General features: G+C 43.7%; 1 protein-coding gene across 1 annotated transcript; it reads right to left on the bottom strand.

The window, feature by feature from the left end:
• Positions 1-10,330: 10,330 nt before the first annotated feature.
• On the bottom strand, positions 10,331-52,505 carry GABRP (gamma-aminobutyric acid type A receptor subunit pi). Its single transcript, XM_063125291.1, has 9 exons — positions 52,450-52,505; positions 46,241-46,356; positions 41,176-41,243; positions 30,640-30,857; positions 27,971-28,053; positions 23,679-23,816; positions 16,600-16,752; positions 13,385-13,578; positions 10,331-10,633 (listed from the first exon to the last, which is right to left on the bottom strand). The coding sequence occupies exons 1-9, from the start codon at positions 52,503-52,505 to the stop codon at positions 10,331-10,333; spliced, it is 1,329 nt and encodes a 442-aa protein (XP_062981361.1).
• Positions 52,506-72,089: the final 19,584 nt, after the last annotated feature.

Raw genomic sequence — 72,089 nt, forward strand, 5'->3', positions numbered from 1 at the left:
AGGAAGGGTTGGTCCCCACTGGTGATGACTAGTAATGCTGGTGGTTCCAGAAGAACTGTTAACATTCTCTGACAGCCCCTGACCCTCACAACTGAACCTCCTCTGATGACTTCTCCAGTTCCAAGGTTGTCCTGCCTGGGAGGTAGTGGGATATGACAATTAATAGGTCATAATCTTCTTGTAATTCATCAATATCCCTTTATCTCTATTCTCTTTTGATGATTCTAGATGATGTGATCGCAGATCTTAACACATGATATTGTATTTAATGTTGTTCCCTGCCTCAGTCCAGAGGGAGAGGAGGCTAAGAAATAAAGATGATGATGATGATCTTACATTTCATACTGGTGGTTCTCATTCGGGCTCCATCAACCCTGCTTTTTTCCCCTAGTATGCATCCGCAATTTCCACCTCCGTTTCATTAGCGCGTCAAGCACTGGTCACTTTCACATCTGTGCATTATTGCACTATTTCACCTTGTTTACATTTTCACCTGCACTGGCTTGTGCTTCCTGGTATTGCCGCCCCACCCCACCCCTTCTCCTTCCCCCTCCAGTTCATTGGTTCTTGTAGTTAATGGACATTCTGATGGATATGGGTGCTTCCCCTACCCCCCTCTGGTTTTGTTGTCTAAAGTTTAGAGATTTAGCATTTCATATGCTGGGTACCTTGTACTGTGGGGTGGGGGGAGAAGGAAGTTGAAACAGGTGGATGATAGAGCAATGAGAGTGGGGTTGGAGCAACAAAAGTCCGTTCGACCGAGTCAGCACCCTGGAGGAAAACAGCCCCACTCTCCTCGTTCATCAGCAAGACCACCCTTCAACACACATACCCCCAAGAAGGGCCGTTATGCAACGTTGCGCAACGATGGCAATACACAAGGATGGAAGGGCAGTTTTATCCTGTGTGGAGAAAAAAATGCCACACTTTCCCCGCCCTAGAAAAACACGGAAAATGGAGGGGAAGAGGCGAGGTGGCTGCAGGACAGGTATGACATCATGTGAGGGTTGTGGGGCAAAATGGTAAACAAGGCAGGACGATAACACGCTGGTGTGATGGAGCTCTTCATTTCTGTTACTCTGGTCTGGTAGGTGATTTTGGTAATTCAGAACCAATTTCTTGATCCTTTGTTGCTCCAGCAAGGCCTTTCTCTTCCCATCTCAAGAGCATATTACGTCTGGGTCTAGATGATTGACAGCTATCAGTCTCAGTGATGAGATATCAATTGCTGTTCCTTCATATTGGAATGTTCTGACTTGGCTGGAAGGCAGACGCGCCAAATTATAGTTCTTTCTTTTTAGTATTATGTAGGAAACTATTGCAATATATAGAGTGGATTATTAAAATATGTAAAATTTATAATTTAATTATAAGATTGCAGAGCTTTATCGTCTAACAGCTCTAGTGTATTTTGCATAACGGTGAACAATTGCTTCCTTAAAGCGCACAGTAGAATCATTTACTTGATGCTGGAGAATAAGTTAATTATGGATCCCTTGGCTTTGACTAATGGTTTTAATAATCACATTACTGTAGAATTAACTTATACTTTGCCATGCTTATAGCGCTAATGATGAGAATTATAAAATTTATGTATCTTCAAAGTAAAATTGGCATGAAAAAGCTGCCTGTAAATACAGCAGCTCCTCAGAGAACATTTAATGGGCATCCAATCACTTCTGATTCTTCTCCCATTTATCCTCAACACTCGTTTTCTTCTGCTTCTAAGATTGCATGGCAATTACGAGTTTACGAGCTAAAATGTGGACGGTCTTCTTGGGTAGGGTGCGAAAAATGTCCACCTAGAATCGAAATGAGCAATCACATGTAACACGTGAATTCAGTATGATGTCATGCATTGACTTAGGCCATAGCTAGACCTCAGGTTTATCCCTGGATCGTCCAGGGGTCAAACCTGTTCATCTAGGTGACACACAGGGGATCCAGTGCTCAGGCAGGGGCGAACCCTGGATGATCCCAGGATAAACCTTAGGTCTAGCTGTGGCCTAAGTGTGCATGTGTGGTGATGCTGACATTCCCATGACCATACTGGGAAAATGGATCCCTGATCAGGTGATGTGAAAAGCTGATGCTTTTCACATCATACTCTGCAACACAAGTGGGACCTACAACAAAATGTGCAGAGAGCTTACTGTTTGGGATTCCAGCCACTTCCTCTCCTCTCCCAGTTTTCCATTTCCTGTGCCCCAACAGTAGGGAGACAGGGGCCTTAGCTAGACCTAAGGTTTATCCCGGAGTCATCCCTGCCAGCTCCCAGGATCCCGTGTGTGTCATTTACATCAACAGGGATGTCCATCCTGGGATAAACCTTAGGTCTAGCTAAGGCCCATATGAAAAGGAGGACAGGCCTCCTGTGTCTTTTAAAAATTGTATAGAAAAGGGAATTTCAGCAGGTATCATTTGTATGCATGTAGCATGCAGCATTTGGTGAAATTCCCTCCTAGGTCGTAGCTAGACCTAAGGTTTATCCCAGGATTGTCCTGGGGTCAAACCTGTTCATCTAAGTGCCACACAGGGCATCCAGCGCTCAGGCAGGGATGAACCCGGGATGATCCTGGGATAAACCTTAGGTCTAGCAATGGCCTTAATCATTACAGTTAAAGCTGCAGGAGCCCTGTCCTCCTTTTCATATGGTCACCCTACACAACAGTCAGTAAGTCTTCCATGGTCACAGAACATTCAGTCTTCAATGGGCTGTTTGGAGGTTCCCCCTATAGTGTGTGTGTGTGTGTGTACGTGTGTGTGCACACGCGCATGTGTGTTCTTCTGCAAACCTTAGGATTCCCCCAAGCTAACTAATACCCCCCTATTGTATGTGGATGGTGCCATTTTGATTTTGCAATAGCACTCACAACCTGAATATTGAAAATAGAAGGAATGATACTACAAGGAGAAAAATGAGGGTGCAAAGGGACATACACCTAGCTTGTGGCTGCACAACTGACCCACACCAATATAACCTGGTACAATCTTGTTCATGCAAATGCTGCTGCTGACATTGAGCTAAAATATATGCACTCAGATGTACCTAAAATTGAAGGAAATGAGGGTTTTCCATTATAGAGCAAGCAAATGAAGTTGTTTATGTCTTGCTGCTATTTCTTAGTTGGTTGGTTTTCTTTCTTTCTCTCTTTCACTGTCCAAGCCTTGTTTATCTAAAACTTATTCAAATTCATCACAAAGTCCTGCAGTATTTATGACTTTAGTGAAGATTTTTCTTTTTGGCTTTGATCTATGATCAACAGCACATGACACTAATTAATAGTTCAAAGATTTTTTTTGACAAAATTCATTTTTATTAGCCATATGCCAAGCGTTACCATGCCATGGAGTATAATGCAACACAATTCAAAGCTTAATATAATACTGTTACATGACCAAGAGGCAGGAAATGAATAAAAACGCAATTTCCTAAACAATTCACTTAAAGGCACTGCTGCGCCAGAGGAATATGGCTTCACAAATGTTCTGATGGGGAAACATCACTGTTATTGATAACAACATGAAGTGACTCTCATTGGAGATATTCGTTGTTTCGCCTGTCATAAGAAATTCCAGTGATGGGGTTATGCTGTCTAGGAAGCTAAACAACCAGACTGTTATGTCCGGAGTAATGCAGGTATCCAATTACCATCTGAGGCACCTGAGACTGGGGCGTTTTCTGCTGAAATACTGAAATACTGAAAGTGATAGAAGCAGAAGGGAAGAAAAAGGACTAATTAAAAAAAAAACAGTTTCCTCAAACTGGCAGAATGGAAGGTTGTTGTTTTTTTAAGCCAAAGAAGGTGACTGGCAGACTCCCTGAGGAAAAGCACCCCACAGTTCTGAGACAGCAACAGAGAAGACCTGGCTGCACAAAGAACAGCGGTGGGCATCTTGTGACCTTCCAGCTAGGGCTCATTGGACTTGTAGGCCAAAACTTCTGAAGGGCCACATTTGCTTACTGCTGATATAGAAGGCAACTGAGGCCATAGCTAGACCTAAGGTTTATCCCTGGATCGTCCAGGGGTCAAACCCATTCATCTAGGTGACACACAGGGGATCCAGTGCTCAGGCAGGGGCGAACCCTGGAAGATCCCAGGATAAACCTTAGGTCTAGCTGTGGCCTTAGCCTCCCCATGCAATGCAGTCACAGAAGATCAGGCTGATGTTAACACTTGCATCAAGGACACATCATAATGGAGAAGCTGTTCTCTGAGGTCATTTGCTTCAAAAGTGATGAAGGCTTTAAAGGTGAAAACTAGCTCATTCCTGGCAGCCAGTAAAGTACTTTCAACATTGGTTTGATGTGCATTCGCATTAACGCCCAACAAACGTTGAGAGGTTTCATTCTGAGCTAACCAAATTTTTTTGGCTGTGTTCAAGAAGAAAAGAAAAGAAAAATGGGAAAGCACCAAATACAAGTGGAAGAAGGCAGGAGCCAAATGTGTATTTTCCTCCGGGGCACTTCTACAGACAACTAACTTCAGTAATCTAGGTGAGTTTATTCAAGCAGTCAAATTTTATTGTTTATAGCCATTGACATTACAATATAAACTACGAAACAAAATGTATGTTAACAGGGCAATGAAGCTAAAAGGAAGTTAACATATACATTTTCAGAAATGTAAATTATTACAACTTTAAACTGTAAAATTTCCCCAAATCATTTAATTTTTTTAAAATCTGTTTGGCAGTCCACACTAGAAAAATGGCCCATTCACTTTCTCGCTGCTAATGCTTATACAGCTATCCTATAGGTAACAATCTTGTCTACAATGGCCAGTAATCTAACCCAGGAATTACTGATGTGTGTGAATGGCAACAACTGGTCTGGTTATTTACCAATAGCTGTGCACCCCCTACCCGAACCACTTTGGAACGGGCCCGAACCACTTCGGGTCGATCCGAATCTCCCCCAATCCACTTCGGAACCGGATCCGGAGCGAGATCTGGAGGTCTGGATCGATATTCGGCCCCCATTTTGCCCCCCCCTCCCAACTTACTTGCTTCCATGGTGGATGGCGGAGGCAGGTAAGTGGGGAAGGGGAACAAAATGGGGGCCAAATAAGCCCCCTCTGCCCTTACCTGGCTCCACCGCCTGCCGCCACATGGACTGCGGTGGCAGGTGGCGGAGCCAGGTAAGCCCCTCTCCCCTACTTACCTGGCTCTGGCATCCATTGAGGCCTGGGCAGCAGCTTCAGCTGAAGCCCAGGCCTTGGCCTTTTTCCGTCCTGAGGCCTGGGCTACAGTTGAAGCCGCTGCCCGGACCGCGACGGACCCAGGTAAGCTCCCCTCCCTGCTTAACTGGCTCTGAAGCTTCGGATCGTTCTGAACCACTTTGAGCCGATCCGGACCTCCCCTGATCCTCTCCAGAACTGGGCTTCAGAGGTCTGGATCGGCCCGCTCCGCTTCAGATCCGGGGATCTGTAACGGAGCGGAGCACACCCCTAGTTTGTGCTGTTGGTATAAAAGAGCATGACCATACCTTAACAATCAAACCTTTAATTATTACACAAGAATTACATGACTGCTCTAACATTTTGCGAACAGGGCCAAGGTCAGTTTGTTAGATTGTTGTGAACGATCACTGTGTTTACTCTGCACACATGCGTGCTCTAACTAAATTGTCATAGGTTGCCCTTTTCCCATTTCATGAATATTTACATTTCCCCACCCCACTCTACGCCAGTGTGTACCCGTCATTTGAATATAACATCATGCATCTGACCAAGTGGGCTCTATGCCACAAAGGTTTGATTTGCTAGGCTTTAAGGCATCACGAGGCTTTTTGCTGCAATTAACTAGCACGGCTACCCCTTGGAAGTCATTAGATCTGTTATTCCTAAATAAGTTCCCTCAGGCTAACTATATGGAGATCCTGTTTTGCAGTGACAATGATGGACCATGTATTGAGAAAGTTATTATTAGCAAGTCTTCTCCCACCTCATCTGATCGCATCCTCAACAGTTGTAAATTACGTATGATGATGATTATGCAACTGACAGAACTTAACCAGTCAACAGCTTAGTGATCCTTCCGTGTTATCAAGGCATATTTGATTTCTGTAAAATGTGGCTTTGGGGGTATTCATCACACTGTCATGCTTAATTCTGTATGGAAGAGACCGATGAATCTGCTTCCAGCCCAGTAAAGAGTTTGTTTGTGAATCTTCACCTTTTATGAAAAATGCATGAGCTTCGTGCCAACAGATGGGAACATTTATATGTGCCACTATGTTTTGAAATGATGATCAGAACCACATGTAGCATAAAAATACAAAGCATCAACTGAGCTCTTTCATGTCAATGAACATTAACAGCAAACTTTTCAAAGCTCCAACTGACACTTGACGGGACCAAGAAAGTCAGTTCGTTGCTGCTAGCTCTGGGACAATGTAGGCGAAGAGCTAGCAGAATTAACAAGTGTGCAGGAAAGGTCTAGCAAGAAAGTTTCTTGAAGGAACTCGGGAATGTACAGAGATGGGTTAAGGCAAATGATGGAAAGCATCCAGTTGAGGCAAAGATGTTAAGTGGAGCATAGGAAGCTGTCTTATCCCAAGTCAGAGGAACCGCAAGGAGCCGGGACAAACCACGGTGCCCGGCCACACAGGGACCATCCCGGGGATTGCCCTGGGATAAAGCCCCGTCTGGCTAAGGGCTTTGTTCTAGGACTCTGGGCTTTTCCTTTTCTCTCCATTTCTGTCTGCTTCTGTCTTAGACTTTTTATCTTAAATTTAGTTATTTTCTTTCCCCAGCTCCAAAGAATCAGGAGGGTAGTTTCTTGTTCAGCTTTGCTCTACATTTCTTTTCCTAAAGTTCTTTCCCTGACCTTCTGTTGAATCTCCTGCAAACTCTTCTCCTCTACAGACATCCTGGCTCTTATACTAAACTCTTGACGTGAGCCTTCTGCAAGCCTTTTTCTTCCTGAGCACACATCCTGGGTCTTATAATCTAATTAAACCTTTGAACTGTTGACTGAAACTAACCACCGATCATGTGGACACACACACACACACACACACAGATTCAACACAATAGTATGCAAACCAAAACTAAATACAAAAATGGAAGGCTGTTCTGTTCTTTCACAGGGGGCAACTCCAACCCCCACCTAAAACCTGCCCACCCCCCAGCATTGGAGCTAACAGGTTCTCTCCAGGGTTTCAGAAAAGAATCCTCCAAGTCCTACCTGGAGATGCCACCAGATACTGAACCTGGGCCTTTTAGCATGTGCTCTCTCTCACTGAGCTACAGCCCTTCCCCTTCAAACTAAGAGCAAAGCTACATCAGACATCATGGGTGCTACAGATACGCACATTAGCAAACCCATATATGTGCAGCCACATCAAAGATGAGAGCGTTCAAAAGATATGCCTTTGCTATGATCATGAATGTGGCTACAGGTATGCAATATAGCCACTGTACTATAATGAAGATGGCAGCCCTGTGTCTTCTACTATGGCTGGATTTGCTAAGTGACTCTCTTGACAATATCAGATAACTATAGACTAAAAGTTGGAACATAAATACAAGGCCTAAGGCAAGTAATAATACCTTTCATTTAACATACAAAGATTTACTTTGGCTGTTTTCTCTGTAGAACAAAGGTATTTTATTTTGGCTGAGATTTAAAAGAAATGACACAGAGCAAGTATTCTTTCCATTGCTGTTTATTTCTTTAAAAAATACTGATCTTCTTTATTACATTTTATAGAATATCTTTTTAAATGCCAAGATGTACAAGCCCACATTTCATTACTAGAATTTGTGCTTATTCACCTTCTATTGCTATTGTGTTCTGGGTTGATTTTCCTGAAGAGTTGCACTTTATAAAATGTATGATTTATGAATATATGGTTTTGATCCTTCACAATGTACGGAGGGGAAATGGTTCAATAAAAAGTTATTAAAGAAAAATCCATAATGCTTCATAGGTTGTGCTCACTTCATAGAGGAAGAGGCCTGAGTGACTTTAATCAATCACTTGGTAAACACTAGCTAGATGGACTTGCCATGTATTATATGTAGGACCTGCCTAGAAGTCCTGCGTCAGGTCAAACCTGCCAAGGTGAGCTATCACTTACACAAAATGAATGGGGAAGCCCCTGTAGATATCAGAGTTCCATCTGAATCTATGTAAACCTTTGAACTCAGGCAATGCAATCCATTATTTTGTGCTGAGAGAATCCGTATCTTTATTTAATGTACTATGTTCAACACACAAATTGCGTTTTGATATTATTGATAGCTAAGTCAGGCTCTCACAACCTAGTGCCCTCCAGATGTTCTGGACTAGCTCTTTCAGCATTCCAGAGCATTGGCCGTGCTGCCTGGGGCTGGTTGGAGTTGAAATCTACAACACCTGGAGGACCTCAGGCTGCAGAAGCTGAGCTAAATAAGTTTAAAAACCTTCCGCTGATTGAGAGGCCTATATTGTATGTATAATATATGTAGCACAGAGTGAAGTTCTTGATTCTAACCATGTTATTATTGATTGATTGATTGATTGATTATATCCTGCCTTTTTTCCTCCAAGGAACCCAAGGTGGAGTACATAATCCTTCTCCTCTCCACTTTATCCTCACAACAACAACCCTGGGAGGTTGGTTGGGCTGAGAGTCTGTGACTGGCCCAAAGTCACCCAGTGGGTTTCCATGGCCAAGTGGGGACTAGAACCCAGATCTCCCGACTCCCAGTCTGACACTCTAGCCACTACACCACACTAGTTCAGCATGTTCTCTACAGAATGGGCCAAGTTGTATTTCACTTTGAAAGCAGATGCCAATAATAAAGGCTCCTTCTCATCATCAGGTTTCACACTGATTATCTTACCTGAGACCAGCAGGAAGCAATCAGCAAGTTGGCAACAGCCTGTGGACAAATGACTGAAAACTGGGGATGGCCGAATCTATTAACCTTGATTTCTCTCAGTTTCTCATTTTTCTCAATCTCAAGTTTAGTTCATTGCGAATTTTAAGAACTTTTACATTCATGTAAAAATTCATACACATTTCTATGCACATTTTGTATACATTTAATTTTATTTATTTGTTTACAATATTTATATACCACGCCCCATTCAAAATTTCAGAGCGGTGTACAAGATAAAATTCAATAAAAACAGAATAAAACACCTTAAAATAGATTTTAAAAAGCAAAATGAAAGGTGAACTGTGAACCGTGGCTGGTCATTAAGGAAAGGAAAGGACGCACCGAAAGGAATGCAAAGTTGGCACCTGCCTGACCTCCAGAGGCAGGGAATTCCATAGGAGGGGGGCCACCACACTGAAGGCTCTTCCCCGGTGGACTCCAATCCGAGGATGGATCTATGTGGAACCACCAGGAGCATGCCCTCGGATGACCTCAGGGACCGGGCAGTTTGGTAGGGAAAAAGGCACTCTCTCAGGTATCCTGGTCCCAAGTTGTTTAAGGTTCTTGTACACAAGTACAAGAACCTTAAACCTGGCCCGGTAGTGAATAGGCAGCCAGTGCAGTTCCCTCAGCAGAGGAGTTACATGCTGGAAAGGGGCAGCTCCAGACAACAGCTGAGCTGCAGCATTCAACAGCATTTCCCCAGTACACACATTTTTGCAAATAACTTCCTAATATAATACATTTTAAAATGTTATTTGCTCTAACATACACATTTTGAACACATATTTTAATTGGGGAACTCCATCACAAAATTTGGAGAAGTGTGAATTTCAAGGGATAACTGAGTTTCAATTTGTACAGTGGTTCAAAAGTGCAAAATTAGGTATGTTCTCTTTAAAATGTGAACGGAACCCATTTCTTCCAAATCCCTACTGAAACAACTAGGTGAACATCATTTTTACACAAACATGAAATGTCCATGACTTTAAATGGCATGCTGGGCTTTAGCTGTGTTGGCCATGTAAAATAGTTAAAACACAGCTTTGAAACACAGTAGTCACAAGGCCGAGTCATTTTAGCAAGTGACGGCAGCAAGAAGAGCCTTATCCGTGTTGGCTCCCACTTACTTTAGCTCCCACAACCAACTGGCCGTGTACCTGTGCTGCCCATGTACAGGTTCATCACTGTTAATGCTGGGTGTAGCCAAGTCCTGAACCTGACAGTGAAACCACAGTCATGCTCACCAGTTTGGAGCGCTTAGGAGCCAACCTAAGCAAGATTCTCAAAGTCATCACGTGGCCGAAATGGTCTTACAAGCAGGGCCTCTTTCCCTAGTCAAAAGTATTCACCCAGGACATGCTGCATCCATGAAACTATTCACATCAGCTGCAAGTGAACTCCTGAGTACACTATGCTGACACAGACAGTTCCCATGCTATGAAGAAGATGCACTCCTAAAAAATCAGGTAATAGGCCCAGTACAACAAATTGACTATTACAAAAAACAAAGGAAATAGGAGTTTTGAACAGTGGTCAATGTTGCTTGGATTTTGGATTGTGAAATAGCCGACAACTTTGCGCATTTTGTTCTTCAAGATAAACCGAATTTTGTCCTTTGGGGTCATGGCTAAGCCACCATAGGTAACATCATCAATGGTGGCAAAGTTTATCTTTTGATTGTAGCTGGTGATGGAAGTATTAAGGATGTTGGTTATGGTGACTTCTTCAGTTTCTCTGGTAACATCAATTGCAGAAGCCTAAAATAGGAGAATATGACTATGACCACAACAGATGACATGACCATAACACTATTTAGTAAAAAAAAAAAAAAAAACATTAAAATACAAAAAATACAACAACAGTTGGTTGTGTCTCTACTGTCCACATACCATTATTCTGGAATTTTAAAAATCCCTGAAAGTCTTAGCAAAAGCCAAATTCTGGCTTACTGATACTAGAGCCTCAGGGATCAAAAAATAATATCCTGTCTAGGGACTACATGAACATATCTTTGGATGGTTTACACATTTTTATGAATCTCCTAGCCCCAATAAACACGAGTTTCTCTCACTGTCATAACAAAGTTGCTTTCCCCCATCACTCACAGAAACTATACTACAATACCTTGCCTACTGTAACACTGAATCAAATCATGGATTGTCATTAGTTTACTAGGTTTCTGGAAATAAGAGCCAGAGGGTGGCTTAATGTCACTTTTAGGACTGACCTGTGTGAGATAGAATCATAGAATCATAGAATAGCAGAGTTGGAAGGGGCCAATAAGGCCGTTGAGTCCACCCCCTGCTCAATGCAGGAATCCACCCTAAAGCATCCCTGACAGATGGTTGTCCAGACGCCTCTTGAAGGCCTCTAGTGTGGGAGAGCCCACAACCTCCCTAGATAACTGGTTCCATTGTCATACTGCTCTAACAGTCAGGAAGTTTTTCCTGATGTCCAGCTGGAATCTGACTTCCTGTAACTTCTGCACGTTATTCCGTGTCCTGCACTCTGGGAGGATCGAGTGTGACAACCTTTTAAGTATTTGAAGAGTACTATAATTTCTCCCCTCAATCTTCTCGTCTCCAGGCTAAACATGCCCAGTTCTTTCAGTCTCTCTTCATAGGGCTTTGTTTCCAGGCCCCTGAGCATCCTGGTTGCCCTCCTCTGAACATGCTCCAGCTTGTCTGCGTCCTTCTTGAATTGTGGAGCCCAGAACTGGACACAATACTCTAGATGAGGCCTAACCAGGGCCGAATAGAGAGGAACCAGTACCTCACGTGATTTGGAAGCTATGCTTCTATTAATGCAGCCCAAAATAGCATTAGCCTTTCTTGCAGCCATATTGCACTGTTGGCTCATATTCAGCTTGTGATCTACAACAACTCCAAGATCCTTCTCGTTTGTAGTATTGCTGAGCCAAGTATCCCCCATCTTGTAACTGTGCCTTTGGTTTCTATTTCCTAAATGTAGAACTTGGCATTTATCCCTATTAAATTTCATCCTGTTGTTTTCAGCCCAGCACTCCAGCCTATCAAGATCACTTTGAAGTTTGTTTCTGTCTTCCAGGGTATTAGCTATCCCACCCAATTTTGTGTCATCTGCAAATTTGATCAGCGTTCCCTGCACCTCCTCGTCCAAATCATTAATAAAAATGTTGAAGAGCATTAAGCCCATGACTGAGCCCTGCGGTACCCCACTCGTTACCTCCCTCCAGTTAGAGAAGGTTCCGTTGATAAGCACTCTTTGAGTCCGATTCTGTAGCCAACTGTGAATCCACCTAATAGTTGTTCCATCTAGCCCACTTTTAGCTAGTTTGTTAATCAGAATATCATGGGGCACCTTGTCAAAGGAGCCATATATTGGTACTTATGCCTGCCCTAACACCCCTCTTAAAGGAGTTTTTCCTAACCTGATGCTCCAAGCAATTCTGGGTGGTTTGGTGTGATTGCCACAGTGCCCTGAAGCAACACTACATTCAAGGCATTGACACTGTTCACATGACATACTGCAACTCATAGTGGCTTATTTAAGCCATGGCGAGCTGCAGCACTCACAGGTTCCATCTTGAGTATTTGACCCCTGACCATGGATTGTCGTATCATGCGAACCCAGGCAGTGGGGGTTATGCAAAGGTTAAACAACCATTGTTTAACCTTTGGCTATGTGAGAGTTGTTTAAACTTTGCATAACCTCCCACAGGCCAGGTTTGCATGACATGACAACACATAGTTGGAGTTGAATGTGCAGGATGGTACTTGCAGGCACAATGGCTCACCATGGTTTGAATAAGCCACGATAAGCTACAGTGTGCTGTGCAAACGTCATCTCAAGAAATTAAAGTGGTAGATGAGACTCATCAGCATGATGTTCTTCAGAATGCTGTCAGTTCCACAGGCAAACCCACTGAGATCCACCAACAGAGAAGACAGCCCCATCAGAGGATACTTGGCCCCTCCAATCAGGAGCTAGCCCTGACCTAATAGGTACAAGAGTAATTAAGGGTTCTTATTATAAGAATCCTTAATTATTCAAAATTAGTGAAGTGCCTTTCTGCTTGACTTCCTTAACTTGGTTTCTGATGGTGCACTAGCTTCTTTTCTGGGAAGGTGAAGGCCCAGGTGGTAAAGTCCATCCTGCCTCCAGGCACAAAGGGGGTAATACATAAGCTGCACTAAGGACAGGGTTCATCCTCCTTCTCTTAGCCTGTTTCATAGCCTCCTTACTTGTATGGCAGCCTTCTCCAAGCTGGTGCCTTCCTGATCTTTCGGATTTCAACTCTACCAGCCCTACCCAGCATAGCCAATGGTCAGGAATTCTGGGAATTGTAGTCCAGGGCATCTGAAGGTTGGGGAAGACTGCTCTATGGAGAAAAGTGGCTACGTCTGATTAATTACTTATGTCTCAGTCCAGGCTTCCCCATCCTCATAGCTGCCTTAACTCCTGTATGAAACAAATGCATTTTGTAGGTTTTCTTCACAGAAGTATCGGACAACATATATGTTGCTTACCTTTTGAGCCTTATTGGCTGCACATTTTTGAGATGCGATGTAGTGAGCAACTGCATATTCCACCAAAGCACCAAATATAAAGCTGAAGCAGATGCCCAGGTAAATATCAATGGCTTTTATGAAACCATTGGTCTTCGTTACTGAGTTTCGTGACCCCATCATGAGTGTTGTCATTGACAGCACGGTTGTTACTCCTGCAAAGTACAGTGGGGGGGGGGATTCTTGTAAGATGGAAGAGTATATTTTTCTCTGAGATTTTGCAGAAGTTATTTCTTCCTAGTTTTCTACTAGGATGATAACGCTCTGATCAATTATCCCTTCTCAGTAAACCATGGTTCACAAACATCTGGCTTTATATATATAGTTGACATTTGGAAGTTCAATCCTGTATAGCATACACCTGCTCATAGAGAAATCTATGGTGGAAAACATTTTGCGATTGAAATACTCAATATCCATACAGGAACTTTCTTAAACTGCAATCTGAAACATGTTTACCAGGGAACCTGCTCCATCAAGCTCAGTGGGACTTTTGGGTAAATCAGCTTATCAAGCATTCATATATATCAGCTTTCCCCAACCTGGTGTCCTACAGATGTGCTGACTGCAACTCCCACCATCCCCAGCCAGCCTAGCCAGTGGTTGGGATGCCTGGGAATGATGGGTGTTGCAGTCCAACACAACTGGAGAGCACTAAGTTGGAGAAGGCTGAAGTATATTATCCTAGTAATTCTTAGAGTCATCCCATAAAGTAGGTCAGTACTGTTAATTCCAAAGTTATGGAGAGCTGAGGCTGAGGGATGGTGGTTTGCTTAAGATAGGGTGACCATATGAAAAGGAGGACAGGGCTCCTGTATCTTTAACAGTTGTATTGAAAAGGGAATTTGAACTCGTCATCACCACAGTTAAAGCTGCCCTCTTTTAAATCTGGTCACTCTAGTATAGCTCCTGCAGCTTTAACTGTGGTGATGAAGAGGGAGTTTCACCAGGGTCTCCATAGATACAAATGACACCTGCTGGAATTCCCTTTTCTATGCAACTGTTAAAGATACAGGAGCCCTGTCCTCCTTTCCATAGGGTCACCCTATTTAAGATAACCTGTGAGTTTATAGCTAAGGGCCAAGGATCTCAGGAGGACCGCAGCTTATGCTCTTCCCCTTTGTTCTACACTAGTGCATGATCAAAAGCTTCACCCAAATTTGCTTCTTCTAGGCATTCAATGGTGAGAGGCGAATTGGCTGTCCCCACCCAGTGGTTCAAAAGAAGGAGCAGGGAGTGAGATTTCACCAGCATAACCACCAGTCTTTTGGCAATGCTATGCATGCACAGTCTCAGATGTCACTGGATCAATTGAAGCTCTGGCCTTCAATTCTGGGAACATGGGAAGGAGGATGCTGTTGCTCTCATATCCTGCTTGTGGGTGGCTGGTTGGCCACTGTATGAACAGAATGCTGGACTAGACGGATCTTGTTCTGATCCAGTACAACTCTGATATTCTTATTTCTGCAAAACAACCATAGTACTATACCAAATATATATGGCATCCACTATCTACAAAGCTAAACTGGAACCCTCAGTGGATCAAGCTTTTCATAAAATAATAATAATAATAATAATAATAATAATAATAATAATAATAATAATAAATTATTTGTTACCTGCCTCTCCTCTGGATCGAGGTGGGGTACAACACAAATGCAAACACAATAAAATACATATAACTGATTAAAACATTTAAAACTAATACATTATTAAAAAGGCATCTTAATAATAATAATATATTTATTTTTATGACATTTTTTTTAGAATTTGCTTCCCAGAATTCTCCTCAAAATTCTCTTCGGTGCAGTTTAATTCTGTATGGGAGAGAAATTCGTCGAGTTTGCATTTTAATGCGAACTTATCTAATTTTGCACTTTTGAACCAATATATGAATTGAAACACAATCATCTTCCAAAATTCACACTGCTACAAATTTTGCAATGGAATTCTTCAATCAAGAAATTGTAGAAAAATGCATATACTCATAAAAATAGCATCGTTTACAAAAATGTGTATATTGCGTGGGTACAAAAAATGCATCTATTGGGAGAAATGCACACAACAATGTTTACATATTTTCATGCAAAGTTTAAAAAACAATTCTAACAGTTCAGGCTGAACTGAATTTAAAGCTGGAAAAATTCTCCATATTCATTATGAACCAAATTTAAGATTGGAAAAACAACGAACCGTGAGAAATTGAATTCCTGATTTTGATGTCACATATTTTCCAGTCTCTCTTTGATAGTTGATGCATTTGATAGACAAAATACAATTGCACTTAGTATTTGATGGCATTTGAAAGCTGATTTGCAATTGTGTGTCACAGTAGTTTGCAAACATTCTGTCTTTGAGAAACACATTCCACATCCAGTTCTTTGCCCTTTGCAAAGGATTCTGGGACATATTCTACAGTGCACGTTCAATCTATATGGGGCACTGTTGGGCCTCTTTCTATCATGCATGAACTGACGGTGTGTCCTAGAATATATCCAAAATTCCCTGCATTGGAAGGGAATATCTGTAGTGGTGGGCAATTTGTCTTTCAGTTAAGTTTGCCCACCATTGCTGATCTCACCCTTGAGAAACCTCTGTTAAATTTCCAAAGAACCCTAGCATTCCTGGGAGAGAATTTGAAAATAAAAAAGCCACTGCTACATATTCCTTGTTTAAGTCTGTTTGATGGTGGCATGTATAATAGTATTTAAAGTGTATCTGCCTTTCATAGTTGGCAGTTAGCAGTATTTTTGACCTGACAGTATTTGATTGATAACATGCCATGGTAATTAGTATGAGATTCCACAACTGAAGCCTGCCAAAGGCAAAACAATCAAGTGATGCCAACAGGTCTAAAGCATTCAAAGTGTGAGTTTGAAATTTCACATTCAAGATGCGAATTCAAAACACACACTCAGAATTTCTCATTTAAAACTTGAGTTGTTAAATCGGAAACTTCCCAGATGTCAAATATTTGTGATTATTCATTTCAGCTCTAGGTATTTTGGTAGCACAACATTTCAATTCTTACATTCAATATAGACTGCAGTTCAAAAAACAACACAGGTGTCTGCTCCTCTTCCTCTCTCTGTCTGTCTAGCTCTCTCTCACACACATATATACACACAAACCCTCTGCATGCCTATAATAAATACCTACTTGAGGGCATGACTCACCAATACATGTTCTTGCAGGAACTGAATCCAGGGTGATCCAGAAAGAAACCCAAGACAAAATGACAAGCAAGGAGGATGGCACGTAAGTCTCCAGAATGAAATAAAGGATATTTCTTTTGAGCTCAAACTGCAATATCAGTCTTGGGTAATTTCCTAGTTAGAGAAAGAAAACACAGACCATGAAAAGAAAGCATCTGCAGAGAGCAGACCATCCTAAGCCAAAGATGCCACAGAACGTGATGCCACAGTTATCGCAGAGTCTGGGGAGGTGTACAGTGCCCCGTCTGGTCATACTTCTTGGGATCATTTCCAGTTGTTGCAGCCTGATGATGTGGACAAGATGCTTGAATCAGTCCGTCCCACCACATGTAAGCTTGACCCTTGCCCATCCTGGCTAATTCGATCTAGCAGAGGTGGCTTGGTTGCGTGGGTCCAGGGAGTGGTAAATGCCTCCCTCTGTCAGGGAGTGGTGCCTGCTGCCTTGAAAGAGGCTGTGGTGCACCCTCTCCTGAAGAGTCCCTCCCTGGACCCAGAGGTATGTGAGAACTAGTGCCCCATCGCTAATATCCCCTTTTTGGGCAAGGTGCTTGAGCGTGTGGTGGCCAGACAACTTCAGACGTTCTTGGAAGAAACGGATTATCTGGACCCATTTCAGTCTGGTTTCAGGCCAGGGCACGGCACTGAAACAGCCTTGGTGGCTCTGACTTATGACCTACTCCTGGTGATAGACAGTGGGAGTGCCACCCTGTTGATCTTCCTGGATCTCTCGGCGGCTTTTGTTACCATTGATCATGGTATCTTACTGGGTCGGCTCTGCGAGATGGGAGTAGGAGGCACTGTGTTACAGTGGTTCCGCTCCTACTTGCGGGACCGATCCCAGAGAGTGGTATTGGGGAATTCCTGTTCCACCCCATGGCAATTAAGCTGTGGGGTGCCACAGGGTTCTATTCTGTCCCCCATGCTGTTCAACATCTATATGATGCTGTTGGGTGAGGTCTTTAGGGGTTTGGGGGTTGGGTGCCATCAGTATGCTGGTGATACTCAGCTCTACTTCTCCTTGTTGTCGGAGTCAGCTGGGGCTGTGAAGGTGCTGGACCAGTGCCTGGAGGCTGTAATGGGCTGGATGAGGGCCAATAAATTGAAGCTGAATCCTGATAAGACGGAAGCTCTGTGGATTGGTGGTTCCTGAGTCCGGGAATTGGGTAAGCGGCCTGTTCTGGATGAGGTGGCGCTCCCTCTGAAGGAGCAGGTACGCAGCTTGGGAGTACTCCTAGATCCATCATTGTCACTGGAGACCCAGGCGGACTCTGTGGCACGGAATACTTGGGGTCAGCTTCGGCTGATCTGCCAGCTACGGCCTTTCCTGGACAGGGACAACCTAGCCATAGTAGTGCATGCACTGGTAACTTCCCGATTAGACTACTGCAATGCACTCTATGTGGGGCTGCCCTTGAAGACGACTCGGAAGTTGTAGCTAGTGCAAAATGCAGCAGCTAGACTGCTGGCGGTTACATCTTACAGAGACCACATAACAGAGACCACATTAAAGGAATTGCACTGGCTGCCTATACGCTTCCGGTCGAAATTCAAGGTGCTGGTAATGATGTTTAAAGCCCTAAACAGCTTGAGACCTCGATACTTGAGGGAGCGCCTCTCCTTATATATGCCTGCCCAAGACTTGAGATCTGTTGGAGGGCCCTTCTCCGCATCCCACCAGCACAACACATTCGCTATGATGGGACAAGGGAGAGGGCTTTCTCTGTTGTGGCACCCCGACTGTGGAATGCCCTCCCCTTGGAGGCCCGACTGGCACCAACCCTGATTTTATTCTGGCGCCAAGTGAAAACATGGCTTTTTAACAAAGCTTTTAATGGTTGAATTCACTAAGGGCACATTGTTTTAACTGTTTTAATAGTTTTACTGCTTTAAAATTATATATTGTTTTAACTTGGTTTATGGTTTAATTTGTTTTTAGCTGTGTATATTTACTGTTTTATACTGTGTGCTTTTATCTGTACGCCGCCCTGAGATCTTATTGATAAAGGGCGAGATATAAATATTTTAAATAAATAAATAAATAAATAAATAAAGATACTTCAACTGCTGTGCATTGTTGGAGCAGTGGAGATTCATCTATCTATATAAATAAAAATGTAAATGTTCATTCGAAACAGACGTTATATCTCCGAAAGTTCTTCACTGATTGCTTTGAAATTTTGACACAACGTTGCATTCGAAAACGCGAGCGTTGTTATGTAACTATGTTCTATATGGGGACAAAAGTTTGTCTTAAAATCGAAGAAATAGGCCTCCTCAAAACCAGTCCTGCTGATCATTGTGACATCACCAACCAGTAGGCCAATCCACTGCCTCTGCCTCCTCTCCTCTTTGCATGTTCTCTCCTATTTGCTCTTATAGGTCATTGTGACATCGCCAACAGTAGGCCAATCCACTGCCTTCTCTCCTATTTGCATGTTCTCTCCTATTTGCTCTTATAGGTCATTGTGACATCGCCAACCAGTAGGCCAATCCACTGCCTCTGCCTCCTCTCCTATTTACATGTTCTCTCACAATTGGCTGAGTGAATATAGATGTCACACCTGTGACAGTTACACGTTCTGAAGAAAGGTAACTGCCAGGAGTTTCCACTAACTTCCTTACCGTAAAAACATCCTTTTACAATTCATTGAAACTCCCACGTGCAACATTTCCAAAGCATCTGGCATGGGAAAAATGTTACAAAAATGCAAACTTATTGTTTGGGATGAATGCACAATGGCACACAAAAAATCACTCGAGGCTCTTGATCGATCATTGCAAGATTTCATAGAATCATAGAATCATAGAATAGCAGAGTTGGAAGGGGCCTACAAGGCCATCGAGTCCAACCCCCTGCTCAATGCAGGAATCCACCCTAAAGCATCCCTGACAGATGGTTGTCCAGCTGCCTCTTGAATGACTCTAGTGTGGGAGAGCCCACAACCTCCCTAGGTAGCTGATTCCACTGTCGCACTGCTCTAACAGTCAGGAAGTTTTTCCTGATGTCCAGCCGGAATCTGGCTTCCTTTAACTTGAGCCCGTTATTCCGTGTCCTGCACTCTGGGAGAATCGAGAAGAGATCCTGGCCCTCCTCTGTGTGACAACCTTTTAAGTATTTGAAGAGTGCTATCATGTCTCCCCTCAATCTTCTCTTCTCCAGGCTAAACATGCCCAGTTCTTTCAGTCTCTCTTCATAGGGCTTTGTTTCTAGACCTCTGATCATCCTCGTTGCCCTCTTCTGAACACGCTCCAGCTTGTCTGCGTCCTTCTTGAATTGTGGAGCCCAGAACTGGACGCAATACTCTAGATGAGGCCTAACCAGGGCTGAATAGAGAGGAACCAGTACCTCACGTGATTTGGAAGCTATACTTCTATTAATGCAGCCCAAAATAGCATTTGCCTTTCTTGCAGCCATATCGCACTTTTGGCTCATATTCAGCTTGTGATCTACAACAATTCCAAGATCTTTCTCATTTGTAGTATTGCTGAGCCAATTTGCGTGGAAACAACAGACCATTTGGGAACGCATTAATATTGCTTGCAGGAGATTTCAGACAAACATTACCTGTAATTCCTCGATCGACACCAGCGGACGAAATAAATGCTTGCCTGAAATACTCTACTTTGTGGCGACACGTAAAGACGTTAAAATTAACTACAAATATGCGTGTCCAGCTGCAAAACGATCGATCAGCTGAGATATTCTCATGTCAATTGCTGGAAATTGGGAACGGAAAGGTGCCGGTTGATCTGACCTCAGGACGAATTTTATTACCTCATAACTTCTGTAATTTAGTGACGTCAAAAGAAGAATTGGTTGAAAAAGTATTTCCAAATATTCACACCAATTATAAGAATCATGATTGGCTGAGTGAACGAGCTATTCTTGCGGCCAAGAACAAAAACGTCTACGAACTTAACAATATTATTCAATCTAACATTCAAAGCGAGGCAGTCACATACAAGTCCATCGACACTGTTGTGGAAGCAGATGAAGCGGTTAATTATCCAACAGAATTTTTGAATTCACTTGATCTGCCAGGGATGCCACCACACGTACTGCAATTGAAAATCGGCCTGCCAATTATCATGTTGCGAAATATCAACCAGCCAAAACTTTGCAACGGCACGCGGCTTGCAGTAAAAAAATTACTGAGCAACGTCATAGAAGGAACAATCTTGACAGGACCTTTCAAAGGTGAAGATGTCCTCATTCCTCGCATTCCTATGATTCCAACAGATATGCCATTTCAATTTAAGAGATTGCAATTCCCAATTCGATTGGCATTTGCAATCACCATCAACAAAGCTCAGGGGCAATCTTTAGAATTGTGCGGTTTAGATCTAGACACAGATTGCTTCTCACATGGACAATTATATGTTGCGTGTTCTAGAGTCGGCAAACCAGACAATCTCTATATCTACACAGACAGTGGAACAACTAAAAATATTGTATATCCACAAGCATTGTGAAATTAAACATATTAGAAACATCCGCTTTGTCTTTTCTTTCTTTTCAATTTAACCAGACTGAGCCACAGCAACGCGTGGCAGGGTACAGCTAGTATATATATAAAAGCCCAGAGGCCTCCTCCAAGCCACTTATAGGAGAGAGGGCAGAGGCAGTGGATTGGCCTACTGGTTGGTGATGTCACAATGACATCGCCAACCAGTAGGCCAATCCACTGCCTCTGCATTCTCTCCTATTTGCATGTTTAAAAATTCTGAGCTCACAGGGCCTTCTATGGAACTTCCAAGGAAAATAACTGTCATCTACCAAGAAAAATAACTGCCATCTAGGGAAGTTCCAAGATAGAAGGCCAGAGGGCGCCTCCAAGCCACTTCTAGGGTTTGCCCTCTGGCGCCATCTAGCGACGTTTCTCGGAACTGCGGCCTTCTATGGAAGTTCCAAGTTCCGGAGAAAGAGAACTGCCAGGAGCTTCCGGCCTAGCAGAGGGGCCAAAACCCGCAAACCTCCTCACCAGACTGCTCCTCTACACCTGTCGTATGACGGGCTGTTTTGCTAGTAATCTCATAAAAGGCCAGAAGACTGGCCCAGTGGCCCAGCATCAGGAGTCAGCATGGTCGGGCAGCTGCTGAGGCCCGTGGACTGGCAGAGGATGCACTGCTGTCCAGGGATACAGGGAAGAGGGCGATCCCAACCTTGTCGCTGCTAAAGGAGAAGGCTGTGTGTGGGCCAGTTATATGGTTCAGAAGCACAGTACAAAGTGCTGCTTCTCACTCGGCCACCGGAGGTGCCTCCCATTGAGAGGGAGATCACACCAGAGCCCCTTTGCTACAATGACGTAAGGGCCTAAAGGGTAATCTTCCATTTCCGTGTGTGTGTGCAAGTGTGTACAACTCCCTTGTTCTGACAGCACCAACTTTCTTCTTGCAGCAGGCAGGCAAAGGGAGTGTGAGAGGGAGTTGTGCTTTGTTCCTTCTGCAGCCTCCAAAGCATCTGGTCCTAAAGGAATTGCACTGGCTGCCAATACGCTTCCGGTCGGAATTCAAGGTGTTGGTAATGACGTTTAAAGCGCTAAACGGCTTGGGACCTCGATACTTAAGGGAGTGCCTCTCCCTATTTATGCCTGCCCGAGATCTAAGATCTTTTGGAGGAGCCCTCCTCCGTTTCCCACTAACACGAGACATACGCTATAGTGGGACGTGGGAGAGGGCTTTCTCTGTTGTGGCACCCCAGCTCCGGAATGCCCTTCCCTTGGAGGTCCGACCGGCACTGGTTCCATTTTGGTGCCAAGTGCAGACATGACTTTTGAACAAAGCCTTTGATGGCTAAGAGGACCTTTTCTTCTGTCACCCCCAGATTGTGGAATGGCCTGCCAGAGGAGATTCATAAAATTAACTCTCTGTGTGATTTTAAGGCAGCTTTAAAGACTAGCCTTTTCCGGCAGGCCTATCCAGATCAATGTTAAATCATGAATTTTTAAGATGTATTGATTCCTGTTCTAATGTTGTTCCCTGCCTCGATCCAAAGGGAGAGGCGGGTAAGAAATAAATTATTATTATTGTTGTTGTTGTTGTTGTTGTTGTTGTTGTTATTATTATTATTATTATTATTATTGCCTGTACATAGTTTTAATTGTTTAAATTGGTTTTACTGTTTTCAAATTCTGTACTGGTTTTAGCTTTATTAATGGTTTGATTTGTTTTTCGCTGTGTATATTTATTGTTTTATATTGTGTGTATGATTTTATCTGTACGCCGCCCTGAAATCCTTGTGATACAGGTTGGGATACAAATGTTGTTGTTGTTGTCGTCATCGTCATCGTCATCATCATCATCATCATCATCATCATCCCTTCCTTTGGAAATAGGAGAGATTGCCCTGAAAGCCATTAGAGCAATCTCCCATTTCCCACTGGGAAGAACACCTGGATGCTTCACTCACTTAAAATCTCCAGGCTGTGAGAGGCTGGCTGGTTTCCCTCCTGGGGAAGGGAAGCAGAAGCTGCCCCAGTAGAAGCCTCAATTTGTGTGTATGTGTGTGTGTGTGCGTAAGAGAGAGAGAGAGAGAGAGAGAGCGCAGAATGGAGGTTTGTAAGTCTCCTGCCAAGAGTAGGGTGACCATATTGAAAGGAGGACAGGGCTCCTGTATCTTTAACAGTTGCATAGAAAAGGGAATTTCAGCAGGTGTCATTTGTATATATGGGGAACCTGGTGAAATTTCCTCTTCATCACAACAGTTAAAGCTGCAGGTGCCCTGCCGTCTTTTAATCTGGCTCTAAGTATAGCTCCTGCATCTTTAACTGTGGTGATGAAGAGGGAATTTCACCAGGTTCCCCATATATACAAATGACACCTGCTGAAATTCCCTTTTCTATGCTACTGTTAAAGATACAGGAGCCCTGTCCTCCTTTTCATATGGTCACCATAGCCAAGAGCCTCCAAAACCTGGACCCAGCCATCATCATCATCATCATCATAGCATTTCCTAGAATGATCGCCCAAACTTCCCCCAGCAGGGTGCCCTTCATATGTGTTGGACATCAACTCCCAGTACCCCCAGCCAGGTTTGTTACCTGTTTCCTGATATGACTTTGCTAAAAGGGTATAATAATGCTCCAGAGTGTACTGGGAGAGCCGCAAGTTCTCAAGGCCATGGACAGAATCATTTCCCCTCAACCATCTGTACAGTACGTCGTTTTCATCATAGCCCCCTATAGATAACAGAAAAAAGCAGTGTGAGGTAATGAGCACCCAAGTGCTTGTCGCTGCCTCCTTCACTTGACTCTAACTCTCGCTTAGGGGTTCCGCTGTAACCTGACTGGGTTGATTTCTAATGCAGATACTGAAGTTGCACTAGTGTGGATAAGGACCCCAAATCCACTTCCTATCCAATTCTGATTTTCTTTCCATTTAGTGGGGAAAGCATCAGTGTTTGGACGTGCAGAGTCTTCTGTGAGCGAACTGTGGTTAAGAATGGAGCTGCATAGCCAACGTGCAGCCCCGTAGGAAGAAAAGAGAGCGCCTTTGTTTGGGTACAAGTTTTGATACACATTGAGCTGTACTTCAGATGTACTCCTGCAATTCCCAAAACCAAGGATGTTCGGCAGAGTTTCTGTGGCTCTCTGAAATAATGGGGTGGAAAAGTGGAAAACTCCATGGAAACAGCCCGACTCCTGCTAATAATAATCCCTTCTCACACTTGGCTGTCTGGCCCTATGAGTTGTGAAGCTCTTCCACACTTTTCGCTTGTTGTGAGTTGCAACTTTGCCACCTATGGCTCTTCACCTTGACTCTCTTTAACATTGGGCCTTCCATCTTCCCTTCAACTCCTACTCTTCCTGAGCACTCATTAGAAATAGTTCTTCCCGCTTTCAGCTGGTAAACAATTGTACCACTAAATAGTTACTCGGCTGAGTAATAATAATGATGATGATGTCAATATTCCTAGCCTAGAAGGCCTGCCGTAACATTTTGCATAGCTCCACTGGACAAATATCTACACTTTCTACTGAAAGGTGTCTGTTTGAGCTCCTTCAGATGGGGAGAAATCACGTTCCCTTACCATGGCTCTGCTTCCTGCTTCTCTTCCGCTTCAGCAATGAGCTGTAATTACATGAGGAAGAGAGTGGCAACCATGTGGCTTGTACAGCCTCAATGCAGTTGAATGGGACAGTGCCCTCTAGTGGGCATTTTACAGCGCAACTTTGCCTGCACATGGCAGGAAAACCTGACAAATATCAAAATTTCCCTGAAGAGGTTTTAATTTTAGCGCTAAAACCGGAAAATGGAGTGGGAAATGCACAGGAGGCTGACATCATCGTCAGAATGACCTGCAATCATTCGTGAGTGCTCAGTAATGAACATGCTATAAAGTTCGTTGAAAGGCGCTCTCAGTCAGCCTTCCCATAACTTGTTGACCTCCAGTTGTTTTGGACTTCAGCTTTTATCATGGCCAAGGACCATGCTGGCTGGTGGTAATGGGAGTTGTAGTTCAACACATCTGACTGGAGATCACCAGATTGGTTTAAAAGGGTGGTTATTTGGGGCTATTTCATACTGTTGGTTTTGCTTTAAATCAGCTTGCTTTAACAAGCAATGTTGTCTCAGTTTGTCAAGCTATTTAATTAAAGCTCTGCCACTCAATACAAATGGCAACACTGGTATATACCCATTTGTCTTTATGACAAACAGCCAGAAATTCTGTTTCCTGCTAAACAAAATGACTACATTTTGCGTATGACAGTACAGGATGTGCTAATTTCCCCAGGTACAAAACATCCATATACGACTTTTTCAAAGTTTCTGCCCAGTTCATAATAACGATAACTGCATACTTAGGGAAACTTTATAATAAATGACTGATTGTTGTAAATTCATCTAGCATATATTTAAATAGCATTAATTTATCCTAATGGCATCTCTAGTTGGCAATGAGCATATAATTTCATAAGAATAATATGGCACAGTTGCTTGACATAGGGCCCAATTACTCACTCTCTCTTCCTCTCTCCCTCATTTTTTCAAGGCTAAGCCCAGCTACATTTTAAAACAAGAGGCCAATCATTATTATTTCAGTGTCTGTGCATTGTAATAAAGTTAATCATGGTAAACTAATATGATTTTAATGTGAAAATAATAGGCACTTTCATAGGAACTCCATTCTAGTAGCTGGCAAGTAAAGCCTGTTTAAAAATAATAATAATGAGATTTCAGACATTACTTGAATCGGTAACAAAGAGACAAGTCCTCAAGCTATTCAGTTCTCACACATGCCCAAGTGTTTCTTTAGAATCTATGGTTTCTCATGACTCCATGAGCAGCAAAAGCCTATAACTCTTTAGAGCCACGATTCCCCAATGGTGTGCGAGGGCACGCTAGTGTGGCACAAGAGAATAGCTCACGCCAGGAGAAATCAACCAATCAGACCAGACATGTGGCAAAAGTCCTGGCCCAGAAGGGAAGCTGCCCACTGCTACTCTTGCCTTGTCTCCTTCCAATCAGCATAGAAGGTAATTTCATAGAATCATAGAATCATAGAACAGCAGAGTTGGAAGGGGCCTACAAGGCCCCTTCCAAGGCCATTGAGTCCAACCCCCTGCTCAATGCAGGAATCCACCCTAAAGCATCCCTGACAGGTGGTTGTCCAGCTGCCTCTTGAATGCCTCTAGTGTGGGAGAGCCCACAACCTCCCTAGGTAACTGGTTCCATTGTTGTACCGCTCTAACAGTCAGGAAGTTTTTCCTGATGTCCAGCTGGAATCTGGCTTCCTTTAACTTGAGCCCGTTATTCCGTGTCCTGCACTCTGGGAGGATTGAGAAGAGATCCTGGCCCTCCTCTGTGTGACAACCTTTTAAGTATTTGAAAAGTGCTGTTATGTCTCCCCTCAATCTTCTCTTCTCCAGGCTAAACATGCCCAGTTCTTTCAGTCTCTCTTCACAGGGAGAGAGACTGCATCCCCAGTTTGGGTGCAATGGCTGGGGCATGCTGTGAGTTGTAGGACTTTTTTTCTGCCCAAACACGCATAGGATTGCACACTTAATCACTTGCAATGCAAAGACAGAGCAGGAAGTCTCACCTTCTGCTAGAGATGCTTGAGGAATTCAGTTTTTGTGAATTCCTAGATAAAACATCCTGATCAACACCTTTGTGGAATGAAACTTAGCTGTGCCCTGGATATTTTGACACTGTTTAAATGTATCAAAATATTTATTTATTTATTTATTTATTACATTTATAGACCGCCCCATAGCCAAAGCTCTCTAGGCAGTTTACAAAAGTTAAAAACAGTGAACATTAAAAACAAATATACAACATTTAAAACCATCAAAAGCATACAAACAACAATTTCCATTTAAAACAACTGTTCTGGGGTCAGTTAAAAACAAACAAATTCAGCCCATGTTGTTAACTGCCTGGGAGAAGAGAAAAGTCTTGACCTGGCGTCGAAAAGATAACAATGTTGGTGCCAGGCAAACCCCGTCGGGGAGACCATTCCGTAATTAGGGGGCCACCACTGTAAAGGCCCTCTCCCTTGTTGCCATCCTCCGAGCTTCCCTTGGAGTAGGCACTCAGAGGAGGACCTTAGATGTTGAGCATAGTGTACGGGTAGGTTCATGTCGGGAGAGGCTTTCCGTCAAGGATTGTGGTCCCAAGCCATGTAAGGCTTTATAGGTTAAAACCAGCATCTTGAATGGGGCTCGGAAACATATAGGCAGCCAATGCAAGTGGGCCAGAATCGATCTTATATGTCTGAACCTTCTTGTTCTGGTTATCAATCTGGCGGCTGCATTTTGCACAAGCTGCAGCTTCCAAACTGTCTTCAAAGGCAGCCCCACGTACAGCGCGTTGCAGTAATCTAATATGCATTTAAATATGCATTTTGAGAGAAAACGGGCAGATACATTATGGCAGAAGTAGGTAGCTGGTGCTCTCCAGATGTTTTGCACTACATATCCCATGAGCCTGAACCAGCAGAGTCAAAGATTATGAGATACTACTCTTGCCTACGCAAAAGTAGGCAAAAGGAAGTGTGCTTATGTTGCTGGGGACCACGAGCGAGAAGGTGCTAGTGAGTTCATATCCTGTATGAAAGGGATCTGGTTGGCCACTGTGTGAACAGAATGCTGGACTAGATGGGCCTTTGGTTTGACCCAGCACAGCTCTTCTGATTTGATTCTATATATCAGAAAATAAAGTGAAAATGGTTCCTTTTTGAAATCGTTATATATTTGAAAGGGCAGGTGAAAACTTTTAAAAGGTAAAGGACAGAGATGAGATGTTTGAACTGGTCACCTAAATATGAATAAACAAATTCAAAACCAGTCAGACAAAATATTTTCACCTGCCTGTAGAATGTGATACTTACAGCTTTCCATCTGCAGTTTACACGTCTGGGTATCCAGAGGGTATTTTGACAGGTCCATGTTACATGCAACAGTGGTTGTGATTCTGCAAAAGGAGAAAGCACTCTGTGAAGTTATTTACTGCAAAGCATCTATATTTTTCATTGCGGTCCGGAGGTGGCAACATTGCCATTTTGAAGAATAAACAAATGTTGCATTTTGGGGAACTGCAGTCTGGGCTACCCTTCAGTTAATGGTTTTGCTAGTGTAAAGTGGAAGAGTTACCGCTTGGGAGTCCCCTCCCAGAACACCCATATGGCTTCCCCTCTCTTGCTTCATCATGGTGGCTATTAACACCCAAAAAAGGAGAAAAACTGACTGGGGAGAATGTAGAGCAACACACCTGAAGGACATCAGGTTGGAGAAGACTTGCCTAGGCATAGAGGATGTAGTCAGCAATGGTCAGGCGAATATCAAAGAACTTTTAGATAAAGAACAGTATGAGTTAAGGGCCTGTTCAGACAACACTCTAACCCAGTGGTTCTCAACCTTCCTAATGCCACGACCCTTTAATGCAGTTCCTCATGTTGTGGTGACCCCCAACCATAAAATTATTTTCGTTCTTCTCTACACGATCCATTGTCATGGGATGGTTTGCTAATGAAAATAATACATAACAATAGCTTTAATAATACAAAAGATGATACATGACATAGTTCAGTCAATACAGTTTCCTAAGACCATCGGAAATATGTGTTTTCCGATGGTCTTAGGCGACCCCTGTGAAAGGGTCATTTGACCCCCAAAGGGGTCCCGACCCACAAGTTGAGAACCGCTGCTCTAACCCATGGTTAGGCTGCTAACCCTTTTGCTGAAAATGGTTAGTGAGTGTGTTTAAACCGTAGTTACGTAGCCACCAGGGTTAGGAATGGTTGACATGACACGCTAACTCACGGTTCACATAACACGGTAAGCCATAATGTTTAGCTCAAAATGCATAACCACCGTGGCTTCGGATGTCATCTGAACAGAGGCACTGGGAATGTATGAGCCATACGGTTTTAATGGTGTTTAATAAATAAGTAATGTCTGAATTCCTGGTGTCCTGTGGAAGTCTTTGTTATAGCTAAGAATATATGCAAGACAAGTGTAGTAGTATTGGTAGAAATATTACTTGCCATTCCCATTATCACTTCACCTCATTTCCTCCTGCTGCAGTTCTACAACCACCTATCCAGTTCCCAGAATACAGTCTAAGACAGGGGTCCCCAACCTTTCTGAACTTGTGGGCATATTTGGGAATTTGAGAGACTGCTGTGGGCACCACCACAAAATGGCTCCCATGGAGGATGTGGCTAGTCACATAATGGCTGCCCTGGGAGCCTGGCTAGTCAAAAAACAAAAAGGGGAGGGAGAAATAGTGAGGCGAGTGGGCGAGTGGGTGGCAGGGAGGGGAAAATAAGGCAAAGGGGGTACAGTGGGGTGAAACAGCAAGGTAAAGAGGTGGTGGGGAGTGAAATAGTGAGATTAGAGGCTGGGAATGGGGAGACACAGCAAGATAAAGGGGTGAGCGGGAGAGAAACGGGAAGGGTAGGGGCTAGAGGAAGAGCGAAAAAAGTTGGCCAGGGAAGGTAGAGAAATACTGAGGAAACGGGTTGGTTGGAGAGAAATTGCAAGGCTAAAGGCTGGGAGTGGAGAGATAGAGAAGGAATAAAGGGGAAAGGTCTGCAGGGCTGGAAGAAGTTTGGGCGGGGCCAGGAAGCAACTCTTTCTCTCTTCCTGCCCAGTGAACAGCTGATCAGTGGCAGGTTCACGAACAGGAAGGAGATCCTGGCGCCTAACGTTTTTCAAGTTTTTTTTTAATTAAAAATAATTTTTAAGGGGATTGCAGAGCTTCACAGGTGCCTTTGGAGGTCCGCGCAGGAGCTGTTTTGGGGATCACTGGTCTAAGAGAAGCTCTCGAAAGAAGTTCTGAATTGGGGTACCAAAGTGTTACTAAGAACATGCAATAATTGCCATTAGTGTAAAAAAGCTACTGGTGTACACAAAGAGAAATGAAAATAATAATGAAATGTGCAACCAGGCAGTTAGAGCATCATCAGATGGGGGCAATCGTGGTTCCTTGCTGTTGCTTCTCCACCCCCGCTTCTGTCCCACAATACTTCCTTGTTCTTCCCGGAGAAGAAAGAGGAAATAAACAAAGACCACATGGCCTATTTAGGTGCTATTTTATCGCATTGCTTTTCCTACACAGAGCAGGAAATGGTGGCACATTCCGTCGCCCCCCCCCCAAAAAAAAACAAATTAAAAGGGGTCAATTTTTTGACAGAAAAAAGGCAAGAAGGAGCGGGAGGTGTGCAGGAGGTGGACAACATCATCTATAGGACGTACAAAAATCTGTGAGTGGACAGTAGTGAGTGTGCAATAGACACTTGTCTGATGACCCCCATAGTTTCCTCAGTTTGAGACAACCTTCAGGTATTCTGTGTCCAATGGGTGTCAAATGGACCCTGAATTCCTGAAGGCTGTACCCATCTAAAGCCTTTCTGTTATTGGGGATTCATTTCACACACACTACTCTTCACTCCTACAGTAAGGCTGCAATTCTGTGCACATTTACCCAAACTCAATAGGATTTGCTTCTGAATACACATGCACAGGATTGCACTGCAAGACTGCCCACAAGACTTACCGCAAAGCGTATAAGACGGTACCATTGGAGAACAACCGTATAAGCCGATTCTCTACTGTGACCTCATGTAAGAAAGACCTTTTCGACTCCACGATATACGTGTCAGGCACCCACAGGTATTTAACCAACCGGGCATCCAGAGTAAAACTCTGGTTCCCCTTAAAAACCAAACGGGGATCTGTCCAGCGTTGCCGCAAATATATTGTAGCTGTGTAGTCCTAGGAAAGACAGCAAGCCATGAGAAGATATTCAGAGCTTTGTTATGTGTAAAAATAAATAAATAACATGCCTCGATGTCCAAATTAGGCTTATATCGTACAGTTGCCCAGCCTTTTAGGGCTGGGGGGAGGGGAGGGGAGGGGTGTTTCCAGGCAATGGCGATGTCTTCTATTTGTAACCCTCCCATTTTTCCTCACAGCTTCTTCCTTGATTTTTTTTTACCACAAAAAAAACCTGTTATGGTGGAAATACGGAATAGCTACACCACCCTTCCCCAACCTGGTGCCCTCCAGCTCTGTTGGACTAGATCTCCCAACATGCCCCAGCCCTGGTTGCGGCACAGTGGGATTTCTCATCCAACATAGCAGGAGGTTGGGAAAGGCTGAACTACATAATAATTTTTCATAGTTGATGCTAGGAGCTGTCCAGAGAGAGCTTTGATCTCCTTCTGCAAAGCGTATACCTAGTGAATGCACCACTCATTTTGCAGATCATGCTGATATTGACAAACTGGGTTCCTTGTAGCTCTCAGGCTGCTCTATAACTAATCCATATTCTTCTATTTTACAGGTTAATTGATTAGTTAATTACTTGTACTTATATCCCACATCTTAATTGTGGGGATTTCCCAAGACAGCTAATAAACCCAGAAATATAAAACAAGCACTATAGAATCAAACTGAAAATTAAACAAATAAAACAGTAAACAAATGACCATTTAGCAACAGCAGCAGCAAGCCTTATTAAAAGCAAAGGGGGGGAAAGTGTTGGATCCTGGAATGGATCCTGGTTATGTTTTCCATTGATTTGTTAATTGCTGAGGATCTGGAGGAACAGAAGACTCAGCAGAAACTTAAAGGTCAACTCTACACCTGGACATTGAGTGTCATAATTGAATAATTGTCTAACTGATTGTCTTCAATTAAGGGTTGCAAGGAGTTGCATCATTGTACAGTTTGTCTATAAAAGTAAATGTATTTTCAAGTTCCTGTATAACTTCCATGTCCCTCATGTGAGCTGTATTAACTGACCATTTGTAAGTATTTGTATCTGTACTGCCATAACTAAATTATATATTTATTTGCCAGTAAAAAGGTTTATTTTAACCTACATAAATCTCTGTCTTAATTCACGTCTTTGCTGACTTGGCTGAGAACCGCTGTAATCTCTGCTAGTCTCTGTAGGGCCCAGACAGAGACTTAACACAAAAGGTTATATGCCAGAAACCCAGTCTGTGCAATAAGTAAACAGCTTCTAAAGCCATAACTCAACAGGTTATGGGCCCAGTACCCCAAGCTGAGCCATAACGCACGAGTTTTTCTCAGCAAGTGCAGTAGGACTGAAGAATTAAGCCGTGGTTGATTAAATTCCTGAGCGTCTTTGTAAAAGTCATTGGAACAGACAACCAGAAGCTATTTCGGATAGCGGTGTCTGGAAAATCACACGGAAGCATTGCGAGTCCAGGACATGACATTAAATACAATATCTGGCAGATTGATAGAAGAACATCAAAAGAAAAGTTTAAGAAAGCAAGCCCAAAGCAGTTCAGGCGACAAACCAGACGCATTTTCAAAATGGTCTGGGTATGAAGGGGTTAAGGCTTTGGTGAAGAAGGAGGAAGATGAGTCAGCATTTTCAACTTCGAAAAAGTCCAAGCCTAAAAAGTTTCTTCTGTGCTTCAGATGTCAGAAATTGGGGCATATTCAAAAGGATTGTAGAGTCAGATTACAATCAGAGCCCAAAAAAGAAGAAAAACCCCGAGGGAAGAGTAAATCAGCGCAGCTAGTCACAGCAGAAGTGAGAAGTCAGCTCTGCAGGCAAGCGGAAGGAAAGAGCAACAATTGGCTCATAGACTCGGCTTGTTCTACCGTGATTTCTAATAGACGTGTTTTTTTCCGGAACTTCAGGGACTCCTCTGAAAAGTCTATAGCGCTGGCTGATGGGACGAAGATCCAAGCGTCTGGGGAAGGAACGTGCTTCTTACCTTTTTTGAAAGAGTGCTTTGAGAATGCATTGTTTGTTCCCAGTTTGAATTTTTCCCTTCTAGGAGTTTCCAATATGACAGAAAAGGATTTCTGTGTGTCTTTTGAAAAAGACAAATGCTTTATTCGTAAGCATGGACTCCTAAGAGGAATGGGAAAGCTGAAAAATGGATTGTATTTCATTGATGCCAATCCTAATGAGGAAGGAGTTTCAGAGATACAAGCAGGTTGTATGGAAACTAATGAAACTGATGAAAATGTGCCTAATCATGACAATTGCATCCATTTATTTCATAGAAGACTTGGACATTCAAGTTTTAAGGTTCTGAACAAAACTCTGAGTTTTTCAGAGGGAGTAAAAGTTCAGGGGTGCAAGAAGTACCTTGATTGTTCTATATGCAAAATTGCTAAGTCTAATGTTATGAATATTCCACGTGTCAGAGACTGGCAGCATAAAAATGTTCTGGGATTGATTCATATGGACTTGGCTGGCCCTTTTCCTGAGAGCTATGGAAAAGCCAGATATGCATTAATCATTTTAGATGATAAGACCCGTTTCTCGTGGGTGTATTTGTTAAAGCACAAATCAGAATGTTTAAGCACGGTGAAAGAATGGGTTAAATTTATAGAGAGAAATCTGCAGAAGCAAGTACGGAAATTTTTGACGGATCAAGGAGGAGAGTTCTAGTCGTTGGATTTCAAGCAGTTTTGTAAAAAGACTGGCATAAATCATAAATATTGTAATCCGAAGAGCCCGTGGCAAAACGGAAATATAGAAAGGAGGATCGGTGCTTTAAAGGAGAAGATGGAATGCTTGATGAAAGACGCAAAGGCAGAGCCACAATTATGGGGAGAAGCGTTTGTGGCAGCTAATTACCTTTGCAACAGGACTTGGTCTAAATCCATTAATAACATTCCTTTTTCTTTACTTTACAGCAAAAGACCAAACCTCAAGCACTTAAGAACTTGGGGGAGTTTTGCAATTGTAAATGTTCCACTTTCACAGAGACGGCAAAGTTCTCCAAAGGGAATCAGAATGAGATTTGTAGGTTATGAGTACAATAGCTGGCGGTTCCTGTGCGAAGGGGGTAGGATAGTGGTCTCCAGATCAGCTAGATTCAGTGAGCAAAACTGGAGAGAGGTGCACGACAACCCGGAAGTCGTGGTGGAACTAGATAGCAGGCAAGAGCCTGAGTTGCTAGTGACCAGTCCGAGTATAGAGGCTCAAGAGTTAGCAGAGCAGGAGAAGCAGGAAGAAGTTCCTAGAAGTTCTCAAAGAGCAAATAAAGGCATACCTCCTAAAAGGTACAGCTTTGATGCTTGTTATGTAAATTATGAGCCTAATTCCTACTCTGAAGTGAAGAAATTGAATTCTTTAGAGAGACAACAGTGGGAACGTGCCAAGCAAAGGGAGCTAGATAGCCTTAGAGAAAAAGGAGTCTTTAAGGAAGAAGCGAGTTTGCCAGTAGGGCAAAAATCTCTAAACTGCAGGGTGTTTAAACGCAAGCAGTTAGAGATAGGGTGAAGAAATTCAAGCCTCGGCTGGTCGCCAGAAAAGTTAAGGAGGTAGTTTGAAATTGAATTTTCTTCCAAACTGTTAAATCCCTTGTTGTTGAAAAGAGTTTTTCCTAGGTATTGAAAAATGATCAAGCAGATGACAAAAGTTTTTGCTAAGCAAGTGAATGCAGGAATGAAAAGGGGGGTGGGAAACCCATGGAAATGGAAATGTGAAGCAAACTGCAAGGAAACAGCTTTAGCAACTTCAGGCTTGTATCATTTGGTGGTGAGAAATGTTGTTATGTTCAGTGAACAGTTTTGTTTGTCTGTTTTTGTTGCCATTCTCAGCAGGTTTGTGATGACGTTTGAAAAGATAGGAAGCAAGAGTTTGTGGCGTTTTCCTATGAGGCTAAGTATTGTGCTGGTGTGTGGTGAAGTTACTTGGCTGATCCAGTTAATAAAGGACTTTAAGGTCTCGGTGGAGAAGCCAGTGACAGTTAAAGTTGAAGCACATAGTCATAAAGTTTCAAAATGTGAAAATCACATAGAGAGTGGAGTTTTGAGGTTAGCTTATTGTGAAACACAAGAAAACCTTGCAGACATGTTCACAAAACCACTAGGTCCCACCAAACACAGAGAAGTTTGTGAAACGTTAGGTTTCAGGGAGGAAAAAGTGTAAATAACTGTACAATGTGTTATTGTTAATCAATGTGTAAACATAAGAAGGGGTGTTGGATCCTGGAATGGATTCTGGTTATGTTTTCCATTGATTTGTTAATTGCTGAGGATCTGGAGGAACAGAAGACTCAGCAGAAACTTAAAGGTCAACTCTACACCTGGACATTGAGTGTCATAATTGAATAATTGTCTAACTGATTGTCTTCAATTAAGGGTTGCAAGGAGTTGCATCATTGTACAGGTTGTCTATAAAAGCAAATGTATTTTCAAGTTCCTGTATTGGTAGCAGAGGATGGTAGCCATAACTCAACAAAAGCAGTGTCTTTCTTTCTAAAAATAAATTGAGAAAGAGCCAGGCAAGATGCATGGGGATGGTGATTTTTCCAAAGGCAAGGTGCCACAACCAAAAAGGCTCCATCTTGTTGCACCAAATGGGGTCTTTCTGAGCAGTCTGCTGTCTGCAGTAGGCTATATTAGTGCATGATTCGTTTATTCTGTTTTTGAGCCCAATTTTAAAGTGTTGATCTTTAAGGCTGTAAATGAGAGCCACTGTGGTGTAGACTACACTGTGGTGTAGACTGTTGTACTGGGACCTGGGAGGCCTGGGTTCTAGTCCCCACATGACCATGAAGCTCACTGGGTGACTTTGGGTCAGTCATTGACTCTCAGCCTACCTTACAGGGTTGTTGTGAGGCTAAAATGGAGAAGAGGAGGACTATGTGAGCCACCTAGGCTTTCTTGCAAGGAGAAAATATAATATAAATGGGATATAAGTGTAATGTTAAGCTTTTTTAATGGCTTAGGACTTGGATATCTGAAGGCCCACTTGCCCCATTGCAAGCCAGCCTGGGTATTTAGATTTGCAGAGAAATCTTCTCTTGGTGTCCCACCAATGTCAGAGGTGTGTTTGGTGGGAGCATGAGAAAAGGCCTTTCAGTGCCCACACCCAGACTTCAGTATTCCCTCCCTCAGGAGATTTGCCTCACTCCCTGTTTGATGGCACTCAGTGGTATGTGTGTGGGGGATCTTCCTTTTTTGGCTATCTTATAGCCTATCCGTTGGCTACTTGTACATATGATTATTGTTGTCTTTGTTTTCAGTGCTGTTTATTTCTTCCGCGTGTCATTCTATCTTTTAAAACATATTTTAGTTTGTATTTTCATGTATTTCCTTTCTGCTGTTAGCTGTCTTGAGCAATATTCTGTTGGAAAGATATGATGTAAATATAATGATAAATTAATAAATCAATAGAGGTTGGACAAGTTCATGTGGGAGGAGGTGATTCCAATGGAGGCTGGTGGCTCTGATGTCAGTGGGGCAGTGAACCCACCCCAGGTTTCAATCAAAACCTGCTCCTTTAAAGTTCTGAGCAAAGCCCAGAGTGGATCCACTGCCCCACTGATATCAGAGCCATCAGCCTCCACTGGGGGCCTTGCTAGACCTACCTGATAATCTGGTGGGGAGTCAGGGCGAGGCCACGCTGCAGCTAGTGCGCGCCGTCACCCCTAGCTAGACGTAACACGTCTAGCCCCGTCGCGTCCTCCAAGTTTTTTTTTATCTTAAAGGGCCATGTGCGCAGGAGCACACCAACGGAAAAGTAAGTAGTTTTTTTTTAAAAAATAAAGGGTTCCCCGCTCCCCCTGCCCCTGATTTCCCCCCCACAATGTCTGATGCCCCCTGCCCGCTTGCTCGCCCGTCCTCCCCCTACTCGCCATGCCCATCCCCGTTCTTCTTCCCCCTGTCCGCCATGCCCGTCCCCATTCTTCTTCCCCCCGTCCACCATGCCCGTCCCCACTCGCCATGCCCATCCCACTCGCCATGCCCACCCCTGCTCGCCATGCCCGTCCCCGTTCTTCTTCCCCCTGTCCGCCATGTCTGATGCCCCCCCTGCCCACTCGCCAGCCCACTCACCATGCCCACCCGATCACCCACCTGCCATGTCTGATGCCCCCTCCATGCCCCCCCCATCCGTGATCTCCCCACCCTGGCTCCAACTCTTCCCCCCATCTCCCCCCCTGTGATTCCCCCCCCAGCCCGATGGGCACAGCGCTCCTATGGAATGCTGTGCCCAGTGCGTGGCTTCTCCCGGCTACTCGCGAGTAAGCGAGCAGCCGGGAAAAGCCACGGACCCTGCTAGACCTTCCACAGCCCCAGCCTCAGCCCAGGGCTGCAGAAAAGCCAGGCCATAAGTGGATCCGGTTATCCCAGGTCAAGAGAGGACTTAGCCCGGCCTGACCCCAGGATCCCCTGTGCGTCGTCTGGATGCACAGCAGGGAGCCCAGGCCTCACACCGGGCTAAGTCCTCATCTAGCAATGGCCTGGGTGATTCTCTGGGTATCCTGATTCCAAACCACTTAGGGATTTAAAGGTCAATTAACTTGGTCCTGGAATCAAATTGGTAGCGAGTGTAGTACTTTTAGTATTAGCAATATATATTCCCTAGTATTAATACCAGTTAGCAGTCTGACTGCTGTATGCTGTACCAGTGACTGTTTCTGAACAGTCTTCAAAGGCAGCTCTACATAGAGTTCATTGCAGTAATCTAATCCAGGCATTATCAGGCTTTTATCACGCCCTTTGACAAGGAAATCTGGAAATACCCCCATTAAAACCCCTTGTCTGTTGTGGAAAGGTGCTCAAGCACCCAGAAATACTCTGATGCCTTCCCCCCCCCTTCCCCTCCTTGCTTTAGAATTTGGAGACACAGAAAGCCTCTTGGCCAGTTGTTAAAGGCTGTCCTGACCTCTTGGCTCCTTATCTGCCATGATCACGCGCTGCTTTTTCCTTAAACACATCTGCTTTATGTTTAGGAACCAGGACAGACATGAAGGCGCATCGCTTCATTGTTTATCACCTAAGTCCTTTGACTGGGCAGTTTGGAATGGTCAGGGTATATTTGGGACTTTCCAAAAGATCCTTGGGAAGGGGCTTATCAAAGAACAGAATGCAACATTTTGTACTGGTCATAGACTGCCAAAATATGGCATTGTTTATGAAAGAATGGTTTACGTTTATGGAACATGTATGGGACTTGTGATCAGTCACGAGAGGGAGGAGGGAAAAGTAGGACTTCATCAGAGCAACTTTGATGAGTATAAAAGTATGCTGATGTTGATGATGGGCAGAGAGTTCAGTCTTCAGCTTGCTGGAGGTGGGCTTCTCTCCTACACGCGTAGTTCTAATAAAGCCTCTGAATCTGGACCGGTCTGGACTTGTTCCCTCCCTACTGGATATGGGGAAATTTCCCTAACACCCTCACACTGACTCATTCATTAAATTTTAGCCAAGGGGCACGGTGGACAGGTGGATGGACAGGCCGTCTTCATCCACTCATTACCTTTCTACATTTTCCCACTGCTTCTTCTGTCTTTTTCCTTACCGCAGGAAATCCATTTAGGAGAAAAATACGGAATCGTTGCACGATGCCTTCTAATTGAGAGCCCTCCTTCTGGAAGCACCCATATACTTTTATGGGCTGTTGAATGTAAGCAATTATATACCGTTATGTCTTAGCTAAAATAGTTTAAATTTACACCCCTGCAGGTGTGGACATTGTAGGTGAGTATTGTGGCTGCCACATTTGAACATCACCCTAGTCCTAGGTTGCCATGTGTCTGGTAAAGTATGATTCATTGTTCTCTATGGATTCAAAACATCATGTTCCACTCCACTTCACTGCTGGGTGAAAGGATTCCTTTTGTATTGAGTGTAGAGACGGTAACAAGCTTTGGAATGAAAGCTGTTAAAGAAAAAAAAGTCATGCAGGGACTTCATGTATATCATTGCTACCTTTCAGATTTTATTCTCATGCTGTTAGGGGAGAAACCTCTTCACCTAAATGATTGAGATGATGCACCATTATGCATTTCAAAGCAGTGAATTATTAATCCCAACAATGAAGGTGAAAACCCCTGGGTCATTTCTACTTCAATTATTTATCTAGCCAGAGAGTACATCTCTATAATGTTCTGCATGAGACTGGAAAATGTAAGTGGTATAGTGATGAGAACACTCCTGTATGAAGAGAATATTTGTTGATTAATAGCCTCAGAATACCTGGAAAGTTAGCTTCATGAAAGACTGTGTCAACCCATCAAAGAGTTCCTATGGGTTCCAGCCCCAATAGATTCTTGCTTTCTATAGAGCTCTGCATTTAAAGTGATGCTGGTTTTATGTATGCCGACCAATGACTTTGGACACTTCCAATCTATGCATTATTCTAATCTCAGAGATGCTTTCTTTCAGGAGATACCTGTGAGGACTAAAATCTGAAAGAGTTTGTTTGTTTGTTTTATAGAGGTATTTTAATGTCACTTTTGAGCAACTCAGAAACATAATAAAATAATACCAACCACAAATGTTTTTCTAAACCAACAACTAACTTAAAACAGCAGCATCGTAAACAAAGAGAGAGCATCAAAGGTACATCAGTGTGGTGTAGTTGAACTGGGGCCATAGCTAGACCTACTGGTCTAGCGGGACAGAGGGGTGAAGATCTCGCAATATTTTTATTGTGAGATCTCCCCCTCTGTTCACAAGCTGTGCACAACGACCTCAGAGGGAGAGGCGTCGCACCCGCCATTTTGGTTTTTTTCTTAAAGAAGAAGATGCGCACAAAAATAAATATTTCCCCCGCTCACCCCACCCCACCCCGATGGACGCAGTGCTCCTGAGGAGCTCTGTGCCCCGTGCATGGGTCCTGGCTCCTCGCAAGTAACCGCCAGGAACCGGGACAAACTGTGACGCCCGGCCACACATTCCACGGTCTTAGGCTCAGCACGGGACCATGGAAAAAACAGGCTCAAAGGGTAGGGCGAGATCCCGGGGCAAGGGATCTCTCCCTGATTCTGGGATCCCCTGTGCATCATGTGAATGCACAGGGATGATCCCGGGGATCGCCCTGGGTTTTCGTCCCATCTAGCTAAGGCAAAAGAGAGAGCATCAAAGGTACACCAGTGTGGTGTAGTGGGTTAGAATGTTGAACTGGGTGTTGGGAGAACCGGGTTCTCATTCTTACTCTGCCTTGAAGCTCACTGGGTAACTTTGGAACAGTCACTGACTCACAGCCTAACTACCTCACAGGGTTGTTGTGAGGATAAAACAGAGGGGGGGGTCATGTTGCTGCCTTGGGCTACTTACAAGAAGAAAAAATGTGGGGTATAGATTTAATAATCATAATGAAAAGAGGCTATGAAGGACTCTCATCCAATTAAAAAATCTTAGTCGATTAATCAGAAGGCTTTTAGTTCATTCATTAACTGCATACAAATACACAATTGTTCTGAAGAAACAATGCATTGCCTTTGTTTAAATGATGCCTACATGTGTTGTACTAGTCATAACGGCTATATGTTATGTACAATATGTTTGCGATATATCTAAGAATACTGCTGAGGAACATGCACTCATATCCTGCTTGTGGGCTTCTCATGGGTGTCTGGTTGGCCACAGCACGAATACAATGCTGAACTAGATAGGTCTTTGGTCTTATCCAGCAGGCCTCTTCTTATGTTCTTATCTTAGAAGAGGCATTCTTTCTGGTATCAGGGAGAAGTGGAATGCCTCTTCTAAGATGGCAGCTTCTACCCAGAGTTTCTGTATTAAAAATAATTGTTTTTAAGAATAAAATTGATGTGTAATATTCAGGAGGCAGCTTTTTAAGCAGTTAAGAGGCTTTTAATTCTACCCGACAGACTGACCAAACATTGCAGTCCTAATATCAACTCAGGCCATAGCTAGACCTAAGGTTTATCCCTGGATCGTCCAGGGGTCAAACCTGTTCATCTAGGTGACCCACAGGGGATCCAGTGCTCAGGTAGGGGCGAACCCTGGATGATCCCAGGATAAACCTTAGGACTAGCTGTGGCCTCAGAGTGTAAACAAATTCCTGGAATGCCGTTCCAGGTTTCGGTAAGTCATCAGACTTCCTTATAAAACGAAACAAAAACCATCTCTACCACTCATGCCCTGAATGAAAAGGGAAGAAATCAAGGAAGCACTATTAAAGGCATAGAAACATTCACAATGTCTATGGCTGAAGCCCTACACATCCTTCTTAGGGAGCGAGTACCCGAACACAATGGAATTTCATTCCAGGTCTGGAGCTGCAATACAATATAGGATTATTTCTCTATATACTCAGCAGGAATGATTTGCTTACCATATCACTCTCAGAAATGCTGGAAATACTTGCAACATCAAGACTCATGGCTATCATCACAGGCTTTCCTGGGAAAGTGAAAAGAAAGTTTCAGAAGCAAAAATCAAGTTTCCTGTTTCATGTGCATGGGTTAAAACACTGGTGTATATAGAAAAATATCCACACTTTCCACACCATGCATACTTTTGTACACCTCTATCATATTTATTTTTATTTTATTTATTTATTATATTTAGATACTGTCCCACAGCCGAAGCTCTCTGGGCGGTTTACAACATTTAAAAATGGTAAACATTAAAAAGTATACAAAAAAAATTTTAATTTTTTTTTACCCCATTACCCCACTTTTTTCAAAATGAACACTCCCAGCTGTTGCAACCTTCCCTCATAGGGGAGATGCTCTAGCCCCGTGATGATTTTATTTGCCCATTTCTGCACCGTTTCTAGCGCTACGATATATATATTTTAGGTTTGGTGACCACAACTGTACACACTATTCTAAATGTGGTCACACCATCGATTTGTATAAAGGCAGTATGATACTGGCAGCTTTATTCTCAATTCCTTTTCTAATAATACCTAACAAGGAGTTTGCCTTCTTTACAGTGGCCGCACATTGGGTTGATATTTTCATGAAGTTGTCCACCACAACCCACTCACGAACCCACCTGCATTTTTCTATAGGTAGCCTGCTTGCCCCTTCTTTGTAGTCCTGAACCTACTGAACCTTTTCACATCTTTCCCTGCTCGTGTCTTTACTAAAGCTTGCATTAGGAACAGGGACTACTCGATTGTGGCCCCAAATCTTCAGAAGAAGCTTTTCAATACACCTATGCTTTGCCCCTTTTGTTTTAGCATTTTGGGTGTGCCTTTAAGACATCACCTTTCAATAAGAGTTTTTTGTCTCTATTCGTATGCTACTTTGAGAGGGCACAACCCTAACAAGCAGCTTTAAACTAATTGAAATAAATCTTTAATAATAAAAGAGGATGTGTGTGTCTGTCAGTCAGTGCCATAGTGCCAAAACCATGAAACCTAGACATCTGAAACTTAACATGCACCTAGAAGCTACTTTGGTTTTAAAATGCATCAATTAATTTTAATTAATTTAAATGTCCATGTTGTTGAGGCCTGTAGCCACTAGGAGAGACTTCCCTGACCAGCAATTTGAATCCAGGGAGATTAGTACAGGAGGGGCAGAGCTATATCCCTGCCCCTCTCCCCTGCTGTGGGGCCTAAAGGAAAGGGATTAAACAGACCCCTCCCTCATGAGTCTATAGGGATACACTATGGCAGAAGTTGTGCCTAGGAATGCCAGCAACTATGGGTTCACACAGGGGCTGTCTTGTCACCATGTCTAGGGAAACACTGCACTTTCTCTGCTGCAGAGTGGTGGCAGCTAATCCCAATACAGACAGAGGGTGCAGGGTTTCCAGTGGCCCATTTGTCTTGCTGGGCCTGCCCCCTCCACCTCCCTCTCCCCAGGTGGACGGTGACCAAGCAGAGGCTGTCATCTGCCCAGGGACACCTGCACTGTGACGCTGAAGCGAGGATATACATTGAATGCACCATATTCGCCTCGCTCCAGCAAAAAACACAACTTTTTAAAATCACAGCTTTCTGAGAAAGCCCTGCAATGGCTGCGAGGTGGGTGCTGTGTTGTATAACCGACACAACGCCACCACGCAGCAACCACGGGGCTTTCAAACCATCTAGGCAGCCCCTCAGATGAGGTGGGCACAATGTGTCCACTCTGACAGCTGTTAGTTTGCTTGAAAGCTTCATCATATTAAATGAAGGGTTAATCCTAACCTGTGCGAAGCGGGTCCATTGGCAGGAGGAGGAGGAGGAGGAGGAGGAGGCATGAGCCTAGCCTTGTGTGGCACAGAGCGGTAAAGCAGCAATTTTTGCAGCTGAAACTCTCCCCATGGCCTGCGTTCGATCCCAGTGGAAGCTGGTTTCAGGCAGCCGGCTCAGGTCAACTCAGCCTTCCATCCTCCCAAGGTCGGTAAAATGAGTACCCAGTTAGCTGGGGGAAAGGTAATAACGGCCAGGGAAGGCAACAGCAAACCACCCCGCTATAAGGCCTGCCAAGAAAACGTCAGTGAAAGCTGGAGTCCCTCCAGAGAAGAAGAAGAAGAAGAAGAAGAAGAAGAAGAAGAAGAAGAAGAAGAAGAAGAAGAAGAAGAAGAAGAAGAAGAAGAAGAAGAAGACATGAGCCTAGCCTTATAACTCACAGTAGCTATAGCTGCAGAAATTTTCTGCCCAGGCCCATCTTATTATTTTATGATTCCCCAGTTCCCCAAGACATAGGGTGTTTCATGGCAGCCTTTGACAGGAAATGAATAGTACAGGAAATAGATAGTACCTTTTGTAATACTTTGTTCAGGTGGGAGGAAGCCAGCATGTACAACGGCAGTGCTGGGCTCTAGATTGCAGGTCGGACGCAGAGTGGCGCAAAATCCTGCCCAATGCAGGATGGGCACGTCTCTCTCTTGCCCCGCCCGCAAATCCCTCCCCGTGCCCAGGCTTTGCCGGGCATGGCAGAATGGGCATTCTGCTCCCATCCCTACTCCTGCTACATCAAGCAACATCTAGATTCTGCTCCCATCCCTACTCCTGCCACATCAAGCAACATTATTCTTGCCAACCAGCTGCACAAATTCAAACCTCTATCTCTGGCGAATTTATCTTCTCTATTACCTCATCCTTTGGCACATGCCCCTCTGGCATAACATCAGTTGCCTCGGGGGAAGGACCATAGTTCAGTGTAGTGTCATCAACTATTCTTGCTTCTGCCTCAACCACCACCATTTGGAAGAAGAACCAACTATTAGATCTGTTTGTTTGCCTGTAGGCATGTTTTGTAAAGATCAGCATTTTAACTTGGTTGTTTGTTTGTTTTCCGGCTCCCCTCTTTCCCCCATGCCAGGTCCATTTCTCTGGTCTGTTTCTCTTATGAGACTTTTTCAGGTGCTGAAGTTGTATACACAATTATGTGAGAGAGAGCACCCTTGAACCGCTGAGAAGATGTGTATAGGATTGGGCTGTAAGTGATCTCTGTAATTCTCAAAGCTGTTGTTAGCTGCTCTGACTCCTTGGGATAGGGTGAGATATTAAAATAAAATCAACCAGTCTCATCCACCATCTGACACATTTCAAACTGCTTGAATTACTGCATGGCTGCTAACGTATTTATTATTACTAGGTTCAAAGGAGTGCACACAATGCACACAAATATTTAGCAATAACAACACCCATATTTAGCAAGGTGTTCTTCATTGACCTGAAACTATTCAATTGCATTTTTGGAGCAAGGAAAATATTAGGTATTGTGCAATGGTGGGGGGGTGGGATCCTTGAAAATGGTTATGTGAACCCGATGCTTGCCTGAAACTTGCCATTCGTCTCATAAGGAGCCACTGTATTCCTCTAAGTCAAGAGCTGATTTAAACATTCAGAATGAGAATGGGATACAACCCCCCTCGCGTCAAAATCTCCTTGCATAAAGCAACATGTATTTCACCACAAAACATAAGAACACCCCTAGACCAGACCAAAGGCATTCTGATTCCACAGTGGCCAACCAGGTACCTCTGGGAAATTCACAAGCAGAGCAATGGCATAATGGCCTTCCTGCAGCAACTGGCACTGAGAGGCTAGTAGCCACTGATAGTCTTGCACTGGCTGCCTACACGTTTCCGAGCCCAGTTCAAAGTGCTGGTTTTTAACCTATAAAGCCTTACATGGCTCGGGACCACAATACCTGATGGAACGCCTCTCCCGACATGAACCTACCCGTACACTGCGCTCAACATCTAAGGTCCTCTTCCGAGTGCCTACTCCGAGGGAAGCTCGGAGGATGGCAACAAGGGAGAGGGCCTTTTCAATGGTGGCCCCCCCAATTATGGAATGATCTCCCTGACGAGGCTCGCCTGGTGCCAACATTGTTATCTTTTTGTCACCAGGTCAAGACTTTTCTCTTCTCCCAGGCAGTTAACAGCACGTGCTGAGTTTTTCCTTAACTGACCCCAGAATAGTTGTTTTAAACGGATATTGTCTGTTTTTATGCTTTTGTTGGTTTAAAATTTTTGTATATTTGTTTTTAATGCTCACTGTTTTCAACCTTTGTAAACCGCCCAGAGAGCTTCAGCTATGGGGCGGTATATAAATGAAATAAATAAATAAATAAATAAATAAATAAATATTACCCTCCATGAATTTGTCTACTGCCGTCTTAAAGTCATCACTTCATTTTGCAGTAGTGAACGCCATTGTTTAATTATGTGCTGTGAGGCAACGCAGGCCCTTTTAATTATCCTGATCTTCCCACATTTCAGCTTTATTGGATGACCTCGGGTTCTAGTCTTATGAGACCGGGAGAAAAATATCTCCCACTCTACTTTCTCCACACCATGCATAATTTTATACACCTCCCTTATCTCCCCCCTACTCACTTTTTTCTAAGCTTAAAAACCCAAACATTGTAGCCTTTCCTCATAGCAGAGTTCTTAACTCTGGTTGCCCTTTTCTGTACCTTTTCCAGCTCTACAATAACCTTCTCCACCAATACAGCATTCCAAGTGTGGTGGCACCAAAGGTTTGTATAAAGTTAGGGTACTGACCTATTTATTTTTGACACCTTTCCTAATGATCCCCCTCATGGAATTTGCCTTTTTCACAGCAACCACACGCTGTGTTGACTTTTTCACTGAGCTATCCACCATGACTCCAAGGTCCCTTTCCTGGTTCACTGCCGGCTCAGCCCCCATCAGTTCATATGTGAAGTTAAGATTACTTTGCCTCAATGAACTGTCCCACATTCTTCCTCAACATTTAAATTAGGGTTTAACAAGGGTCAGCCTGGCTGAAGAAAATAAAACATACTGCCCACAAATGAGAGCTGAGGCTCTATCTGGGAACTAATTACAGCTGATAGGCTAATATTAAACAGGCAGACACATTAAACCGAACACTATGAAGACCAAGAAATTCCTCTTTGCAAGGAGGAATGACTGTTTGGCAAGTTTTTTTATGACCATAAAAGGTCCCAAGAATGACATACCACCGAAATTTGGCCTGAGATATCTGTTGTATCCTTGGGTGAGGTTCCCAAATCCAGGGAGGGATGGTGTGACCCGATAATCTGATGTGTCAACTTTGTGACCCAAGATGCACTTTCTGAAAAATGAAAAATAGAAAATCATTAGATGTGGCAGTGGACACCAGCCCATCTGCTGTGCAGCTGCAGCCTCTCTCTTCTTCTCATATGTAATATATACTAACCAAGCACAAACATCATACTGCATTTATACAGCCTTTACACTCAAGGTCTGTGGCCAACAATGCTTGTCTGTCTTTTATGGCAGGATGATGGACTGTGTCTCTTGTTGCAATGCACATGGAAAGGAAAGGAAAGGAACCTCTCATGTAAGCACTTGAGTCATTGCTGACTCTAGAGGGACGCCTGCTTTCACTGACGTTTCTTGGCAGACTTTGTAGCGGGGTGGTTTGCCATTGCCTTCCCCAGTTGCAGTTACCTTTCCCCCAGGTAGCTGGGTACTCATTTTACCGACCTCGGAAGGATGGGAGGCTGAGTCAACCTGAGCCGGCTGCCTGAGAACCAGCTTCCGCTGGGATCGAACTCAGGCCGTGGGGAGAGTTTCGGCTGCAGTAACTGCCGCTTACCACTCTGCGCCATACGAGGCACATGAGGGCATTAAAAATAACAGACCTCCAAATCCATGATGGTCACAGAAGCGAAAGTAGAATGGAATTGACAAAAGAAATTTACAGGAAAAGAACCAGTGCAGGCCCAGAAGCAGTCAAATGTGTCCCATAGGTAATGATTTAATATTATTCCACAACCATATTATAGCAAACAGAGCTGAGCACAGGAGGGAGCTGTTTTGTGAAAACATTCATCAGAATCAAAACAAGCCCCCCTCTTTCAGCTCTTTTCAAGGATGACTGCAAAAGTGTTCATTTTGGGATCCCTGATAGACTAGGATGGCCCACATAGTCTAAATGAAGAGGCAGCATTGTCCACATCTAAATGAGCTTCGTTTCGGCATAGTGACATCAAATATCCAATTTTGATTGGCTGAATAGCCCAAAGGCATCATCACATCCAGTACATGATCCCAGATTAGGTGGGCTCACTTACAGAAGAATTAAACAGAGGGTGGCAATAGCCTCTGGAACAGCAGCAAAACAGGGTAAATAACCCCCCAAAAAATCATAGCAAACAGCCACAAAAACATAACATTAAAGGGAGTCGGTGCTCAAGAGGTTGCTTTCAAAAATCACTGGAAAATATTTGGCTCAACCTTAATAGCATCCTTTGAAGAATGAGGACATAGCACTGATTTTGAAGAGCAATTTATTCTGCATGCAGCAGGTATGGTGCTTGTGCCTTCAAGAGGGGAAATAATGGGAGACACTCACAGAGGAGGGTTGAAACAGGCTACAACTTTGATTGCGTACAGTTTCCATAGCTTTGGAATAAAGCAGTGGTGTCTGCAACAGCCCCAACCACTGACAGGTTAACCAATCCTGCCTGTGTTCAAGGTGAATCAGGGAGAAATAGAAGCCTAAGGCAATGGGTGACCAGGCAACTTGGGGGTGTAGGTATCCAGGCCCAAAACTCTGCTCAACCCACAAGGCCTCTTAATTTGGGCTCCAATGATTCACCCCCACCAAGAATAGTCACCATCTAATGCCCAACTATCACTGGCTATGCTAGGCTGACCATATGAAAAGGAGGACAGGGCTCCTATATTTTTAACAGTTGCATTGACAAGGGAATTTCAGCAGATGTCATTTGTATATATGGAGAACCTGGTGAAATTCCCTCTTCATCACAACAGTTAAAGTGCAGGAGCTAGGCAGCCTTTTCTACATGCAGGCTCTAAAGAAAAATGTGTTGGGGGAGTCCAGGGTTCAGGAGAGACCCTCTACTTCTGCAGAATCATTTATGGGGAGAACATGGTTGGTGAGAACATCGCTAGCGAGGAGTCCACATCCATGCTTCATGCCACCAGGGAATATTTCTGGCAGCAGAGAGTAGCATGCAGGCGCTCAGCTTCCCTTTCTGGGCCAAGGTCCTCGTTACGAATTTTCACAGAGTCCCATTTGAGAAGATTTAATTATCAGCCAAGAATAATTTTACAACACAGCACAAAACAACAACCAGCCGGCAACCCTTAAACGCTTTGATAACTTGGACAGCAAGTATGAAATAATTTGCTGGTGAGGATGAGCCAAAAGAACTGCCCCTCCCTATCTTCAGTATAAATCACCAGCTTTTTTTCTACCCCACCTCTAAGCACAAAGTAGGCACAAAGCCCATGTGGTGGGATGATTTTGATTAGAATGCTAACATTTTGACATGTGGAACGCTAAGCTCTGTTTCTCTTACTGCTCGCTCCAAATCACTGCAAGCCAACAGAAAGAATGTTGGAAAGAGTTGGAGAAAGAGTTTGTCTGGAGGTTCTTCCATGGAAGGAACATTCTGACCCTGCCTGCGACTGCTTGGGAAGATGGAAGATTATACTCCGTGTAAGGCGGCCTTCCCTGACCCATTAACTACAATTCCCATCATCCTCAGCAAGCATGGCTAATTTAAAAAAAACATTCTGGGTTACTGGAGTGGCTAAACAAACCATGGACCTTCTGTCCATGCTCTTTGGTTAGCATTATGTGCAAACCAGGAACCGTTTTTATTCACCCCCAATAAGCTAGAGTTATTTCTTCACTCTGATATTTCTCTGGCTTGTGCGAGAGACTAGCCAGAGTTTCTGGTTTGTACATAATGCTAACCAAACCATGGCCAGATGGTCTGTTTAGCTGCTCCCACTTTCAGCGGACGCAATTCACGATAACTCACATTAAAAAAAAAAATCTGCGTTAGCACTGCATGCAAATCAAGCCAATCTGTTCCATCTAGGGATGGGAGATCAAGCAATGTTAGAGCCCATTACGATGCTCTGTTTTCCCCCTCGAAAACATCTTGCCTTGTTCTCACTTCCGAATGCAAGCGTCTTCCGCCACCCACCACCATCCCGAGGACAAGAAATAATGCACACTTTTCCCTGATAGACTAAAACCTGAAAATGCATTTTCTGGAGGGGAAATGAGCATTTGCACAGGTGTGCATATTCTGCACTTACGTTTTAAGAAGTGTGCACTTGCACAAATGTGCACTTCTGAACACACTGCAAGCTTGGGAAATGCAAAAAAATCCAGAGAATTATGGCCCCGCTCACATTCGGAGTTGCGATCATGACACGTCCACATTTTTTGTGAATAGCGATGGATTTTTTTGCACATCCCTAAATTCACCACCCTCTTTTCAGAGACTTTTCACAGGCTGAGCCTATGCTCTAGTCTAGAACCCCCTCCTGAAAGAGTTCTGTCTCACTCACTCCCTAATGGCATTCCAGAAGCTGGTGAAAACATTTAATATAGATTTAAAATAATTTGACTGCTATTATTTATCATCTGTTGTTTTTCATTTTAAATTGCAAGTGGGTTTTGTTTTAAATTGCAAGGATGTTTTTTGATGGTTAAGTATGTTATTTCAGTTGTCAGCTACTTTGAACTCCTATCAGAAAGGTGTGGCATAAAGGTTTTAAAATAAAATGAAATTAAATGAATACTGAAAACTGCAGAATTGCCACATCTAGAGAGCCAGCGTGGTGTAGTGGCTAAAGTGTCGGACTGGGAGTCGCGAGATCCAGGTTCTAGTCCCCACTCAGCCATGGAAGCTCCCTGGGTGACTTTGGGCCAGTCACAGGCCACAGCTAGACCTAAGGTTTATCCTGGGATCATCCAGGGTTCGCCCCTGCCTGAGCACTGGATCCCATGTGTGTTACCTAGATGAACAGGTTTGACCCCTGGATGATCCAGGGATAAACCTTAGGTCTAGCTATGGCCACAGACTCTCATCCCAACCTACCTCACAGGGTTGTTGTTGTGAGGATAAAATGGAGAGGAGGAGGATTATGTTCCTTGGAGGAAAAAAGGCAGGATATAAATGCAATAATACATACATACATCTTTGGATAGTTTCTGCCAGGCAAATATTCAATCTAAATTTTAAAGCTTTTCATTTTTTTTCATACCTCAAAAATGTGCAACCAGGAAGCTCAATTGCCACCGGTGGGGGGTGGGGGGAGAGAGCGGAGACTGGTGGCTCCGATTCTGGTGAGGCTATGCATCCATTCTGAGTTTCAGTCAGAACCATCCAGAACTCTAAAGGAGATGCCCAAGGTGCTGAACTCCATCCTCAAAATGGTCTTTCCTCTCTCTCTCTCTCTCTCTCTCTCTCTCTCTCACACACACACACACACACACACACACACACCCCGGGGGGGGGGGGAAGCTTTGCCCGTATCCCTGAATAGAAACAGGACATGTGGGGGGTTTGTTTTTAAAAACCCTTAGGGCAAACTTTGTCCTTCTTGACAGAAATAGCTTTAAAATATCAGTTTTGGACACAGCGCCTTTGAGCATAAATGCCCCCTCTGAAAGGTAGCATGTTTTGTTTTAAAAGGTACATTTGATATAAAAGACGGAAATAAGAGCAGCACTTTTTTTCTGGCTTTATTTCTTGTTTTGGCAATTGGGCAGAGTGGGGTGAAACTTTGGTCAGGCCAATGAAATACTGGCTAGGCAGCAATCCTAGGAAAGTGACATAACTGGCAGTTTCAGTTTGCAACAGTAGGCCTATAGTTCCCTCACAAGCAATGGTGCCTTTGAGAGACGGCAAGTCTCTGCTCGCTTCTAAACTTGAGCCCTGACTCTGGGGAGATCATACGGCGCATTCCAGCCGGCTTGCGTCTTTTCCAAACTCAACTTCAGTGTGGGTTAATGGCCAATTTAAGATCAGCAGACAGCCAAAATGATTAATAAATCGTGGCCTTCCTTTTCTCAGTTGGAGAGGCAATGCTATGACCTTGCCAAGATATAGGAGACTAACAGTGCGATCCCATGCGTGTCTAATTATAAGGGCCCCACTGACAAAAGCTTCCTGGACTCACTGCTCCTATTCATTACTGCAACCTGCTAGTTCACCTGCCTCTCACTCTGGCCCAGACAATGGTGGCAGTGAGTAGTAGATGCCACTACCTACTTACTCCCCGGCTCTCCCCTTAGCAAGCAAGCAAGTGGTAGCAACGATGAAAATGAGGTTGAGCAGCAATAGCCGCTGGTGACAATGGTGGTGAGAAGGTAGATTCACTAAGGGAAGGGCCCCACTGAGGGTGTCTTGCCCAAGGGCCCTTAAAACCCAGCGCTGGCACTGAATATCACCCGCCTGCTCTTCCCCCCCTGTTCTTTTTCCCCTATAAAGAGGCATACTGCCACCAATAGCGGGGGTAAACTATAGCCAATATTACAAATAGCTATTGTTAACCTTAGCCTCGGGTGACCAGATGAACCGGAAAACCCCGGAGACCTCCAGAAAAATGGGGATCTCCTGGGTAACCAAGACTGTGCCCCAATTTACCAGGGAAAAGAGCTGGAGGACGTATTCCCAGACTTCCGAGAACATGTCCTCCAGCCCCCGCCCCCAGTGCCAATCTGGCCCTCCCCTTGGCCTGCACGATTGCACAGGCCCAGGAGAAGGGCGAAGACTAGGACTAGCTCGGCCCTGGGGATGCTGGAGGATGCGTTCCTAGACTTCCAGGAACACGTCCTCCAGCTCCTGCCCCCAGTGCCAATCTGGCCTTCCCCTGGGCCTGCGCAATTGCACAGGCCTAGGAGAAGGCTGAGGACTAGGACTAGATTGGCCTGGGGGGCTGGAGGACATGTTCCTGGACTTCCGGGAACACGTCCTCCAGCCCTCCCAGGGCTGATCCAGCCTTCTGCTGGGTCGGCGCAATTGCGCTGGCCCAGCAGAAGGCCAAGGACTAGGACTAGATCAGCCTGTGTGCAGCTGGAGGACGCTTTCCCGGAAGTCGTTTACTCGTGAGGAGCCAGGATGAAAACGGGATGCCCGGCCGCAGGATCATCCTGGGACCGTGGGAAAAGTTTGGATAGAAGAGTAGGGCAATATCCCGGGGCAAGGGAGGGATCATCCATCCCTGCTCCCAGGATCCTCTGTGTGTCATGTGGATGCACAGGGATGATCCCAGGACGATCCCCAGGATATCACCCCATCTAGACATGCCCCAGGTCGTGTCAAAAGGTGAACTGAATACATTTCTTTTCTCATCACTACTGTAGATATCTTCATACATCTCAACTTACCCTTGACACAGAAAAACTTACCCTTGACACAGAAAAAAAAACCACACATGGGTGGAGAAATAATAACGGTGGTACATTTGTGAAGATTCTTCGCCACTGGCTGCGACAGCAAAATTATCAGTAACCTGTGGAATAAAACAGAAGTATTTCAACTGGGTAAGTAGAGAGGAATAGATGCAACTCTTTCAGGTATGTTAACCCTTTCCATCAGTGGTGCAGTGGTACGTTAATCATGACCACAGCCATAGCCAAGCCCTAAAGAAGAGTCCAAAACTGCATGTCACTATGTTGATCCATGTCAACAAACCCTTTTAGTATCTGGTGTACACACACGTACACCAGTTACTGGGGAACATGGATGGGAGGGTGCTATTGCAGCCATGTCCTGCTTGTGGGTTCCTGGTCAATAACCTGTTGGTTAATATGTGAACAGAATGCTGGGCTAGATGGACCCTTGGTCTGATCCAGCATCAGGGCTCTTCTTAGGTTCTTATGTTATGTTTCATGAATTCCCTAGCTCAACCTTCTCCAACCTGATAACCTCCAGATATTTGGGGTTGCAACTTCCCATCAGCCCCAATTAGCATGGACAATGATCAGAGATGATGGGAACTGTAGTCCAAAATAGCTCCTAGGATGATCACGTGCCTTCTTCTACAGAGGACAGTCTTCTTTTTAATGGGCTGCAAGAGGACTGCTCCCTGTTCGAAGGCGTTCTCTATTTGAAGGGCCACCCAAGCCAAGTTCAGTTTAAAGATAAAGGACCGTAAGAACTGTTGTCCATTAACAGCAGGCTGAACACGCAGGAGCCCAGGTTCTGGGGTGACAGGATTCCTCAGCATGGTGAGATGTACTGTATGTTTATTTAAATTATAATACTTATTTCTAAATTTGCATCTATACCTATAAGTTAAGATGTGCAAATCCTATGCAAATTGGTGTCTTCTTTTTTAGTGATGCATGTCCTCTTTATTTGGAAAATCAGAAGTGGCCATCCTATGAGGGAAAACCTGGGCTACCTCAAGGTAGGTGTGTGGGTTGGGGAAGTCTGTTTCACAACATCAGATTATATTAACTTTTGTACACATGATTTGAAAGCAGATCAGTTGGTTCACTCCTATAAGCATTGTTGTTTGGAACCGAAGTATGAAAATGGCATATTTTGAAGTGGTTTTGTTGACTTTTAAGGGAGGGGGCATGACTCTCTTGGCTCCAAGCCCAGATGTTACACTGCATTGTGCTCATCAGAGCATGAACGACGTGATCAATTAGCCTTCCTAGAATGCCTTTTTTCTGAGCTGCCCACCAACTTATTACTCACCAAAAGAGAACAATGGAACAACATTACCTCAGGTGGAGTAAACTTCTTGAGCGGTCCTTTTCAAATGGCACGCCCCTGCTGCAGCCTGGTGTTCCTCAAAAGCTTATCAAGACTTCCTCCACAAGATCATTAATGGTGGACAAACTTCCCTGGAAGATATCTTGCCCACCGTTATCGTCAATCTACCTACAATATTTCTAGGCTGCCTTTAAGTATAGTACCCATATTGATCTTCCTGTTCCTTGCACAACCGTAGGGCCACATTGGATGTCACACACTTCCCAACAATGATAAAGCCATGAACTGCATGTGCTTGCTAGCTTCTTGACCAGCTTCAAGACTTCTCACATTTTTGGTTCCAGCCACTCTCTATTCCTGCCAAGGTGAGCTGCTATTTTGCTTCCTGGACAGACCCTATAGAAGTGTGTCCTCCTAATAGCTGTTCCCTTATTGGCAGTGCTCGTGCTCTGGGGTGAAGCCCAAGTCACTCTTCTCTATGATCTTTACAGATGGTGCGTGGAAGGAATTAGGGAATCCTCTGTAAAATTACTAGACCAAGAACCTCTAGTACAGAGATAACAAACCACGGGCCCAAGGTCCAGATCTGGCTCTCCATGGCTCCCCTGATGGCCACACCCCTTTGCCCTGGCCACCAATCATTTGGTGGTTTCCTGTCTTTTGTCCATCCCCCCTATTCGAACTGGTGAAATGCCTCTCCTAAGGTTTGATTAGTGGCAGGAAGAGCTTTAAGCTAAAATATGCCGGTATTTTGGGTACTTTGTCCCTTTTGCCTTCAGCCCTGCCCAGCACTGGACTGCGGCTCCTGAGAGCACCTCCCAAATTGAATTCGGTCCTCAGCCTAGTATAACTCCATCGTACTCTTGCTCCATGATAATCCATCAGCTTCCCACCCTCCTGCCACTGCACAGCTGATCACTAGTGGCTGGGCACTGGGGTGGTGGGGTGGGTGGCTTCTGGATCCCCCACAACAGGATCGGTTGTCCCTTTCCTTTCTTGGCAGGCAGGTAGATGATACGTTCTCTGTTTGTGCAGGGTGAAGATGAGATGCAGTAGACTTGTTATTCAAAATGGCACCACACCAAATGTTTGTAATATTTGATATTCAATAGTAAAAAAAAAAAAAAGACGTTCTGAAGGAAGAAAACAGGATGGAGGTGGGACCCTATCTTCCTTTGTTATCATGTCTGTTCAAAGCCATTGTTCAGTCAAACTGCTGATCTTTTAACACCACGTATTCTTAACTTGAAAGAGCAGGATTATCCCACTCAGCAAAATATTCAGCTATACATATAATAACTGTGTGTTTTGCCCCGTGGGGTAAGTAGGTTTTTGAAGATGATTTTAATGCAGGAGAAAGTGTTGACCTTCCTCTCACCAAAAAGAGCAGGCCTTTCTACAGCTACTTAATTAAGAACATAAGAAGAGCCCTGATGCTGGATCAGACCAAGGGTCCATCTAGTCCAGCACTCTGTTCACACAGTGGCCAACCAGCCATCGGTCAGGGATGAACAAGCAGGACATATAGATAGATAGATAGATAGATAGATAGATAGATAGATGGGAGATGCTATTCAGAGACAGGCCTCCCATTTCATGTGTAGTTTAGTCCCCAGACTCTCTTGTCCCTGGTGCACTTTGGCTTGTAAAGAAACCTTTAAGACAGGCAAATCAAATCAAAACATAACAGCGTATTGGCAGAGAGCTGGTAATTGGTTTGTAAAGGATCCTCTGTAGAGCAACTGAAATGACAACCATGAGACTACATTGATTTGGAGGAGCAGATGCACCACACTAGCTTTCCCCAACATGGTCCCCTCAAGTCGTTTTGGACGACAACTCTGATCAACATCCAGCTCACGTGGCCAATCATCAGGGATGAGGGTAATTGCAGTACCAAAAGACCTGGGCCAGATCTACACCTTGTGTCAAATCATTATGAAAAAGCACGAAATAACACCATGAAAGCGGTATACGGAATGTGTCCTGTGCCCCAACAGTTATTGGTGCACTTCAATACCCCTATAAAGCAGCAGTGTAGATCTAGCCTTGGAAGGTTGCTCTACTGAAGTGCCAGCTCCAGGTTTTGGAAGGCCCTTGGGAAAGAACCCCTCAATGCCCCCCTCCCTCAGTGAATCTTCCTTCTCACCGCATTGTCACAAGCTCTTATTGCTTCTCCTCTTTCTCATCATTGCTACCACTTGCTTGTTTGACAGGCAGAGAGCCAGGGAGCAAATAGGTATTAGCACCTACTGCTCCTCACTATTATGGGTAGAACTAGAGGCAGGTGAACGCACAAGTTTCAGTGGGCGAAGAGGAGGAGAAGCAGGTCCACGGGGCTGTTGCCAGTGGGAACCTACTGAGGTGTAGGCCCCTGGCAGGATCCAAACCATGCCTCCCCGTGACACCAGCCCCGAACATAAGTGCGAATGAGGCTGAGCTACAATGAAGAAGGATTGGGGGATAGAATACTAGCTTGCAGAACAGGCAAGAATGGCTTTGCTAAATAATTTAAGGCTGAAATCCAATGCATATTTACTTGGGTAAATCCCATGGAAATTAATATGATTTCCTTTTGAGTAAACATGCTTACGCTTGCATTGCAAATTTCTTTGGGCTACACAAGATTATTATCTGAATTCAAAAGCAATGAAGAAAGCTGCCTGCTCCCCCAGCACCCCTCAGGTCATCACAGATTTTCATAAAAACAACAACAACAACAAGGCTATTTTTGTATCTCTGAGCATGATGAAATCTATTTTTAACTGTGTGCCAAGGAAAATGCAAATATTTACCATGCAAGAGAGAACCGTTTAGGGGGTGGGGGGACGAGGAGGACTTTGGGATGCCAGTATCAGGGATCCAATAAGACATAGATGTTCTTGCTAAGAATAATTGGCTTGGGCTAGGCTGCCATGAGACCCCACTCTTTAAAAATCACTTTCACATTCCAGAAATCCAAGCGATTAAATGATGTGACCACCACCTTCTATTCTCTTGGCCTTCTCAAATCCTAGAGCCACATTTTTAAATGATATTGTAAGCTGCCTTGGAAATGATATCAGAAGCTGCCTTGGAAAATGATATTGTAAGCTGCCTTGGAAAACTTTGGGCATGGTATCCATGTCCTGTTAAATCACTTTGAGGGCCACAGTGAGCATATATACTGCATTAATAAATAAACTAGAGGTGTAGAACCTCAAGCTCAGAAGCCAGGGGTGCCCAGGCCCCCATCTATATGACAACAGGATTGCTCCTCATTAAATATAAACCTGAATTTTCGTTGATTTGAATCTAGGTAAACAGCATCACACTGCAGCAGCAACAGTGATTATTTTTTTATAGTGCAGTTATACATGTGCACATGCACATGTACGCATATACGATGCTACGGAGTAGAGACGATGGATACTGTAAATTTTATATACGGAGCTCAGCAGATTCATATAACAGACAAACCGGGGGAGGGGAAGGAACGAGGCAGCAAAATCAGAGAATTCAAACTAAAAACGGTGCAAAGGAACGAGGCAGCCAATAGGTGGGAAATCGGCCAATCACGTTGTCCTACCCTCAAAGCTCTGCCCACATGTCAAAATGCGATTTAACTCCCCCAAAGACACCTAACCATAATGCGGTGAAAACTCGGACATGATCCAAAAGTCGCGGTAAATTGGAAATGCGTTAAAAACCCGGCACTGCGGTGAATGAGCGGCTGCGTCATGTGTCCTGAAACGCAAATATGCACATTTAGGTCAGGGTAAGCAAGCCATATAGACAAGCCCCAGAAGACTACGTCCCCTTTTCCACAACTGCTGATTGTTCGGTGGTTTCCCAGTTTTTGTGCCGTTTTCCCTGTTCTAAAAGGTTGAAATGTCTCTCTCACAACTGAGTTTCTGGCAGTAAGAGCTTTAATCTAAAATATGCTGGTATTTTTGTCCCCTCCCCTTTTGTCTCAGTCGCCACCCATCCCATCAGAGGGAGTGGAAGAGAATCATTCATACAACAACGTAAATGTGTGGACTCCCCTTCTGCATAAACCGCTGCACCTATCCTTCTGAAACTTTGCAGGTTTCTTGCTTACGGATTGCTGAAGGACGTCTTGTCAGTTTTAGAACAATGGCTCACAAGGAACATAGGGAGATAAATTTAAAACAAAACCCACTTTGAGATATCCTCGAATAGGTCACAGCTGCTCTTGCACAAAAAAACTTCTGCCTATTCATCTGAAATTGGGCAAGCTCAGTCTCCAGACATGGGGCAACTATTCCTGTAAATTTCATACAATCCAGCCAAGAAATAAAACTTTATCAGCAGTCTCCTTTTTAAAAAAATATATATATCAAAATATAAGGTATGAACCACAGAACTCGCTATACCTATTTTTCTGAAATTTTGCATACATAATCCCTACTTCAGGGGCTAGTTTGATAGCAAATATCCAATTCTGACTGAGAGGAAAAGGTTGTGCCCATTTTTATTTTTATTTTATTTTCCTCAATACTCACTGCTACTTTTGCCGAGCAATCTTTAAATAATGATTTATGCCTCAGTTAGTCAGGTTTGGCATGAGCTAGGGTGGCCATGTAGCCTGTTCCTAGAGGACTGTCCTGTATTTGAAGGCTTGTCCAGGTTAAATATAAAGAAGCATCAGAACAGAGATCGGGGGCCTTGAAGCCGCCCATCAGGAACGCCTGGAGAGGCACACAGTGGGTCACAATATAGTGAGATGGGCTGTATTTCTATTTCAACTATAAATCTGCATCTCGACATATGAATCAGCATATACACATTTTATGCAAATCAATGCCCACTTTTGCCATCTTTTTTGGCAATTCATAAGTGGCCACCCTTCATCTCTCTTGCTTCATCTATCTCTCAGGCAACAGTTGCAGTGGGAAAGGATGCAGGACCAGGAGTAGGCAACCTGGTGCCCTCCAGATGTTTCAGACTATAGCCCCCATAATCCCTGACCATTGGCCATGCTGGCTGGGGTTGATGGGGGTTGTAGTCTAAAGCATCTGGGGTGCCTAACCAAGCTGCCTAACCTAAAACCTGCCTATCATCCTCCAACATAATCGCAATGTGGCCTCATCTTGAAACAAGTCACACGTAACAAATGTTTTTTATTTCCAAAAAGCAGAAGTAAAACCTGGGTGGGACCTATACTTATGGTTCAAAATGTTAGGGAAGGGTTGCGATAACTTATTGGGTCACATGACACTACGTTTCTTACGTTTTATCATCGTATTTCCCTTCCTTCAATCGTTGTATGTCTTCCGTTATGACGTTTAAATAGCGTTGCAAGTTTTGTTATGTGCCCCCTTTCGTCATAATAGTTGTATCCCACTGAATTCGAATTGGCGCTTGTCAGCCAATCGCTTTTCAGGGGGCGTGGATACTTCCTTTCGATGCCTAAAGCAACAGCTTCTGGAAATGGGGATAAAGCCGAGGCCAGAAAATCAGGAAGTGGGTGGGGCACAGACTAAAGCGACGACGACAAAAAGCAAGCAACGACAATATAAGAAACAGTCTGCCCTGCAGTAATGAATTAATACCGGTAGACAGAAAGGTTAGTAGCGAAACATTACAAGAGTGTGCCCCGTTACGTATTAAAACGTAACAACATAAAACGGTACCAGTGGTAGGAAAAAACGGAATAAGCAGTAGTGTAGATCTGCCCCAGGGCTCAGGATGAACATCTCAAAAGAGGGGAGTCATTTGACACACATCCATAACCTGCCTTTATTGTCTGATTGCATTTTCCACTTATCCTCTCTGCCATTATTTTCACCTCTTTAACATGATCCCAGTTCCTCCCGTTCCTTCAGCTAAGAGCAATATTGAACAACTACACACCATAGCAAAAAGTTCAGAATGTTTTCTCCATGACAGGCATTTCAAGAAATGGATATTACTCTGGGCATATTAAGTTGCCTTCCATGATGTCACTTCCACTATCACCACCACCACCAATAAGAGTGCCTAAATGAAATGTTCAAAGAAGATCCCTGAGGAAGAAGAAAAGAGGACTGCCAACATTTACTGATGTTCAGTGCGTCCTTCCAGCATAAGCTGGCTAGTTCCGTCCCTGAGCAATCATTGTGAGAGCAAAACCAAAAACGCTGGCAACACAGTGAAAGTAAAGGCTGCATCTACAAATACGTCTATCTCCTTGTCAGGCCTTTCCACATAGCTTCCTCGAATGAAGGTCTAACAAACTCACCGTCAGCATTCATCCGATTCCTACTAATAACCTACCTCAGTCACTACTGTCCAAGATCAAGCATGTCCTACAGTTCTTCCTCTGCTGTCATTTTCACTCCATCAAGAAAGTATGTTTTCTCACCTGACCTCTGCAGACAAAGATCCCCTTTCCTCAAAAAGACACAGACTGCAGGTAAAGCAGGCTTTCCCAGGGCTTTACCTGAGACACTATTTGCATGGCCCCTCCCCTCCTCTGCCGCTGTCCCAACCCAGGCCCTCATTTCAGTTCCAGCATTTTTAACGAGACAGTTTTTCTCAGTGACATCATCACAGACTGTACCTACAGCACTCCGGCAGAATGAAGTTCCATTTCAAGGCATGAAAACGGGCCTCTTTCTAGATTGTCCTTTGAGGTCTATTAACAATAGGCTAGACAATAATACCAAAAAAAAAAAAAACCCACACTCATTCATTCTTGGAACCAGCTCCTGTGCTCTATTTAAGTCTTGTTACTTTGCCCTGGAAGAATCAGTGCTAATGGTGTAATAAAAGACATGGGTCATTAGTCATGTTTGCCTCACAGAATAAGGCTGCAATCCTGTACACCAGTGCTGAGGGATCTGTGGCTTTCCAGAGGTTGTTAAACTCCCATTCTTATCAGTCTGGCCAATGGTGAGAGATGGTGGGAGTTGTAGTACCTCAACACACATTATTATTATTATCATCATCATCATCATCATTATCATCATCATTTATTACATTTGTATACCGCCCCATAGCTGAGGCTTTCTGGGCAGTTTACATATACAGGAGCAACAGCACAATTTTATGCATGTCTACTCAGATGTAAGTCCAAAGTGAGTTCAATGGAAATTATTCACAGACAAGTGCATATAGCTGGCATGAGGAACCTCCAGCTCATGGGCCAGATAGCGCCCATGAGGGTTCCTTATCTGGCCTGCCCCCTCCCCAATCAGCAGCTGCGTAAGCGTGATCAGCAGCTGTATACAGAGTATACAACTATATACCACCCACATACCGCTGAAGGAAGATACTAGCGCCAATATTTGCCCCAATTTTAGGGTCTCTTGTCTGTGCATTTGTCCACACTGTGCATATTAATTGCTTTTAGCAAACTGAATGTTGACTATCACAGTTCTTTATTAAAATTTAAAAAATATGGAATGATCACACTCTATATCAATTACACCATTCTAACGTTAACACATTCTTTCAGGTTGCAATCCTATGTGCACCTACCTGGGAGTGAACACCAGTGAACACAGTGGGACCAACCTCTGTGTAAACATGCACAGGATTGCACTGTAAAGGAAGGAAGAGAATAAAGAAACACATAAATGACATAGAGTTGGGCAGGATCTACACTACTGCTTTAAAATGGTTTATAACAGTAGTGACAACTGGTGAGGCCCAGGACACACTCCCTATACAGGCCATAGCTAGACCAAAGGTTTATCCCTGGATCGTCCAGGGGTCAAACCTGTTAATCTAGGTGACACACAGGGGATCCAGTGCTCAGGCAGGGGCGAACCCTGGATGATCCCAGGATAAACCTTAGGTCTAGCTGTGGCCACAGCCTTCAAAATGTTTTCAAAGTGTTATATCCTGCTTAGTGTAGATCGGGACCCAGTCTGGGATAGTAGTTAGAATGTTGGACTGGGCCCTGGGAGATCTGGGTTCTAGTCCCCATTCAGCCTTGAAAACGGAGAAACGTGCCTCCCTATTCATTTTCTCTATACCACACATACTGTTGTATAAGGACAATATGATATTGGCAGTTTTATTTTAAATTCCTTTCCTAATTATGCCCAACATAGAATTGACATTTTGCACAGCACACTGGGTTGACATTTTCATCAAGTTGTACAGCATATGTCCAAGTTCTCTTTTCAGTTAGTCATTGCTAGCTCAGATCCTATCAGCATATACAAAAGGTTGGGAGTTTTTGCCCCAACACACCTCACTTTACACTTGCTTATGTTGAACCGCATTTGTCTTTTTAATGCCCCTTCTTCCAGTTTGGAGAGATCTTTTTGGAGCTCCTCATAATCCCTTATTGTTTTAACCACCCTAATTTGTTTGGTGTCATCAGCAAACCTGCCACCTCACTGCTCACTCCTAATTCCAGATCATTTATGAACAATGAAAAAGCACTGATCCCGCTGGGACCGCTCTGTTTACATCCCTCCATTGGAAGGATTTACCATTTATTCCTACTCTCTGCTTTCGGTTCTGTACCCAGTTACTGATCCATAAGAGATCTCTCCTCTTATTCCATGACTGCTAAGTTTGTTCAGGAGTCTTTATTGGCGGCTTATCCACTGTGGCATAGATAATTGCAGCCTTTGGTTTTTGATAACTGTATTCACATAGCACATAATATAATTTTACACGTTCTGATAAGCAATGTACAACTGATTCTTTTGTGTTTGTCTGAGTAGTTGTTTATGTCAAACATTTCTATCCCACTCTTCAATCTCAAAAGAGTTCCCAAAGTAGCTTACAAGTTCAAAAAAAAATTAAACACACACACAATGGGCCAGTTCATATGTTCCTCATGGACTAAACAAGCCATGGTGGCTTGTTGAAGCTATAGCACATGCCAGCATGTGCCAAGCATGATTTGAAAAATTACCCACTCAGCTGTGGCTTGTCTTCTTGTCCACATCCAGGCAGCATGGCTTGCTTGAAGGGGAATCAACCCTGAAATAACCCAACAACAGCTCATGGGTTAATTGAGGGCTCTTTCCCCCTCAAACAAGCCATGCCACCTGGGCTTAGACAATACAACATGGGCAGATGATTATGTAAATTGCATCCAGATTAAACAAGCCACCAATATTGTTTAGCCTATGAAGATCATCCAAATTAGGTCAATGAAAGTATCAGTAGAACAGCTGTAAAACGACATAGCAATACAACCAAAATATAATAGCAGAACCAAGTATATTTAAAACCATGTATTCTAACAGCATTTAAAGACTCGGGGCAAAAAAAAAAAAAAACCATCATCACCTAGCACCAGAAGTTAACAAAACTGATATTTGTTGAGACCCCAAGGGACCATCTTCACAGTTGATAGAAAGGGATAGTTTTCTAGGGCTCATCTACACCAAGCAGGATATTCCACTATGAAAGCAGAATGAAAGTGGTATATAAAAGGCAGGAGCCACAGTACTGCTTTGTTGTGGTAATGAAGTGCACTGACAACTGTTGGGTCCCTTGACATATTTACACCAAGCAGGATATAACACTATGAATGGGCCCCAACAGTTGTGAGTGCACTTCAATACCACTATAAAGCAGTGGTGCAGCTCCTGCCTTTTATATACTGCTTTCATACCGCTTTCATAGTGGGATATCCTGCTTGGTGTAAATGAGCCCCTAGTCTGTATAAATAGTATCCCACATTATATAACTTAATCAGTATGTGCAGGGTACAATTCAAATCATTATTATTAGCAATAGTAGTATTTTTACCCTGCTCCTCCATGCTAAAAATGCTCCCAGAATGGGAGAAGAAAATAAAAAAATAAGTAGTCTTTCAGTCGAGCTGGTGGCAGGGCCCTGTTTCCCTTCTGATAAGGATTAAAGACCAATCTAGGGAACACACAGCCTCCAGATGTTGTTGGACTACAACTCTCATCGGCCCTGATAATTGGCCATGCTGGCTGGGGCTGTTGGGAGTTGAAGACCAATAATGTTTGGAGAGCCACAGGTTCCTCAGCCCTGATCTGAGCTGATGAGAATTTCTCTGCTAGCACACTGGGGGAAGTCAGGAAAAAAGACTCAAAACCTAAGTCTTGATTGAATATTTTAGCACCTTGCTGGGGTTCCCACCCCCACCCCGTTTCACAACAGGGGACAAAATTGCCAGCTCAGAACATGGAGAGCTGTACCTACAGTTTCTGTACCAATGTCCCAGAGAAACACTTTTCTCCTGGAACACGAGTTACTCCCACACTTTCGGCTGTGGTCTGTAGTGAAACTCAGGCTCTTGCCAAAATCTATCTATTGTTTGAGTCTTATTGTGTAGTCCTGTGAGGATGTTTAATACATCCCAGTGGAAGCCCAGGTCAAGGGAGATGACTGTCTACAGCTGAACCTCAAAGTGAGCTTCCAACTTCCCTGAAACCTTGAAGGCTCAAGAAGTTTGGGGAGTGATTTTTTAAAAATGTTCCCAAATGTGAATCAAAGGACCAATTGTGCATCATGTGTCGTTTTTCTTTGCTTTTTGAAAAGGAAATGCACCTATGGAGGATGGAATCTTTTGGTAAGAACCAGCTGTTTAATTTCTGCATTGCTGCCTTTTAAAAACACACTCACCCAAGCTGCTTTTCTTTTTGTGCTCGGTGCTTGGCCCGTTGCTGTTTTCCTTACACATGCTGCCCTTGGGTAAGCTTATTCAATCTCATGGCCTCCAATATCACCTGTATGCCGATGATACACAATTATATCTCTCATCTCCGGATCTTTCTCCTGATGTTCACGATCGTATCTCGGCATGTCTTTCAGATATCTCAGCTTGGTTGCTTCATCGTCGTTTGAAACTTAATATGGCAAAGACTGAATTGCTTGTTTTCCTCCTAAACCTTCTCATCTCTCATTCTCTCTTACTGTCAATGATGTTACGCTTACTCCGGTCAAGGAAGCTCGTAGTCTTGGCTTTATATTTGATTCCTCGCTCTCCTTTGTTCCTCATATTGAGGCAGTAGCTAAATCCTGTCGTTTTTTCCTGTATAATATTGCCAGGATTCGATCATTTTTGTCTGTCTCTTCCGCCAAGACGCTTGTTCATGCACTGGTTATTTCTTGGTTGGACTACTGCAACCTTCTTCTCTCTGGCCTTCCTTCTTCTCACATCAGTCCATTGGTTTCTGTTCACCACTCTGCTGCTAAGATCATCTTCTTGGCTCGCCGCTCTGACCATGTAACTCCACTTCTGAAATCTCTTCATTGGCTTCCAATTCACTTCAGAATCCAATATAAACTTCTCCTGTTGACCTACAAAGCTTTTCACTGTCTAGCTCCTTCCTATCTCTCCTCTCTCATCTCACACTATTGCCCCGCTCGTGCTCTTCGCTCCTCTGATGCCATGTTTCTCGTCTGCCCAAGGGTCTCTACTTCCCTTGCTCGGCTTCGTCCATTTTCTTCTGCTGCCCCTTATGCCTGGAATGCTCTTCCAGAACATTTGAGAACTACAAGTTCAACCGCAGCTTTTAAAGCTCAGCTAAAAACTTTTCTTTTTCCTAAAGCTTTTAAAACTTGATTTTGTTCTGACTTTATACTGTTAGTTTTACCCTACCCAGTGCCTGTTTACCCTACCCTGTGCCTGTTTGCATTCTCTTCCCCTCCTTATTGTTTTATTATGATTTTATTAGAATGTAAGCCTATGCGGCAGGGTCTTGCTATTTACTGTTTTACTCTGTACAGCACCATGTACATTGATGGTGCTATATAAATAAATAATAATAATAATAATAAATAATTGTGGGGGGAAAGATACACAGACCCATATACGTTCTCCCCTATAGTGGGGAAGCAAATGGTCAGAGTGGGGGATGATGATTTTGAATGGGCAATCAGAGTTTCTCAACATGAGCTATTTATTGCACGCTCACGATTGGCCACTCACAGAAGTTTGTGGGCCCTTTACATAAAAGTAATGCGGGTCCTTTACGGAAATCATGCAATATTTAAAATAATTGCAGGATTAATTCCGCCAGTAGATGGTGCTGTTTCAACAAATTTTATGGAGCATTGCCCAGAGGGGAAGTTTTCAATTACAGATCACATGGTCACCATTGGTCGCCATTTAAAGAACCCCATAGTGAACATGGAAAGACTTGAGAACAATAAGCCTAGTAAGGATGCAGGTTTTTCCTTAATTTAGAAATGCCCTTAGATAGCAAGAAAAGGGTTAAGCAGGTCTATCCCAATTATTCCAGCCTTTCATGAATGTTTTTACTTTAAAAAAAAACAAGTTGGGAGAAGTTATCACACTACATGTAACATGCCATTTGGTGCAAGGCCACCTCATTAGGTAATTATTAAAATGTAAAGTAGATTTTCCGATTGACAGAGTAAGTCGTAAAACTAAAATATTATTTTGCAGATAGGAAAGCGATCCAGAGTCAATATTATATCAGTTCAGGACCCAAAACAAACACACCCTGATTAGTTGCATAGATGTACCAAGGACATAAAATAAGAATGGTATTGAGTTCAGGGAACTTTAGACGGTATCACCCTCTTGATCTTTGAAGATTTAATGCCAACTGCTATGAAAAATACTTTAGCCTCTAAGTTGCTCAAGAAAGGAAACATGGAACTTTTATGTTGCTTGAAAAACACATTACACAATAAGTGATGCACGTCACAAACACTCTCTTAACCTCTGAGCATCACACAGGAGGAAATTGTGGTTCCCAACCGTAGCTTCTCTGCCCCTGCTCCTGTCCCACAATACTTCCTCTTTCTCCCCGGAGAAGAAAGAGGAAGTAAACAAAGACCACGTGGCCTATTCAGGATCCATTTTTATTAGGGCTGTGCAAGCTTCAGGAGGCCATTTTATGGTGGATCTGCCATGTTATGACAGATCCACCATTTTCTTGTACAGACCTAGGCTGGTAGGCCCCCATGCAGCCCACAACTCCCAGCATCCAGTGTATGGGAGGGCTGAACATACCAGGGCCTCGCCGCCATCATCTACGGCCTCCTCTTTGCCAACGCAATTGCCTCCTTCTCAGTATGATCGCTTCCTCCTTGGCACGATCGCCAGCTTCTGCACGTGATCGCTGGTTTCTGTGCAAGATCTCACGGGGAAGCTGGCGATCATGTGCAGAAGCCGGCGATCGTGCCAATGAAGAGTAGGCAATTGATGGTGGTGTCAAGGCCCCAGTACATTCAGCCCTCCCATGCACTGGATGGTGGCAGTTGTAGGCTGCATGGGGGCCTACCAGCCTACGTCTGTGCAAGAAAATGGTGGATCCATCGTAAAATGGCGGATCCACCATAAAATGGCCTCCGTGCTTCGGACTTCTGAGGCTTGCACAGCCCTAGTTTTTATTATGCCACTTTTCCTGCACACTTTTCCATTTCCTAAAAAAAAAGTCAGATTAAAAGGGGTCCATTTTGTGACGGAAAAAAGGCAAGAAGGAGCGGGAGGCGTGCAGGAGGCGGACGTTGTCTTCCAAAGGATGGCGAAAAACTGTGAGTGGGCAGTAATGATAATGCGGGGGGAAAGCTTGTCTGTTGAACCCCTAAATCAGCCTTCCCCAACGTGGTGCTCTTCAGATTTTTGGATAACGAATCCCAAAATTCATGACCATTGGCCATGCTGGCTGGGACTAATGGGAGTTGAGGTCCAAACAGCACCAACTGGAGAAGGCCGCCCTAAATGGATGTTTACCCTCCAGATATGTTGGTCCCTATTATGTGGGGGGGATTATGTGAATTGTGGTCTAAGTCATCTGGGGGGCATCATGTTGGGAAACACTGATGTAATACTTTGAAGTTTGTGTTGGTGCATTGGCAAATAAAATAGACATCCTTCTTAGGCAGAAAAATGTGTTTGTTCAGTGTCAGATGTGGTCAAAGAACCCCACCTGCAAAATTATTTATTTCCTGGGGATCTGAGTAACGAGGACTCAAAAACTTGATGTTACCAGTCTTCTGTGCATCCATTCAGAATATTCATGCTGATATGCAGATGGGTTTGGAAAATTAATTTTTGGTTAATAGACATTTCTAAAGGAATCAATTGTTAGATCTTCATGCCAAGGTACAGAGGGGACTGGTTTATCAATAATGACGAACAAACTTCCAAGTGTCACCCCAACTGGACTCACAATGTGTAAACTCACTGGCACATCGTTTTAACGGTTTTAACTGCTTTTACTGCTTTTAAATTATATATTGTTTTAACTTGGTTCATGGTTTAATTTGTTTTTAACTGTGTATATTTATTGTTTTATATTGTATGCTGTTATCTCTACGCTGCTCTGAGATCTTAATGATATAGGGCGGGATATAAATGTTTTAAATAAATAAATATTCTCTATAGGGGAGACACATAAACCACCAATTTAGATATTGCCAAAGAATGGTGTCACTCATGTTTATCATGAAAATCAGAATTGCTTGTGCATAGACAGTATTGTCTCCTTTTTCCAGCACTTTCCTGAATTGTGTATTTTATAGTGAGAATCTCCAGCAATAATTCTGGGGAGTTAATAGAAATGAGAGTGGTATGAGGATTTGAGCTACGATTGCATCCCCCAAAAGGGCCCTTTTGCGCGTGGCAGGAGTCTTGGGCTCATGAAAAGGCTGTCTTATACTTTGCACTAGAGCAAGGTTAGGAAACATATTGGCCCTCCAAGTTGTTGTTGGAGTGCATCTCCCATCATCCCCAGCAAGCATAGCCAAGCTTGAGGGATGATCAGAGTTGCAGTCTAACAACATTTGGAGGGTCACAAGTTGCCCACCCCTGCACTACGCTCTAGTGAGAGAGAGAAATTGTATGGATGGTGAAATAAAGTGTGAGAGAGAAAGAGATGGGACAGGAATGGGTGGTGAACAGAGTGGGTGAAGAGAAGAGGAATTTGCCTCCTGTGAAAAAGGTTTCTGTTGGCACTCAAAACTATGGGTTCAAAGCAGTTGCTTAGTGTTGGGGAACAGACTTCACTTCTGCCTTGACTTTTGTGCAGGTTCCTTGCTCTTTGTGACCAGCCATGCCTCCCACGGCAGCCATTTTGTGGTGGAGCCAGGACAGTTTCCAAAATTGCCAAATGTGCGCAAGGGCGCCAAAACATTGCCTACCCATGCATGAGAAATGTGAAGTAGGGCTTACAACTCCAAACATTTGCCAGTTCTTGCCAAACTCAAGGAAGCACTGAAAGGAATAGGAAAGTGTCAGTGGGCGTCCCTTTGCTGAACTGCTATTTTACTTGGAAAGCTCTGACCCCAAACTTGTACCTTCCCATCATTTAAACCCATTGCTTCACATCCTGATTGCCTTGTGATTTGACTCTGCTACTAAGAATGACCTAATTTTGGTTAATGCACTCCATCTCTTCTCTTCTCTTTTCTTTTCTTTTCTTTTAAATGAACATTTCACATCAAAATATTTTCATACATGACATTCCAGTGAGACCTATTTAATTACAGCAGAATACTCAACCAAAAGAAGCAGTTATAACTTTCTTTTGGGAGCCTAGTTATATCTGACTGTGTTTTTGCATTCGTTAGCGGAGTTTCCTTTGTCATTCTGGGTCTGGAGGTGTGCCAACCAGTTACAACCCCCTGAGTTACAACCAGTTTGGGGGTGCTCCTGGATCTGGCGCTCCAAATGACAGCCCAGATAGATGCGACGGCCAGGAGTTCCTACTATCAGCTTCAGCTGAAACACCAGCTGCACCTCTTCCAGACGGTAGTGCACGCACTGGTAACTTTGAGGCTCGACTTCTGCAATGCAGCCAGGTTGGTCAACTGGGGGTGGGGGGTGGGGGGACCACATTACACCAATTTTAAAATCATTTCACTGGCTGCCAATTAGTTTCCAAGCAAAGTATAAAGTGTTAGTTATTGGTTTTGGTCCAGGTTACCTGTGAGATTGCCTTCTCCCATACAATCCACTCCACACACTCAGATCCTACAGGAAGAATTTACTTCAGTCAGTGAAAACTAGGCTGGCAACTGTTACCCAGGCTGTAGCTAGACCTAAGGTTTATCCCAGGATTTTCCTGGGGTCAAACCTGTTTATCTAAGTGCCACACAGGGCATCCAGCGCTCAGGCAGGGAAGAACCTGGGATGATCCTGGGATAACCCTTAGGTCTAGCTACAGCCCCAGAAGTCCTTCTCTTCTACTGTTCCTAGACTGTAGAATGGCCTGCTGTGAGAGATCCGCCAACTCAACAGTCTTTCTGAATTTAAAAAATCTATAAAAACTGATGTCTTCCAGCAGGCCTACCCAGTCGGATTTTAAAATGTCTGGCTGTTATTTTAATAATGCAGTGGTTTTATGTTTTTAATCAGTTTTATATATTTTATAGTATTTTTATATTTGATGTTGTTCCACACCTTGATCCAGAGGGAGAGGCGGGTAAGAAATTTATTATTATTATTATTATTATTATTATTATTATTATTATTATTATTCCAATCAAGAGTGAATTTGTTGATGATCAGCTTTTATATTTTTGGAGCCTTAAGCAATCCATCCAAAAAATCAGCACATCTTTCGCTCACTGGCATGTTTTGCCACTGCTGGGTACATTAGATTTCCTAAAGGCAGGCGAGCTATGAACTTTTAGCTTTTCTACATGACGCTGTTAATCGCTGTATCTAGTATTGTCGCAGAAATGAGATCCAAGCACTACATGAAGAGTGTTTCCTTTCTTGCATTTCTGCTACATAACCTCTAGGTGGTACTGTAGTATAGCAGAATAGCACAAATAACATGTGTAGAAACAGCATTTTCTTTCACGTTCTTTAAATAATACTACATTTTCCCCGCTCTAAAACAGCTTACCGAAAATGCTCCTTAGATACAGAAGCAAAATGGGAGGGTCATGTCATTGTCTAAAAAAGTTGTAAACAACGGTGAGTAGGGAATGATGAATGCACAATAAATACTTCATGTAGAAAAGCTCTTTAACATAATGTAACTGTACAATTCCAGTGTTTTAGAAGAAGCTCTCCTTTTTTTTTCAGGGGAGAGAGACAATTGCCTTTGTTCTCACATATGAAGGGGGATTATATGAGCAGTGACAAACAGAAGGAAGCAAAGCTGAATTTTTAGGAGGGGATGTAACAAAGATGCTAATAATATTCCAATATTTCATTGAGTAGCCTTGTGCCCTCCAGATTTGTTGAACTACATCTCCCAGAAACCCCATCTGGAGGGCACCAGGTTGGGGGGAGGCTATCATAGAGTGAAGCAACATTAGCAGATACACAATGTACCTTTTCCTACAAAACATCTCTTTCTTGATTTTAAGAATGTTTAAGGGTGTGTGTGCGAGGTTAAAGGATTCCAGAACGAACTACGAATGATATTGCAAAACTTTAATTATAGAGTGCTTTAAATACTTCCTGAGATGACGTATAATGATTTTCTATGAGGTATGTGTTTCCGGAGGAGCAATTAAGTGGAAAAAGCTGTGATGGGATTCATATCTGTTTTTCTTTTATATTAAAGGAACTTTGATAGACGTGCATTTGTGAAAATGGCACCCAAAAAGTTCCATTTTCTGAAAGTTAATGTTTTGTCATCAGCCTTGCCAGCCTTGCTAGGCAACTGTTAGTGATGCACCGGGTGAGTCTGTTCCATTAGGTAGCATCACAATCATACTTACAATACTTTACTGAGCTCCTGTCCTGGTACGAACTTAGCCACACACTGCAATCAACGTCTGAGGCCTTTCTCTCTAAGTGCATCGTCCAAGGGAGGTTCAGAGGATGGCAACAAAAGAGGAGGCCTTCTTGGTGGTTTCCCCAGTGCGGTCCATCTGGCGCCAACATTGGCATCTTTTCAGTGCCAGTTTAAGACTTTCCACTACTTCCAGGCATTTCATATCACAGCATGGGTCTTCGTGGGCTTGTTCAGACAACACACTAAGTTATGGTTAGGCTGCTAACCCTTTTGCAGCAAATGCTTATTGAGCCTGTTTAAACCGTGATCATGTAGTCACCATGGTTAGGAATGGTTCAAATGGCACACTAAATCATGGCTCACATTACATGCTAAGCCATAATCTTTAGCTCAAAATGCTTCACTACTATGGCCGGATCTACACTAGTCTTACACCGTTGCTATTGTCCCTTTCTAACGTGGTTCTCTGTATCCCAGGACACACTAGCGTGACTTAAGTTTCGCTGCAACGGAACTTCAGGGCACATGGTTCCATCCTTCCGTTGTTCTCCCTCTTCTGTGAGAGCTGCTGGGTTTGCTCCGCCCACTGCCTGCCTCATTCCTAGTGCAAAAGCAAGGAAAACCCTGTGGGGGAGTAAAAAGAAGCCAAAGGCAAAGGTAGAACCAGGCAATCTTACAAAAGTTTATTTACAGTGCCAAGGTGCCGCCTACGCGTTTCGAAC

Source organism: Elgaria multicarinata, chromosome 4 (assembly GCF_023053635.1).
Source record: "Elgaria multicarinata webbii isolate HBS135686 ecotype San Diego chromosome 4, rElgMul1.1.pri, whole genome shotgun sequence".
Lineage (NCBI taxonomy): Eukaryota > Metazoa > Chordata > Lepidosauria > Squamata > Anguidae > Elgaria > Elgaria multicarinata.

Excerpts from the sequence above, each read along its gene's own strand:
- GABRP (XM_063125291.1), bottom strand. The coding sequence starts at position 52,505 with ATGTACCACCGTTATTATTTCTCCACCCATGTGTGGTTTTTTTTTCTG. Across the intron at positions 13,579-16,599 it reads TCCTGCAAGAACATGTATTG|GAGTAACAACCGTGCTGTCA; the intron begins GTGAGTCATGCC and ends TGTACTTTGCAG. Across the intron at positions 10,634-13,384 it reads CAGCCAATAAGGCTCAAAAG|GCTTCTGCAATTGATGTTAC; the intron begins GTAAGCAACATA and ends CTCCTATTTTAG.